The following is a 53,634-nucleotide window of genomic DNA, read 5'->3' on the forward strand; positions in this document are numbered from 1 at the left end:
AGCTTCTGTGGTGTGAATCTCTCCTACCCCTCTTTTGTGGTTGTTTGTCGATCCGAAGAGTCTGCCTGACAGGTTCAATTCAAGTAAGCATATTTTCTCTGTGAAAAACCTGGGTTTGTCCAGATATTTCAGGTAGCACTTAGTGATAAAGAAAGGCTTGGGTGTTACAGCAGTTTCTCTTGGCTTCTTTCTAATATTGGAAACACCTTTATTTTTGAAGAATATCCTCTCTCAAGCAGTGCCATCACAGGGAATTTCAGTCGCAGCTGCCCAGTGCAAATGTAACACTGTCATGTTCATTTGCTCCTCCTAGTGAGGTCCACGGGATTTCCCTTTTTTTCTGCCATCGCTCTGTTGCCCACATTGGCTCCCAGTGGCTCATGCACCAATGTTGGAGTTCATGGTTGGGTTCAGCCTAGAGGAGATGCCCTGACTGTACATCAGGGGAATAAGGATGCTCTTTCTCCTTGGGACCAAATTTTGGTGCATATGTTACAAAGGGATAAGCTGCGTGAGTGTTACTGCTGCATGGGGCAGGGGATGCTTTCCCAGGCTGTGCACCAAGCTGGGATTGAGGTCCTGATTCCCTTTACCATCTGTGCCCTTTCCTGGTGAACCAGACATCGCACCCCTGAGCATCCCCACGCCAGGGCAGGGGACTGACCACAGCAAAACTCCCATCACCCTGCCACAGCTGCCTTTCTGCTATCTCCACCCTGTGGCTTCAGCCTGCCCTGGAAAAAAAAGGAAAGAAAGATAAGAAGGTCAGGAAGAGGGATCAGGTGAGGACGAGTTAAATATAGATTTGAAAGGCTGGGGGAACTCTCTTGCTATCACAGAGACAATTATGGCCAGTAAAATGTCTGGCTTGGGTACAATAAGGGTGACATCTGGCATTCAGAGGATGGTGGTGGGAACTGGAGGCTCCAGGGTGATGCTCTTTCCTCCTGGTTTACTGGCCCAGATCTGGAGCTCAGGTTTAAGGCAGAGAGGGTGACCTGCCTGCAAGTCCTTTGCTTATGACCACGAGGATGGCAAGCACAGCTCCCTCACCTCCAAGGGGAGTCGGAGCTGGATCCCCTGACGCCAGCTCCCAGGATCATGAGAGGCCCAGAGAAGTTGGCTGTCCCTTCTCTCCGATGCTGAATAAGCTGCTAATTTTAACTGGGAGTGACCTTGAACAGATTGGCAGGGAAGGAAACTCTGGAGAAAGGAGGTCCTGAAGCAGCCTAGGAAAGGAGCACCCATGGCAGGTCACAGCCTGTCTCCAGTGGTGGGCAATTGCAGATGCCATGGGCAGAACAGGGGAAGAGCCCTGGGAGAGCAGAACAAGGAAATCAGCATTTTAGAGACTTTCCGAGCCAGGGATGGTGTGGTGACACCTGACACAAATCACTGAGGGATGGGCAACCATCCAGAAACACCTCCAGCCCTCCCGCCTGCAACCCAGAAGGACTGAAGGGAGTGTCTTTGACACATCCCACAAACCTCTCTGGAGCAGCCATGGGCCCTGAGTGTATAAAGAAAAATGCCCCCCTTGGGCCTCATTATTCATGGAGGGTTTTTCTGGCTGCTGGCAGAGATGGGATGTTGCACTGAGTGGCCGGTGGGAATGGAGAGGTCTTTCCTCGGCAGATTTGCTGGGCACTCTGTCTCTGCTCCACATCAGTAACGCATCTCTGCTCTCTGCCACCCATAGAACCTGGCTGTGACACATGGCCAAACCTCTCCTTCAGTTAGGGGGTGCTCAGGGATGGTCGCCCACACTTTTCAGACCCAACCTGGAGCTTCACCAGCCCTTGGGGATGAGCTGAACCAAGACTTCTTCTTGGAGAAGCAAGCCAGATAAAGTCTCCCTTGGCTGTAAGCACTAGGCTAGCTAGCTGCCTGGCCAGGCAGGGTGCCCTCCTGGCACAAAAAGTGGTCGTTGTTCCCTTTGGTGGAGCAACTTGGAGACCAGGGTTCAGGCTGGCAGGACATTGATGCCCTTGTTTGCTCTGCAGTATTTACCAGGGGATATTTGCTCTGCTGTGTGTAGGTGGAGGTAAAACAGAGCCAGGTGAGGGCTCCTCACCACGTCCCTTCCCTGGGGGCCCTGCCTCGCTTTTTGGTGGCAGCATGGCAAGCTCCAGGCTCCCTGTCCTGCATGGAGCGAGCGGGGACACTTGGATCCTCACTTTATCACCCTGGGAGAGGTCCTGAGCTCCTGGCACATGCCAGCGTGCACTGTTGGTGAGGCTGTGCCTGCCAATGCTGTTCTGCTCAGGACCAAACAAGAGCCTAGCATGGGATGGCATTGAAAAAAAGCTCATTTCCCAGAACATGATTTTGATACTTTGCTGCTTTGCTTTTGCTTTACACTAGCTGACCAAGCCCACCTCACAGCTCCAGGGACCAGCTGCAGCTTGTTAAAGCAGATGCAGACCTCTCTGTGCTGGGCAACCTCCTTCCCAAAAAAGGGTACCAGCTCCCCCATTAGCCAGAGATCTGGAAATGTAATGGACTTTTCTTCTCTGTCCCTGCCTTGGCTGAGTCCTGCACACACAGGGTTGCAGTGCGAGCCAGAGTCAGGCAGATCAGGGTGTTAATATAGCGTGGGGAGAAAGAATAGGGTAAAGGAGCCCTACCTGAGGAGCCCTACGTCTTTATCCCATGGGTAGGGCCATGTGCTCCCTCCTTCTCCCTGCTTTTCTTTTCCATCTCAGCTGATCTTCTTGTGCTCTGATTTTAACCCAGCTTCCTAAAGACATTCAGGAAAGCCTATAGTGTATGCTATGCTTAACCTTTTATTAGACACAAGAAAACCCACATTGCTATGAAAGCCTGGGTTATGGGAAAAGCCTCAGCTGGAGCTCACACCGTACTAGGCATCACAGAAGCCTCCTGATTTCCCCAGTGCTGCTGCTCCCCGCAGCCCTGCCCTCTCACTGGTTTTCCTTTTCTCTCTCTCGCTCCCACCTCTCTCCTCTGAGCATCTGCTGATTTTTCCATGCCTGTCTCACCCCCTGGCCCTGGCTCCAACTTCCCGCGTGCACTTTCTGCTTTGCTAAAATGTCACAGTGCACAGCTATTGCCTGGAGAAGGTTTTGCACTGCAGCAATGGGGATATTGCTACAGCTGCAAGGTGGAGGACTGAGAAATACCACAGAAACCTTCCCTCCAGAGCCTCAAACCACTTGCAAACAGGGTGTTAATGCAGATGAACTCAACACCAACTGGAGGACCAGACGTTATCTGCACAGATGAAATTTCAGGCAGAGGTTGGGGATAAAGTGACAGGACCAAGGCTGCATGGGAAAGCAGTAGCAAAGACCGATAATGGAGGTCTGAGTCTTTCTGTATGAGAATTGGAAAGACTATTCCAGTCGTCTTTGGAAAGACCACCTGGCACCTGGGGAAGAAATGAAAGGACTATCTTGCTTGTCATGCAAGATACATATGATTAGTTATCCCTTTTAATCCTTGCCTGGGCCACTCAGAGAGTTCATCCTCTGTCTATGGCAGGAATTGCCTCTTGTAAAACACCTTGCACAGCCCGATGCCTGCACAAAATAAACAACATGCTCCTCTTGGGTAGCCTCACAGGGTCCTCGTAACTGAGCCGTTTGTGCGAATGATAGGGTCCCTGCTGCAGATCACTCAAGAATCGCAAACTGAACTTGAGAGCCTGGATCGCTTTTACCACCTTTCTCTTGCTTTGAGACTCACCTGTGAGCCTCTGGAGCTCACCCATGGTGAAGAGACACCTCTTATGCTGCCAGGTAGGTATGGGGATGAAGGCCTCTTGCAGAGTTTGCTGGGGCCATTGGAGACATCCTGGTCCCCTGGAGTACAGTTGCCTCCTGGGCTAGAGGTCGCAGGAGAGCGCATCCCACTTCTCACCTGGATTTTTGACTGAAGTCCCTGATGTACATGTCCAGGGTGCAGACTGGAGTCCAGGTCTTTTTCTCTCTAGCTGAATGACCTCTGCTGTGGTGGAGCCGTGGGGTCCATTTCTCCGTGGTTTTGGTGGCTGTTGCCTAAAACCATGGCTGCTCATGGAGCTCATAGTCTTCCTCCACCCCCTGGAGAGACTCGAGTTGGTGGCACAGCCCCCAGCCCTGCTCCCCTAAGCAAAGGAAGAGTTGCTGGTGGCTTCTGCAGTGGCTTCATGGTGGAAGCACAAGTGCCTGTGGAGCCAGGCGGGTGTTTACCCCAGCTGTTTATCACAGGCATGGCAGGGAACAAAATTCAACAAATGTTTGTGTAGCATGAGCAAAAAAATGCTATGGTGTCCAGTGCAGAGGAAGCACAGCTTACAGTTTCTTTGTTATGTTCACCCTGGGCTCAGCCATGTGTTGCTATTGGTATAAAAATATCCATTTCCTTTCTAAATCGAGCTACAATACCTGATCTTTGGCCTTGGGTGATAATGCAATGCACAAGTGCTTAGCAGACACCCTGTAACTCTTCTTCCTGGTTTGTTCCAGCAGAAATGGTCCACAGTTTTCAGTTCAATAAAATATTTGCAGCCAAGGAGTCAAATATCTTTCACCTTTATTTATTTGCAGAACGTCATCTCAATAGAAATCTGCTAGTCCTGTACGAAGTTCCTGGTATATGTGAAAGACCAGGCTGGAGTTCAAGTAGGGGGAAAGACTGTTTCTTCAACTCCAGCATGATTACTCAATAAATTACTTCTTGCTTAAAATGGGCTTTGGATAATTATTGGACATATAACTTGTCCCTTGGAACCCAGAAACAAGTGGACTAAGCCTGATTCATCTTAAATTAGCACTAGGACCTGCCAGCACCGGGTTCATGGGGCCCAGGAACCAGGTTGTGAAGATGGAGGTGGGTGGATGAGGTTTGCTAATGATTTGATGAAGAGGTCTGTGTAACCATGCCCACAAGCCCTGCTCCCCAGCTGTTCATGCTGAACTGGAGGATGACTTCTGATGGCTCACAGAAATGCTTGGGTGGAGATTTCATCTTCTTCCACGAGGAGCGAAGCTGCCCATGGGTCTGCTGTAGAAAGCAGTTGCAGATCAGGTATGTTACGGGTGGAATAAGAAAAGAGCTCTGAGGCACCAGGGGCTGATTCACCTTTGGGTTTGGACACTGTGGGGGTGAAATCCCACCTCCTGGACACAAGTGTCTAATCCTTTTCCACACCCTGAGGTTTCCCATCCAGCTCCAGCTGCAGTCCTAGAGGGGTGCGGGTCTCCCATAGACGCCTGTTCACCAGCCCTGTGCAAACATCCTGGACACCCTAGGGTGTTTCCACTAGATCTAAGATTTCTGAGGTTGGATCATCTCATCCAGTTCCATTCCTCCTGTATCTGGGACACTTGTTTACTGCTATTAAATTCTCCTTTGCTCCTCAGGATGCAGGGAATGACATTTCCAAGCTGTGCAAACCAGCCACCTCCAGAGACTTTGGCCTCCTGTGAATGCTAAACCAGTCCCTGTGTGCTCTTTCTCCCAGTTGTCAATCTGCAAAGGAGGCATAAACAGCAGTTGAAGCCAGGCAAAGTGCTGTTCATGTTGACAAGCAATGTCGTCCCATCAGGAACACCTGGGAAGTGATGCTGGCAACGTGGTGGGGGATTTTGTCTCATCACAGGTGATGGACGTGGACATTACGGCACTGAAGATCAAGGCCTTGGACTGAATGTAAGTGCTGAAAGCCCAGTTGTCCCTACAGATTTGTTACGAATTTTCACACTCCTTTTTCCTTCTAGGCTCTCCTGCAGCAGTAGCACACACAGGTAACTCTGTGGCACGTGCTGGTGATGGTCAGGTATTTTTTCTGGCACACGGGTCACCTCTGCTGTTTCTTTCTTGTAGCATCCTTGTTACACTATGAGAAGAACCCTCTGCAGAAGGACTCAAAATCCGGTTCATGGGGTAGAAAACAGCAGACCAAGCACCTCAGAGAGACGCTGCTCAGTATCATAACCTGAAGGTGAGTCCTCCAGGGTCCCAGCCTGGTGCTCACTCCTGTGGTCCTAAAACCCCTTTGGAGTGCCCCATCTGTGCCTTCTTTCTTCATCCTCCAGTCCCCAATCCGGCACAACTGCTGATCGGAGACCACCCTGCAGCCTAACGTGGACATTCCCACGGGAGCTGTGGGTCAGAGATGCAGCAGAGAGCAGGGAAAGGGCATCTGAACCCTCCTGGTGCTGGGCACGGAGCGGGACCTGCTGCGTGTGGCTTGCATGATGCACCGATGCTGCTTCAGGAGCTTGTGCAGTGAAAGAACTCAGCAAAGCAGGGAGGTTTTTTGTTGTTTGTTGTTTTTTTTTGTTTTGTTCTTTTTTGGTTTTTTTGAGGTATTTTAATATATATATTTTTAATTCCCCCCACCACCAGCTGGGTGGCAGGAGCCACCAGATTTGAGGGGAAGGGAGGACATCTGGTGGCCACACCACGAACACCTTTCCAGGCTCCAGGACCGCCTGTCCCGGCCGTCGGTGGGGTCCACCCCGGGCATCCCCCCTTCCCTCCCCGGGGTACCACCCCAGCATCACCCCGTCCTGCCCGGGGACCTCCACGGCCTCTTCCCTTCTCCTCCGTGGGTTAGGGATGGGCATGGGAAGCACAGGGGCCCTTTCTCACCCTTGACGCCCGAATAAAGAAATGGGAAATGGTCGTATCCAGTTCTTTATTATTGACTCGGGGCAGAGGGGTGGCACCACCAGAGCTTGGGGACCTGGTGTGGCTCAAGGAGGTGCAGATAGGACACGTTGCCACCCCTGCCCGTGGCGTGAAGGGGGTTGTAGTATTGCTGGCAGTGGCATCAGAAGGAGGGGAGAGATTGTGCACCCTCCCGTACCACCACCCCGGCCATGGCCCCTTCTTCCCAGCGCTGCAGTTGCAGGGCTGAGGGACTTTTAGGTGTCCAGGTGGGTCACGAAGGAGTTTGCTTGTCCTTCATGGCAGAGGCAATGTCTGCGAAGTGGGTACAGACCTCCCAGGCGGATGAGGAGGGAGCTGTGCCAGCTCTCAGCCACCGCTTTAGTCTCCACGATAACCACAGAGCTGGCAGGATCCACCTCCCTCGTGTCCCTCCTCGTTCCCCGTCTCCAAATGGATCGTGGTGGCACACAGGATAAAGGGAAAGGCCATCGCCGGGTGGTGGCTTTCCTCCAGATCTATCCCCAGGTGCTGGTGGGACAGTGGCTTACTGCTGAGGCTCCGGCTCGTACTGCTTCTCCGTGGCGGTGTAAAAGTCCTCAAGGACTGACTGCAGGTACTCGAAGGTCGGGCGCTCCTCGGGCTTGTTTCGCCAACATTTCAGGATGATATTGTAGAGTTCGCCGGGGCACATGTCCGGACAGGGCATGCGGTAGCCCCGCTCCAGGTTGCGAATCACCTCGGGGTTGGTCATCCCTGGAGGGAAACACAGCCCAACAGGAGTTATTCAGCACCCTGGGGGGTGAAACTCAGCGCTCCCAGTAGCTCACACCCAGGCAGAGCTGGAGGGGCGTAAGGGACTGTGATGCTGGGCCATATCTGGGAACCAGCCCTTCTTCAGGGTTGCGCTCCCAGGTCCATCCCTCTGTCCCCTCCCTGACTTCCCTCTATAGGTTTTGCCTGGCACAGGTAGAACTGAGGCTCGTGGGGGCCCAGGAGAGGAAACCCAGCATGAAGATACAGGGTTGTGTGGGCACACGTGTGCGCACTTGGATATATGCCTCCAAGAGTAAAGCAGCACTAGATGAAGTCGATGCACGGTCATCCCGTATTCGCAGTGAGCTGTACCTGGATAAGGGATCCTGCCGTAGGTTATGATTTCTGTCAGGAGGATCCCGAAAGACCACACGTCAGATTTGATGGTGAAAACTCCAAAGTTAATGGCCTCCGGTGCCGTCCATTTAATCGGGAATTTGGCACCTGTCCGGAGAAAACAAAGGAAAATAGCATGTGGAGGTACAGCATCTCCCTCTGCTCCCACAGACACGGGCAAGCAGTTCCCCAAAACGGAGCCCTGGGTCCTGCGGCTGTTGACTGCATCAGGGGGCTGCGATGGGACTTGCTGAATGAACTGTGGAGTTACGGACGTAAGGCCAGAGCAGGGTAATTGCTGCCTATCTCCTGCTTTTATTAAAAGGTTGTTTCTACCTGGAATCTCTTTGCCTTTCTTGGTCCTTTTTCCAATGCAATCCAGGCTATTTCATCTTAAAAGACTTTTTCATGCGTATATGCTTATAGACATCCACAGATACTGATAGATGGAGAATGAATGAAAAATGAAATGAAAAAATATATATAAAAAAAATGAATAACGAAAAAACTTAATGCCTTAGGTAACTGCTAATATGCATATGAAAAAACTATTTTACCAATGAAGTTAGAGGAATCTGCAATCTTATAACACCTTTGCATCTCTTGTGTGTTAAGCACTGGGATCTCAGGAATGGAGCCAGGATTGGTAGCACGGATGGTGACCAGTGCCGTGCATGCCAAGGGCGGGATGCCGGGAGCGAGCAGTCCCTGCCGAGCCCTTGGGCATCAAGCAGCTCTCGTGAGAGACCCATCGCTCTTCAGGTAGCATCCTGCTGTGGGTTTCTGTAGCCCAAACTATGTGTCTGTGCTATTCAAAGCCAACGCCTCGAGTAGCTTTGTTAGAGGACAACAGCAGGATTTTATTCTGTATAAAATCATGCACTGGACGGGGGCTGGTTTTAGCAAAAGTGCATAAATGATACAGCGAATCTAAATTCTCCAGTTCTTAAAGCTGCATATGTATACTAAAAGCAAAAGAAGTCCCATTTATTTTTTTCCACCAAGTTCTTGTTTTGCACACTGCAGACAGCAATGACCATAAGATTGCAATTTCAATTTAGCTAAGGCCAAAAAATCCACCCCCAAACCCCTTGACAAGTAGGAACCAAACATGTTAAAGACTGCGGAGGAAACCACATTTTTATTTGCATATATCCTTTCAGGACTGAAAGCCCAAATGCAGTGTGTGAAGTAAGTGCCTTTGTTCTTGCACATCACACTCTGACAAGTAGACTGACGAGGCTCGGAAATGCAATCTATGAAGTGAAAATTGTTCAAAGTAGATAGAGGGGCAGTTGTTATTTCAGATTAAAGCTAGCTGGAAAAATGCTGATAGGAACTGTTTTCACTAGAAATGTATCTCCTTTGGGTATGTTAACAGAATTATACTGATTTTCACCAAAACTTCTCTTTAGGATAAAAACTGCCTTAAAAAATTGCAGCAATCTCACAGTACCCCTTCATGACATTTCACGAATTACATTTGCAAGCTTTTAGTGCTTTGAAATAGTTTTGCATGTTGGAATGGGTATATTTTGTATCATAAAGCACTCTGGGACAGCAAACTGAAAGAAAAGTTTCCTATCTTATCAGGAAAAAAAAAAAAAAATCTGTTCAACTTCCTTTCCACGGAGTATTTCTTATAGGGGATTTTAGCTTCATGCCAACTCCAGAAGGGGACAGATTTCCAAAATTTGAAAATTTTCTGGTAAGTGCCACTTACGCCGGACTTACTTGTTTTATTTCAATCATTTCTGCTTGTTTCCCTGATGCTCTTTAAAGTCCCTCTGCAATCTGAATGACATGATCCCATAACTGACCTCAGAGTCAGAGGTCAGTACGGAGAAAGCACAGAGCAAAAGCTGCTGCCAGAGGAATTTGACTTAACTCTGACATCAAATGGCTGTAGACAGAAGTCTGTACCAGCCAAACCAGTTGTCACCTCTCATGGCCGCGCTCTCCCGTCCACCCCCAGTTCAGATGCTCAGTCCCAGCAAGGGGCTTGGCTTTGCAGATGGAATCATAAGGAGATTGAACACTAACATGGGAAATATTGGTTTTTGTATGCCTTGTTTGTTTGTTTTGGTTTAGATGCTCAAGGTACTCTGTTCCCGTGAGAAACACCTGGCAAGCTGCAAATCCTCTCCCATGTTTTTTAAGTTGTCCCTCTGTTATGGAAAGATTACCCTGATCTGGTCTGGGCTCAGTTTGCCTGGCACATCTGGAAACTGCCGTTAGGTCCAGATTCGCGGCTCCAGCTCTCCCTGTGCAGTGCAATGACAGAGTTACACTGCTATTTCCTTCCCTTTGCACTGACTCGGTGTGAACACGTAGGCACAGGCAGCAGGTTTCATTAGCAGGGGTCAAATTTCTCCAGCAACACAACCTGAGACTCAGCAGAACTCTCCCAAACAGTGCCAAAAGACTTTTTTTTCCCATTTCCCTCCGCAAACCTCACTTGCTCTCTGTCGTCCCCAAGAGCTGCTGCCTCTCCCAGGACACAATATTTGGTTTTCTTGCTTGCTCTGCCTGCTGCCTGGGTGCTGACAACGGCAGCGGTGGGGACTCTGGCCTCGTGCCACCGGCAGCGGTGCCCTGCGCCTGGTCCCAGCCCAAGCCCTCGGACATCCCGTATCTTGGCACGTCTGCACGGCGGGAGGATTAGAGATAAGGCAAATGTGTTGGTGAGGCAATGCTGGGAACGACACCCACCTTCTTGTGCCAAGTATTCGTTCTCGATGATCCTGGCCAGGCCAAAATCAGCAATTTTGCAGCAGAGCGTCTCCGAGACGAGGATGTTGGCAGCTCTCAAGTCACGGTGGATGGAGTTCATGCGCTCGATGTACGCCATTCCCTCTGCCACCTAGGAGAGCAGGAAGAGTCCGTCTTCATCGGTCACCTCCCCATGACAGCAAATTAGCTTGGCTGCATCTTACCCACCTTGACAAAAGCACAGCATGCTTATAGGTTGCTCACATGCCTCCATGTGCATGGACATGCATACATGCTCCATGGACAGATGGACAGACAGATCAACAGACAGATAGATACATACATACATACATAAATAGATATTGCCCATGTATTTGTGCATATGTTCAGCTCTACCAGCATACACACGGCCACCAAAAGCTTCAAGTGGACAAGTCGAGCAGAACAGAAGCGTCACTCTCTGTTTTGCTCAGAAGTTACAGTCATGAGTTGCGTCTGCAGCGAGATGCAGAAAGTTGAAGCAAACCTGAAACCACATCACTGGATTCCCAGTTTCTGCCACAAGACCATCCTCTCCACTTGGGATTTTAATCACAAACACTCCAGATTAAATATGTGAATTAAAAAAAGAAAAAACCCTCAAAGAACTCATCCATCCCTCAGTCACGGTAGCAAAGTCCAGATCTAGGAGGACAACTAGATGTTTTTCAGCGACCTCCCCTGTTCTCCCTCACTGATCTGCTTTGGGATGGGGAGGAGACCCCTGGAGATCCCTCCACAAAAAACCCTGAGACTGATGTTTTCTTTCCCTGTGCTGGATGCAGACTAGGACCCAGGACACAATACGCTTCTCCCCTCTGATACTTACAGGGTGCATTAGAGTGGAAGACCCAGATATCCATAGAAATATGACTGGGATAGGGAGTATGGCCCTCGATAAATCCCTTATCCTGGGCAAGCGCTTCCTTCTTCAACCATGTCCAAACTTTACTTTGGGAGAGTCTTGCTCCCAAGGTCATCTTGCAACGTTTAGCTCCTTGGAGCAGGGAGCAGCCCTGGTGTGTGACAAGCCTCTATAAATGACGGCCGCAATCTTTTATTGCTGGGAGATACAGGAAAAAGAGATTGCGAAGTTGCTCTATCAGTCGAGTCTCAGATTAGGCATTTATCAGGAGGGTGAATGGATGCATGCAACCCCTGCTAATAATGGTTAGTACCTATTAAAGCTTTTATGCGCCTGTGGGTGAGGGCAGAGCAATTTTCCACTCCATACAGATTCGCATCAGCATCTCGACTTACATGTGGTTTTAAACAGGATACTAACACATACTTTCCAGTGCTGCATTTCTAACCTGTGTCAACACCCCTTCAGCGCAAGTGCTGTTTGCTGCAGTGGAAAATGGAAGAATTGATGTAATTTCCTGTCCTGATGTTAATGAGATAGTACCCAGCGATGGGCCCGTTCCAGCCCAGCGTGCTTTCAAGCATGTACCCTCGAGACTGACCACAGGATCAAGCGCATCAGCCCAGAGATTTCTAATTTTAACTCCGACGGATGCTACTGGATCCCAAATTGCACTCCAGAGGGTTGGGTGCCTGTTGGGTCGTGATGTCATCCTAACACCGCAGATGAACAGATTGCAAAATAGCTCAAGAGACAGCCCTTTTCCTCCTCCTCCTCCTCCCGGAGCTACCCAGTGAGTGTTTGAATCCCTGCCCTGGGGAGGTGGTGCCGGGGTGGGAAGGGGAACGAGGAAAGCTGTCCTTCTGACTGACGCTCATGCCTTGAGGGACGGGCAAAATCCTTCCAACCCCACGTGCTGTCGGTGGATTCTCTGCGTTATTACATTGTCGGGGTGGGGGGGGGTTGGTCTGTGTGCAGCTAACCTGGTCCTGGAAGCTGTGCGCGGTGCAGGATGCTGCAAAGAGCGTGGAGGGATGGGAGAGGGATGTGCAGGGTGGGTGAGTGTGTCCGGGTGTCCACGGAGAGGTGAGGTCTAAGGGCAATTGCTCAACCCTAGCGATGATGCCCACTGTGAGCACTATTTGACCATTGTAGTGGACAGGTTTCTGGCCAGCTCAGGCCACGCCACGCAATCACATTCAAGGCTTCAACCCTGAACTCAGAGAGGAGATTTGGGTGCACGAGGTGGCCCTGGGATGAATTTCTCCCAGGGGTTCCTGCAGCCAGTGTCTTGTCAGAACTATATCACCCTCATGCCTGGGACAGACAAGGCCACTGGCTTCTCCCTAGATACTTCCACACACCTGTCTGCGAATGCTTCGTTATTCCACGTGCTCAATGCAAGTTATAATGTTGTGTTAAATAAATGCATGAGTATTCATAGCTTCTGCTTGTCCCTGCCTCAAAGCTGTGTATAATGTTGGCCAACAGCTTTGCTCTGGGTCACCCCGCTCCGGCTGTGGCACTTTCTTCTTGCATAGAAATGCAACAAGCCAGTTTCTGCGGTAACGCTCTCACCAAACCCAAGGGCTCAGATGAATTTGGACCATTCTGCTTATCATCAGGAATTTAAAACAAACAAGAGGGTATAACTTTCAAGAGAAGGAATGAAAGAATCAAAAGGGGAGGGAGGGAAGTGAGGAGGTAAAGAGAGAAGGAGGGAAGGAAGGAAGAAGAAATTAAGAGAAAGATACTGAACTTTTAAACAGGGAGGCTGTAGTTGGCCCCATAACCTCCCACAGACAGCAAAGATAAAGCTGCAGATATGAAGATTTATCAGTAGTGAAGAGGGAAGGCACTGAAACATGTTGCTCTGCACCCTTCACAGGGGTGCAGAGGAAAATAGAAATGACAGATGGGGGACACTGCTTTAAAGTATTTAAATATTTTCATCCTGGTTAAAGCAGGAAGGAAAATCTTTTGTTATCATATAAAAAATATTAAGATTCTCCAGTTTTTAATACATTATAAAATAACTCTGTATGGTAGCTGGAACCAAGTGGCCAGCCTTTACACGTTGTTTGCTCAGGCTCACTTTGACCCAGAAAGGCCGAGTGATCTTACAGGTAAATCCCAGACCTGCATATCAAAACAGTTGTATTCAGACATGACATTGATGCTTCATGGGTTTTTTTCCCAATATTTCTAAAATTGGCCTAATTCTGCTCCGGGCAAGCCAAACTCTGTCAACAGCTGGTTAGGACTGAGCTGGAGTGACTTTGCCAATGTCATCCTTCAGGTACAAATTGTTGCCAAGATGCTGCCACTCTGGTTGCGGTTTCCCTAACTTTGACCTGTTTGAGTTTAGATGCACTTCTGGACTAAAATCTCATGGTGCAGCTGCAACTATTAACAGTTACAGACTGGGGATGCTTAGAGGGAAACAACCCTACAAAGATAAAAGTTTGTTCTCATAAGAGGCAATATTCACAGATTTGAGGGTTAGAACATCCTTTATGCCTAATCATCAGAAGGGAAGAACTGCTGAAAGCCAGCCTGTCTCTACATTGCAAGTCTCTTTGTTGAGCTTTTTCTTCCTTTTGAAAAAAAGAGAAACAAACTTATTTCCTGCTCAGCAGGCCAGAAAACAAAACAAAACAAAACAAAACAAAACAAACCCCAAACCCAAAAACCAAACTCCAGTTCTCCAGCACTGCACTAAGTTCCCCAGAGGCCGTCCTAAGGACAGCAGAGCACTGCTGAGCTGACATGCACATCAACACGAGAGGGCGGAGAGAGAAACCCTGAGAGAGCACACCAGGAGGTGCTGTTTTTCTCCATGAAAGCGACTCTCTGACAGACTTCAGACTCGCAAGAATGTCACTGAGGCAATAACAAATCATGGTCTTGAGTCTGTTTCCCAGAGGTTATTCACTAACCTGAGCTGACATATCAATGAGTTTGGGGAGATTCAGTTGGCTGCCTTCTTCTGTCTTCAAGTAATCCAGCAAACACCCTGCAAAAGAGGAGAGGCTGCTGTAACTCTTCTGAATAAGTCTATACATTTGCTTTCCCTGGTGCTCCTTGGTACATATGCAACAAATTTTCCTGCAGCCTAGAGAAAATCTGAGGAACCCCAATGGGTGTCTGCTGGAGCATCTTCCATTAGGTAAGTTCCCAAACACAGCCCATTTCTGCTTTCTATTTTGCCCAGACCTTTTGCAAACTGCTGGGCATTCATCACTCAAAGCCTTATAGACAAGAGGGGCAAAAGAAAGGACAATTTCACCATGAGGGGAGTAAAAATCTGAAACAAGCTTCCAGCAAGAACAGTGGAGATGAGAATTTTAAATACTTTTCAAATGGAACATCCCCATCTTGTGAAGTAGCTTTTGAAATATGAGGCCACAAGAGGCAGGATTTCATCACCCATAAAGTCCCTTCCAGTACTAGAAACAAACTTCTGCATCACTTAAGTCCTTCTGCTTTCAGATTTGGTACAATGCTCTCCTCTCCACCCCCATTATGCATAGGAGAACCAGCCAGCTCCTTGACCTGATTTTGCAGAAACCAAACAAAAAAGCTCCATGAGGTTCTTTACCGTTGGCCATGTACTCTGTCACAATATAGATTGGCTGCTTTGTGACTACTGCATATAGCCGGACCAGTTTGTTATGCTGGAGCCTCTTCATCAAGTTTGCTTCTGCCAAGAAGGCATCAGGATCCATGCTGCCCTCCTTCATGGTCTTCACAGCCACCTTGATGTTGTTCTTGTAGTAGCCTGTGGAGAGATTATGATACATTGAGGAATTTTGGCTTCTATGGGCTCTGTGAGGTCATGCAATAAGGAGCAGAAGAGCCTGTGGATCAGAGAGCAGAAAACCACAGCAACAGCTTTCAATCTCTCAGAAAGAAATGCGTGGTATATCTCAGAGCCAGTGGGCTCTGAGCAACTAGCAGGTATGAGAGGAGAAGGGAGAGACATGGCACAACTGTCAATCCATGTGTCTTCGTTAGGGACCATCCCTGCTCTAGATGGCGGACACCCATGCAATGAGCCCATCCTCACAGAGTCCTCCAAGCCCTGCAAGTCTGTTTCTAGATGAAACCCCTGGGGCCTCCCACCAGCTGGGTTCTCAAATAATCCAAATGCCAACAAAAAAGCCAGGACTCTGCAGTCAGGATGTCGACTCAGTCTGGTCCTGTCCACAATCTCAATTGCCAAGGCAACAACCAACCACAAAGAGGACAGCGAAGGAAGCTGAGCTCACCCCACTTCCTCTCCCACCGATTAGCAGTGGGCAGGAAGGCATGAGGGATTCAGATCTGGGTTATAAAGTGGAGCAGGGAAGCAGAAAAAGTGGGATACTGTCACCCAGGCACCCTGCTGTGTGTAACTTAGCATCCTACAACCATGCCCAGGATTCCCAGGAAGAATGAGAGCATGTCTCAGAAGGTGAGTATATAGTTACTTCGACACCCATGGCGTGTATCTAGACTGTGAAACCCACGCTCAACCACTGATCTGTGCAAACACAACTTGTCTGCTCCTTCCCAGGAATATGGCATCTACTGCTGTGTGTGTACCCATAAATATGTATTCCTACTTTAGGATCCCCCTGCCCAGACTGGTCTTGTCTTAGGGGAAGAGGGCTTTCTGTCTCCTCTGTCTATGTATTTCTTTCCTGGAATGGTGGGAATTATACTTACCCATCCACACTTCCCCAAACTGCCCACTGCCAAGTTTCTTCACGAGCTTCAGAGACTCCCGTGGGATCTCCCATTCGTCCTGTGCCCAGGGTCTCTGGGGAACCAGGGATATGCAGGGAGCTGTGAGTCGCTGGCACAGGCCATCTCCTTTCTCTGTATGAGGATGAAGCACAGGACAGTTCAATGGGATGGCAGAGCTAACCTCCTCCTCCATCTACGCATGCCGGGAAAAGGTAAACCCATGGGAAACCTCCACAACCACACAAATGTTTCAGCCACAGAGATCAAGGCACCGAGAATGCACTCAATGAAAGAAAAAAGCTCAAAGGGAGCCATACAGGAGAAAATTCTCCTGCCCAGCTAGTCCAAAGCCTGCTTCCCAAGCATCCCTCCGGCATATCCCTTCAGCATTCACCTCTTTCCTTTCCTGATGGGAGACACTCCCTGGTTATAGGGCTGTGGGCAGAGCTCACCCTCGCAATGCCCCAGGATGAAAAACAAGACATGGATGCCCAAGTTCTGTTTGTAGGAGCACATCTGGCTCATGAGAGTGGATGGAGTTCTGGTGGTGGCTAGTAAGCTTGTCCTCCCTCTGTCCATATGCCCACCTTCTGCTAGGAGACAAACCCATTAGGGAAAGCAAACAACTTACGGCCGTAATGATGGATTAGCTCTGGCAGGCTGGAGAAAGTCATCCTGGGGGAGATGTAATACCCCCCGCCGTCTAAGGAGCGGATCCTGTAGTGTTTGATGATGTCCCCATGAGCAGAGTCGCTGTCTCTCACGGACAAGGAATAGGCATCTGGAGAATGAGCAGAAGAAGGAACCGTGAGGACAAGCAGCACCCTACTCAGGGACCAGCTACCTCCTCTTTCCTTGGCTGCCTACAGCTGCAGACATCTCTCCCAGCCCTTGCTGGAGCCTTCTCAGGGCAAGTCCCACCAGGCTGCAAAACTACAAACTTCCCTCTCTCCAAGGCAAGTGGAGAGGATAAAGGTTCATCAGAACTTAACTGGGCCTGTCGAGGCTTTGCTGAGTAAGACCTGCCTGTGTCATGGCCAACAGCCCCAAGGAAGCAATATGGCAATCAATAACACATCTCCAGCCAGAGCAATCAGACGCTCCTTAGGTCACGATGGTCTTGCCACAGCTCCAGAACTCCCATCTGAGCCCTGTCTACCCCATCCTCTCATCTGGATGAAACAAGTGACTGCAGTCTCACCAGTCTGTAGAAACACAGGACTGAAAGGGAGCTGAACCACCTTGCCAGCACAACCAGAATTTCAGTTAGTGGGATAGATAAGGTCAAGAGATATCTGTCCCTTCTCAGCATTATCCAAGGTCCCCGTGTCCCTGTTATTCCCTATAACCCTTGTGCCAAGGTCAGTGGTTCAGCTGGGAGGTACGGAAGGAGGGATAGAAGGGGGATTCAGGAGAATTGCCTTGTTCAGCCACAAACTTGTGACTGTGGCTAATCTGTATCTAGAGATTCACATATAGATTCATGTGCCTTTTGACCTCGAGGGTGCTACTCAATGATCTACCACTCCAACCTGCTATTGTCTCCTTATAAGGAGTTTATAATCTGAACCATAGGGTTGGTTTTTTGAGCACAAACCCATCACTAGATGTTGCTACAGAGCAGCAACTTCCAGACTATGTCAGTGTAAATTTCAATACAGCTTAGAAATGGTTTTTTTTTCCCTTTGTCTGGATCATATTTCCGGAGTAAGTTGTTACAAGCCTGCTGGGCTGTTAAAAGTCTAATACGTCACCCGGGTTGATAGGCTGCCTTTTTTAATGTTTGAAAAGGCAAGGCTAAATGTGTTAAAAAGTATGTATCTGTCATGTAGGATCATAAGCAGAAGTGGGGCCTTCCGCAGTGACTCTGAAACCCTAATTCTGCACGCAAGGGGAAAGTTTACTAACATAACGCTCACCGGCTGGTGTTTCTCCATCGCAGCACCAGCAGTTCCCTACACTGTGGCTGGAAACCATTTGCGTTTTTAAAAAGTAACAGAAGAAAACCACCTCTGTGGATATTTGCTCTGTTGCAGTGATTATAAGTCTTTACAAGCAGAATTTGGGAGAGTCTAACATTTTTCTGAGTGCTAGCAGTAGTTTCAGGGGGACTCCCTTTCTGCAGAGACTAGTCTATGAGATACTGTGGCATAATGTTCATGGAAGAGCTGCTGGTTTAAATGCAGAGCCAGCAAACCTCAAGATTGGAAGCACACAGTGTGAACATGGTGGGCTCCTTCTGAACAGACAATGCTCTTCTGATACCCTTTCCTTCACCATGAGTGTCAGGCAGAAGACAGACTGAGAAGCCCTTTTGGCTCTTGCAATCCTGCAGCTGAACATCTGAGAAACAGCCCTGAAGCATCTTGAATGGGGCAACAAAAAACTTAAGGGAAGGGAAAGGAATGGCTCATTTTTGCCATCCATGTCTCAGTGACCGAAGGCCACCACACAGCTAAGGGTGTCTCACCTAGGGAGTGATCTTTGGTTTGTGGTGGGTACAGAGAGGTGTTGCTAGGGCTTGTGTCCACGGTGCTCAGCACAAGTCCTGCTAGAATTGATCAGCCACATTTACACTCCCTAGCACTTGGCCCCAGACCTCCTCTGGCCCCTCTGTGGTACCTATGTGGCCCTAAGTTGTGAATAATGATGATAACAACCACAATGATAATAATAACCACAATAATAATAATAATAATATTGTTGTTGTTGTTGTTGCTGTTGAGGATGATGATGTTGTTTTAACTTCAAAGTGATGGAAATAATGTGCAGGCCAGGCTGCAGCCCATCAGAGTTGGGCTCATACAGCACAAGTCCAAGAGGGTACTTTGCACGCCTGGAACGTGGCTTAGGGTACGTGTGGGATTTTTACAACGCAAGGCCTGCTAAAAGAAAGAGCCAAACATGGTGTGAACCCAGCTGTACTGACAACAGACAGTGTTGCAGAAGGGAGCGCAGGAATTAACAACTACCATGTGTGCAAGCGGGTTCCTGGGGGCTGAGAGTCAGCAGAGAAGAGGAGAGCTGACCTGTTTGTCAGTGTGGTTGCACCCAAAATGCCTGCTCTCCTGCAGGACCTCCTCTCCAGACCCCGCTGCCCCTTTAAACCCCCCTGCATCTTTCAAACCAGTGATGCTCAGCATGCAGTGGTGACAGGGGCTCCGGGCAACCTCCAGGCCAATCTATCAGCTGCCTACAACCCGTCTTAATACTTATCCTGCCATTAGAGCTAATGATGGTATTTCACCCCAAGTCAGATTTTAGTGTGCTGGAGTGAGTGTTGTAGAGCCTTCCCTGTCATCCGCCGTGGCTGGTTACTGTTCCCTTGGGAGCTGCAGCGTAAAGGCAAAGCACTAGGGCTGAAAAGCTTCAATTCTCTCTTCTCTCAATGACAGCAGCAAATGAAAAATGTTAAGTGGAGCCAGACAGATGGCAGGACTCCTAATCTCCCCCAACGATAGCAAGGATGGCTGAAAGGAGTTCTTGCTTCTCAGCCACAAGGGACATTCACCCCAGTCCTGCATCACATCCCAGCACAGAGCTGGGCTGACACACAGAGGTCCACACCTACACTCGACACCGGTTCAGAGCAATGTGAACACAACCAAATCTTGCCCTGGGCAGCTCAAGGTGTCAGACCCTCCTGTTCTGGATCTGGGATCCCCAAACCATCCTACAAGGGCTCTCACGTCCTTTCTGTTTGAAGCGTGGCAAGTTTTGTATGGGAAAGAGCAACAGAAGACATGAAGGGTGGGATTCAACTTCACGTCATACTTGGGGGTGTTTCAGTCACCTAAACATGGGTGTCTGGTACCGCTTGAGATGCTCTGGGACATCTACATGGGCTTGGCAGGTATGGTGCAAAACCATACCTTTTGGTGGAGCACTTGGAGGTGAGTTTAGGCCATCCAGGTTTTGGCAACCGAATCAAGCCCCGTTGGCTGCAGTGGGAGCTCAGGCAACTGCCACGTGCGATATCTACATTTTGATGCCTGCATCTCAGACTGAGTCCCATCACATGTGGCATGTCCTGTTCCTACAGGTCTCATCAGGATCTTAACTCCTTCCCGATGGGAAACCCGGGAGCTCAGCTGGATAAGGCGGCTGAGCTCTGCGAGGTCCCTCCTGCCGGGAGCACAGCCGCAGCAGTCTTGCTTCGAGCCAGGAGTTCGTGACTCGGCACAGCTGTGTGACTGAGTTCCTGCAGGTTTCAGAATGATTATTACTTCAGGGAGGATTTGTTTATTTCCAGCAGCTTCAGCAAGGCTAGTTCTCTGCCGATGATTGTACTGCTGGACTGCTTCCCACACTGTCTTGACAAGGACCCATCTTCCTGGGATGGTGAATCTGCCTTTCACGGCCTTTCCACAATGTTGGCTGAAAGTGAAGCCCCCAGGTTTGCAAAGTTTCTGTGTCTTTAACCAAGAGTGAAATGAGACTCTGCTTAGGATGAGCTGTGAGTCGGTACTGCTCTTAGGCAGGGCGTAGAATGCGTCCCACTGTGGCTGAGACGACCCAAAATGAGATAACCACCCTCCAGGGCATGCAGCTACGGGGGCTACTATCCTTGGGTTGACTCAGTGCTTGGCCCTAAAGGTCAAATGTTGCTGATGATGTACAAAGTGAATGAAAATATATATCATGGAGGAGGAAAACAGGAAGAACCTGTGGGGTTCGAAGGGCAGGATTAATTCCATGTTGTTGCTCTGGACATCTCATGATGGGTCACAGGGTCCTTTAAATTAGCAAATTCAGCTTCACAGCACATTTGGAGATGCGGGGATTTCTCTTTTCCCTTTCTCTTTAGAGAGGAGGAAGCTTGGTTAAGACAGATCTATTGATGGCACCATGGCCATTCAGATAGTCTAAGGATATTCAGGTAGAAGCTGATCGCTTAGGATGATTCAGAAGATGAGGTCCTTGAAGGAACAACAACCGTATTTTAAGACAGAAAACTAAACATCAGAAAAGGCACAGGTGAGAGTCACATTTCAGTGCAGAAGCTGATCTCTCACCATTTGGGACTAAATGGGACTTTCATGGAGTGGAACACGCCACATCTGCTAATGCAGAATACCACACACCTCCAGCTAAGTTTGCTTCTAAACAGCAGAGACAGGGCATTAAAGATTTGGTCTAGCCTGGTTATTTCTCCTTGAATCTCTGGACTCCACCACCTCTGTCCAAGCCTTGTGTGACCTAGACCCACCCACCCTCCAGAGAATTGCCAGGAATTTTTTCACCCTGTGTTTGCAGCTCATGGCTAGCAGAAGTAAGGGACAACTGTAGGGAAAGGTCTGATCCCATCCATTGCGTGCCATCTGGAGATGCCACAAAGACTAGGAGCATGTGTGTACAGAGGGCCTCACTCCTTCCCAGTCCTTCAGATACAACACACGAGTGTCTGCACAGCACGTGTGTTGCTGCCGACCCTTCCTGGGTGCAATGCACAGTCATGCCAGCTACTGAAATAGCCCAGCAAAAAAAGGGGAGAGTGGGAAGGGGATAAATGCAAGAGCAGCATGTAGTGACTAGTCCAAGCCTGATCATCTCAAAGGTGCCACAAAGGTAGCAGGGAAACAAATATACAAGCAGAACAAGAGACTTGTAAAGTGAAATGCTAAGAAACAAGTCTCTTCAATGTTCTGAACATTCTCTGAATGTTCCCTAAAAATTCTGAAAAACTGCAAAACCTCATGGAAAGCAGCCCTCCTACTTGGCATCAGCTCAGCAGGGGCATGTGGAGGTGAGCCCAGGCATGGGGCAGGGGGCAAAGTCAAAGTAGGGTGCTATAATGCTGACACAGCACCCCTGCCTGATGGCTGAGGGAGAGTGCTACAGGAAGATGAGCATCTCGTTGCCCTACTTAGCAGACTAGATATCACACCAGTTCAAGTCCGGTGCTCCAGTTTTACTCTATTTGTCAAATCCTGGTGGTGGAGGTGGCTGAAATGGTCAGGTCTGCAACTCAGCCAGGGCTCAGACTACATCTGTGAGTAAACTACACCATGCCAGAACCTGCTTCCTCGTCCTGGGGTCACATCCACACCATGAAACTCTCTCAGCTTCCAAAACCAGGTGACTGCACTCAAATTAACTATTGGGAATGGCGCCTGCTTGATGCCAGGGTAAAACCTGTGCAGAGACTGTGTGGATGACCCAGCTGTCACATCCAGGCTCTGGCACTATTTGATTTACTGGTAATGATGTAGCCACGGAGGAAGGGACAGATGCTGCCTTGGAGACCTCCCATGTGAATGGGGGTAAACAGAGACAAGAAAGGGAGAAGAAGCTACAGTAGGCAAGAATTAGTTGTAAAATGGAGGATCAGTCTATCTGTTCCCACTCTTACTGTTTGGCCAGGGCCTTGTAGAAGCATTTGGGAAGCAAGTCAAGGAAAAGAAGGTCCCACGGATGGATGTTCCAAGTCTCTAGTGATCTATTAGGAAGACACAAAGCACCTTTTCCCATGCGGCGAGGAAAGACTCCTACATCCATTTCACAGGAAAGAAACCAAAGCACAGCAAGACTAAAGTACTTTCCTGAACTACTGTAAGGAGCTGATTCAGAGCAGAACCATGGGACCACTGTAGAGCATCATTTCCTCCATGCTGTAAAGACACCTGCTGATCCAGAGGATGCAAAGAGAGAAAAGTAGTAAAGAAACAACATGACATCCCATGGGACAACCTAAGCTAACTTCCAGACTGTCAAATTAACAGCACAAAACAAAGAAGTTGCAATTACATGGTTAAGTATTATAGTTAATAACTAGATCCACTGCCCGAGAGAAGTGACCACAATGCTGCGCCCTTTCCATCCTCACTGGGTCATGTCTTCAAAAGCCAGACATGTTCATAGGGAAGGAAAATGGATGAAGTCAATCTTTCCTGCTCATCAGTCTCCTTCCAAAAGTCCTGGTTTGCATCAATTCCCCCTGCTACAGACTATCAGGAAAAACGTGTTTCCTCTGGGAAAATGTTCCACCAAAAGATTTTTTCCAAAATTCTGCAAGTTTCTGCTGTGAGCAGGAGATATGTTTCTTCAAGAGTGAGTAGAAGTGTCTCCATTTGTCACCAAAGTAACATTTCCTTGGGGAGAAAAGGAAAAGAAACCCCCTACACATTGTTTTGGAAAGTCTTTTCTGCTTATCTGTGTTCCTGCATCTCTGCCACGAACTATAGAGACAAGAATCACCCTTACCGCAGCCTGAACTACACATACGAGTAGCACCATGAGCAGATCTTTGCCCTCCAAATTCCCAGCTCACTTCTGCATTCCTGCTGAGCCTAGCAAGATATATTTTGCCCAGCCAGGTCTGAAGGGTTTTCCAAGCCATGGCAATAATGAGGAGTTCCCCTTGTTCTGTGTATCTCACCTTTGCTGGTTTCACTCTCTCGGACAAGGAAAGAGCCGACTTTGTTACCAGAAGACAACAGCAGCCGTTCAGCATCTTTTCTGCTCAGAGTTTTAAAATACCACCTGGGAGACAGAAAAGGCAAAATTGTTGCTTGAAAAGGAAAAGCTCTAAAAAAATAAAATTCTTTCCAGTTAGTTCATTTTCTTTTTTACCATTACACTCTGAAACCGAGGGTTATTTTTATCAGCAAATAGCTTTTTATCTGCTGGAAAGTGGCAGTAATAGACTGTTTTCAGTAGATTAACACCAGATTTCAGTCACTTTGGGCTTGTTTCACAGCTTAGCAATTCAGCCAGAGCGGAGAGTAGATGGTTTGTGCAGTACTCCGTACACCAGAGAAGTGCAAGCTCAGCCAGAGCACAACCTCTGAGGCACGCAGGGACCCACGGCTCACCTGGCAAGCGAGTGAGCCCTGAGCAGTACCCAGGCAGGCTGTGTATAAAGCAGATACGTGGGCTGGAGGCTGAGCGTAGGGTGCCCATAGCCGTTTAAATGTACCTTTTGGATACAAAGAGCGTTTATGTCTCAACCACATTTCTGTGCGCTGTTAAATATTTGCTGGATTCAATGATGGATGTGTCCCTCCAAGAGGAGGTTGCAAGCAGGGCTGATCATTTATAGCTGAATGCCATAGAGGAGAATAAGTCATGGAAACAATTTCTTCTACTGCTTGTATTATAGGCATAATAAACCCTTTTGGCTCCAGTCTTTCTTACCATCTTCTTTGCAGGGAGCCAAACACGAAGACTGCAGCTGAGCTAATGAAATAAACAGCACCAGGCTGTGGGTCTGGGCACTGGCACTCAGCTGTCTGCCCTGTTAAATCGTTGGCGTGGTCCCTGGCACATCTGAGACCTGGATCAGTGCACCCTTCCCAAGTGATCTCCAGCCCTAGTTTGCATATGGACACTGTCTTGAAGGCTGAGGAGGTTTAACACTATGCGTGTGGGTGGACTGGCCCAGCGGGCCCAGAGGACGGTCCCTGGCACTGCTAATTTACCATAACCTTTATGTTCTTTACCCCCGAATCCTTGTCATCCATGGTGGGTGCACTCAATGGGACAGGAGTCTTTGCCCACTTTCCCTGTAGCCACCTCATCCTCCCTGCTCCGCACCCACACGGTGCTTAAAACTTCTGAACTTTTGGGAGGCATTGCTGGGGATGATGAAAGACCTCTTGCCATCCAGCCCAGCAGTGACATCTTCCTGCTGGCAAGTAAAGCTGTCCCCGTAGCTTGTCGAGAGACCCAGCACTGCATCAGTGTTCACCATTCATAAGCCTACACACTTACTTTTCTTCTTCCAAACTGTCTACTTGTGCAACGAAGTTACTGGGGATGTAGCCTTTCCTCCCGCTGCTGAGGGATTTTGCCAGCCACCAGTCACCCTCGCTGCAAAGCAAGCAGAAGAGAAAGCGTGAGTGCTCAGAGGAGGTTTCGTGACAAACTAAAGCTGCAGGTATGGCATGGTTTCTGGGGGGTTTTGAGCACTGAAATAGATCAGCACTCCTTAATCAACTCTACAGGTCCCTCTCAATTTCCTAGTACCACCACCAGGCTGAAGGCTGTTGGTCTTTCAGGGACTTCTGGAGGTGTCAATCTCTTTCCATGAATGCAGAGGAAGCGCAGAGCGACCACAGACCGAAACCTCTGCTCCGCATCCCAAGTGAGAGGACAGAAATCGGGGTCACCGTGGGTTTATTTTGTCCTTTGCATAGGGTCCTTGGACCTTCTCCTTTCTGCTCCTTCCTTTGTCTGCCAGACACTGCTTTGCTTTCCCACCACGGACTCAGTCACCCAGGCATGACCAAAAGCCATCCCCACCCAGCAGTCTCCCCTGAGCCATGGGTCCCAGCCCATGGCACCTGGGTGAGAAATGTCACCTCTGGAGGCCACCGCATAGAGAGGTCAAGGGTGGAGCAGACTTATAAGGCCAAATGATTTGGGGACCCAAGCCCACCTCTGCCCTGTTATGGACTTTTCTCTTGTGAGTTTGAGAAGAAGGTGAAATGAAACCACGCACCTCTCCGGCTTGATTCTGTCCTTTCCTCTGACTACGCCCAACCCACATCCTTTGCAAAAGCATGATCAGCACAAAATACGAAACAGGAGCTAGGTTATTGTTGTTATTTATGCTACTCCTGCACCCACGCACACCGGCAGTGAAGAAGGTCCCAGTAGTAGCCAGAGAGGGACACTACCCAACCCCAAAGTACCTGTAACCCATGGAAGTGTCACCTTCCCCACCTTGCAGAGAGAAGAGGGGTACCCATAGTCACACTCTGGAGCAAAGCTAAGACACAGGCTCAGCTCTGGTGAGCTGCAAATTGGTGTCTGACCCCAAGGTCCCCCCTTTCCCAGCCTCACCATGCTCATCTTTGACCCTCCCTCTGGCTGCACGTCACTTACTTGGAGAGAACTTGGAGTTTCTCCCCCTTGACCAGCTGCAGATCACGGTCACTTGCGGCAGGAAAATCGTACAGTGCAATCACAACCAAGTTATCTGAAAGACGAAGCAGCACCATTGAATCCAGCTGGTTCCCTGCTGGGGGAGTGATGCACACCCGGGTGTATGGTGGGGCATTTCACCCCCACCCCTGCTGTCACCCCCTCATCCCTCAAAACCCAAATTTTCCACCAACCCGGTTTTTCTGCCAACCATGAACTCTGCTCAGGGACTAACACTGATTCACCAAAGTGTTTCCTATCTATGTGTTTTTAAATAACTCCAGGCCCCCCCATCTACAAAACCCAGTGTATCAACAAGAAAAAAGGGTTTGTGTGGAATAAATAAAGGTCATAAATAACCTGCCAGTGTTTGGCCTGAGTTTTACACGGCGGTAAATGAAAACTGCTGTAGCAACATTTCCCAGGGTGGGATTTGACTTGAAAAGATGAGGCTTTCTTGATTGGAAAAGGTATAAAGTTGTCTCAGTTTCTGTTATTTGAGCCTGTTGCTAGGATTTAACTCTCCCTCCAGATGCTCTCGACTCAGCTTGTATCTTGTCATCCCTTTTCCACACTATTCCTTGCAGACGTGCCAGCACGTTTAAGTCACGCTGCTGCCTTCAACCCAGCACCTCCACAGTGCCTCGCTGCTCCGCTCAGCTGCAATTCCCACAGGGGTGGTGAATGCTCCAGGATCCCCTTCCCTCTCCCTGGCCCTGACACACCTTAGATGCTCCAGACCGCAAAACCGGTGCTCTGTGTCTCCCATTTCACTTGTAACCCACCTGGACAGAGGCTGTGGAACAAGTCTGCATCCCCATTCCCTTCCCTACCCCATTGCTTTTACTCCAGCCGTGTTGGTCGAGCCTAAATTTTGGTACGGCAAAATGAACTTTCACTCTCTGGTGCATGTGAGCCGTGCTGTGCGTGGCAAAGCTGCTGCCTGGTACATGTGCTGCGAGGCTGCTAACCCACCCCGGGGCTGGAGCTGAACCGCCACCTCTGCAGCCTGGGTTGTACCGGTGCTGCTCTCGGAGAGGTTGTGCAACCGTTCACGCGTGCTCTGCAGGCTCGCAACTGCTGAAGCAGAAATGAACAGCTATTTTGGGGCAGATCAAATTTTATAAAGAGGATCAGCACATGCACACGAACACAAAAATCAAACTAAAACACAATAATGAGGAAGAAAAAAGAGAAGGAAAAGGGAAAAAAAAGGAAAAAAGGAAAAAGGAAAAGAAAAAGAAAAAAGAAAAAGAAAAAGAAAAAGAAAAAGAAAAAGAAAAAGAAAAAGAAAAAGAAAAAGAAAAAAAAAGAAAAAAAGAAAAAGGAAAAAATAAAAATAAAAATAAAAAAAAAAGAAAAAGAAAGTAGAACATTTGCTGCAGAAAGGTTTTAGCTTGTACACATCCTAATTAATGCACCGAGAGCGATGGATGGTCTATTATTAGCATTTTTCAAAACAGACTGTCAAGCCGCAGTCTCTGTGTGACCTTTTCAAATAATGCCACCAGCAAGAGAGCCAGACTGGCCCTTTGTCATCACAAGATAACACGTCTCTGGGGCAACTTGGGGTTCGTGTCTGTGCAAGGCCTGGCTGCTGCTCTGCTGGCGATTTATTGGAGAGGAGGGAGGAGAAGGGGTCAGCGTGGGAAGAAATGTAGCTTTGTAAACTGAAGGCCTGAGCAGTTCCCTTCAGGCTTGTGAGGAGGAACTTAGAGATCCATGAGAGGTTTCAGCAGAGCCTCACTCTCTCTTACATACGGGGAAAAGGATGATCAGTCACAAGGGAGAATGCTTTGAAGTCTTAAAATAGTTTGCACGGTTGGGGGCTTTCCCTTGAGGGATCTCAAAGTGTTTGGCATTAGCAATGCACCCAAACTCTTGTCGTCTCCTCGAGAAAGTTGTTATCACCCAGATTATCTGACATGAAAGGTTTCTGGGCACATGCCTTCTGCAAGTTGTCTGCAATGAATGTGCTCATCCACATGCACAGTCCTGCTCCCCTTGAAAATAGAATAATGCAGTAGTCACACTTTTGCTTTAAAAAATAGAAGCTAATGTGTAAACATCTTCAAGCACAGAGTGGCTGCGTATTCCAGAAAATAAAATGAAAAATGTAGTTTTGATCTTGAAGCAACTGACATAAGCACAAATAAACAAAACCAAAAACAAAAAAGGAGAGAGGGAGAAAGAAAAGGAGCACATATAGCAAGGACAAAAAGGTTTTATATGCTGAAAAAATATTACGAACGCCTCTTATCCCCTTCTCAAAATACGTGTTGAGAAACACAGCACAATTAAGTGAGCCAGAAGAAAAGCTCTCTCTGCTCAAGCCAGCCAGACTTGCCGTCTCATGATGAAAGTGACTCTTCCTGTCTCTGAGTCTGTCAACCCACTGAGAAACAGCGTCGATAATACTTTCTTGGCCTATTTGATCAAGTTAGGTCATGAGTGACTCTACAGCAGAGAAGCCGTCGGGGCTGCTAGGAGTGACTGCTTTACAGATAATGCTAGCAGCCCGGAGACTTTGATTGCGAGCCAAATACATCTTGGCTCAGAGCTGCTGTCAGGAAAGTTAGATACCAGCTCGGTTTGCATAGGCTGAGTGCCAGTTTGATGGCTTAATAGAAATGATTCAACCAGTCTTCCCACCGCTGCTCCATCATGGAAGGTCTTTGCAACCATCTCACGGCTACGGAGCCAGGCCAAGACGGTGCCAGGGTCCCCCAGAGGACCATCAGTTGGTTTAGAGCCATGTTAGGATGGTCGTGGGGTAAATGACAACTCACAACACATGTGTTGGCTGGCTGGGTGCACTGAGCTATGAGTTACCGCTGTTGAAAATGGGTCCAGCTTTCCGTTTCAGCGCAGCACAGGCTGGTTCACGAAGGTTAATATGTGCTAGGAAAGGATGTCTTCAAAAGACACAGCTGCTGGTGGCACACTGGCCTCCCTGCTGCTGTCGCCAAGAGGAACACCGTTAGATCCTGCTGGTGGAGATGCAGGATGCATCTGTAGATGCAGATGACTGTCTCGCAGGTGGTCAGCAAGCCCAGGTGTGATGACAGCATGGGAGATGTCTCCTGGGACATCTGGGCTTGCACTGCAAGAGTGCTTTCTGTCAAATGCCTTTCTGCCATGTGTTTTGACATGGTGAATGTTTTTGCAGATAATTTCTGCTTTCCTCATAAAATCATATCAGACCTAAACTCCTAGCATTTTGATTAGGAAATCTCAACATTTTAGGCAATTCCCTCTCACCTTCCTTCCCCCTCTTGCTTTTGATGGGCAATGCCCATTTTTGATGAGAAGTTTTAATCTCTCATTGAAAAGTCAGCCTTTTCAGTAGAAACAAACCCTTCTTTTCCCAATTAAGCTCAAAATCACATTTCTGACAGCATTCCTTTCAAACTCAAATACTTATCAAAGGAAAAGCAGTAAAAACAACTAAGAGCTTTGATGCTAATCTTGAGATGCCTCAAAAGACCTCAATTTCCAGAGCACACTAAGGCCCCACCCCCTGAAAATCAGTCCTATTCATATTATGGTTAACCAAAAGCAAAGAAGAGGTGGAAGCAGTTGCAGTTCCTCAATCAGAAGAACCAACCTCGCAGCAAGACCAATTCTTTGTGCAGTCGTAGGTTATTATAATGCCTGAAGACAAGCACCCAAAATGACCAGCTCTCTCTATCAGTAGTACTTAAATCCAGCTGTGAGCAGCTGGCAGGGCAAGGGCAGGGGTTATTCTATCTTTCTGCTATGTCTTATCTATCCAATGCAAGCAAATAGCAGCAGCCATAGTAATGGAACTGTTGTGTTTGGGCACCACCATTGTGGACCAGGACTTTGCTGTGCTGGAGGCTTTACAGGTGCAGAATTAAAGGTAAATTTTGACTCCAGAGAGATCTAGAACTGACCTTACAGACATCTTGAGTGCTTAGGGAGCCATGTTAAAATGAATGAGAGACTCACACGATGGAAGAACCCACCCCAAATGAAAAGTGGATTGGCGATGCTGCCAACACTGCAGTTGAATCCAGTTATGCACTCCTTGCCTGCCTTAGTGTTACTTCCATTAAGATAAAAAATGACAGGAGGAATTAGTTTTTTGTTAACAATAAATAAATAAATAATTTCTGAGACAGGGATGTGAAAGCTTGAAACTGTGAAACAAGTTGTACAACACTGAGATCAGAAAAAAAAAATCAAGATGCAAGGAATGCAAAAAAATGAAAAAAAAAAAAAACCCAACAAAGGAAAAGAAGTCTTGATTTTATATTACATGCTACACTTCCATAGTCAATAATTTTGCCTGACTGAATTTGAAGTGCTCCCACAGGATGTAATTCAGCACTTTGATTTTTTTATATGATCATATTGTCTGGATTTTGTGCTTTCTTTATCAAATCACTTGAATTGCCTTCTTTCATGAGAGTATCTCAGATATCTCAAATATCTTGTATGGTTCCTATCAGTCCATTTTACCACACAGGACAGAGTCAGACATAGCATCGTTTCTGGAAACTCAGGCACTGGTAGAGAAAAATAAGAAGTTCCCCAGATTGTCAGTGTGAATATTCCTCCAAAACTGGAAATGAACCTAACAAACCAAAATAGTTTTGAGAGCTGAAAATGGCTAACATGGTACTTAATGAATTTTTTAGCATCTTTCCACTTCTGCCTTCTGGCATGAAGCAGAAGTAAAAGCCGCCTCCCTGAAGATAACTTCTGTTGTGCTTCTCACCAGAGTGAGAAGGTTGATAAAAACCCCATGAAAAACTATCAATGTCTGCTCAGTTGTGGAGGTAGGAGACCATGGCCTCTTGGAAATGTGCCATGAAAGCAATTTTGCAAAATAAAGCGTGGTTTCTGGAAAAATGGTGTTTCCACAGAAATATACCCCGATTCACATAGTTGAAGAGCTACACCTCCCACAAATTGGGTCTCCGTAACAAACGTCAGTTTTGAAGAACATTTTGATGTTGCAGGATTCCCTCTGTTTGCCGCGTGGCAGAAACCCTCCATCATCACCCACAAGACTGCAAGACCCAGGTCTGCCATTCAACCCATCCTATTTATTTGTCATTCCCCTTTTTTCGTTCCTCATGCCCTGTCTCCCCTAATCAATTCTACACTTTCACCCACGTGAGGAACTTTTGTGTGTTGCTAACTGCTTTCTTCCAAGCTGCCCCTATTTTTTGCCCCCTTCTAATGGTCTCTCTCTCTCTCTGTTCTTAATCTGAAAAACTTCTTTGACAGAAATATATACAAGTTGCTGTCGGAGGCCGGGCAGAAGTAGCTGAGGGCTTCCTGCTAAGACGCAATCACCTACCAAACACCATCTGTGACCCACAGGTGGTTGCAGAGATGGTGAAGCCAACAATCTCCAAGCAGGGGCTCTGTGTATCCTTATTTTATACTCTTTTCTTCGCATTCTCTTTGTAATCTCTCTGGGCTCTCGGATGCCTGCTATTTCCTCTGAAATTTTCAGCTAACTGGATAGAGTATACACAAGTTGTCACGCTGCAGACAGGGCAGCAGAGAAATCTCATGCAGTTGATGTCCGAAATCTCACTTTGCTCAGCCAATGAAGAAGGGCTGCTTTTCCCTCTTAATTTCTTTGATGAGCAGGGGAAACTGGCAGCTACAAACAGTTAGTGATGTAAACCGAATCTTCCAGAACACACTGATAAACTCCTTGCCTGGCAGTGCTAAAGGCGCAGAAACCGCACGCCTGTGACGTGATGGCTTGTTCTCACGACCTGCTGTTGGGGGACCACCACCTTGCAAAACCCCAGGGGAAGACAAAGAAAACAGCAAATGAGCTAAGAATCTTACCTTGTACAGAGGCTTGGTTTAGATGAGAGATGTTGATAAATTGTCTGCCCTTTGATAGAAATAGAAAGAAAAATTAAGACATTTATTATTTTGCTATGTTTGCAGAAAAACCTGCCCTCGTCTTCACAGATGAGTGGGAGTCTGATCCGGAGCCCACTGTAGTCAGTCAACAGCCCCTGCATCTGGCTCCATATGTGTCGTGATGGCTTTAGCACATTTTGCCGTGATGTGTTCATAGCTGTCTTAACTGTCAGCTTGAATAATCTTTGGCTCCCCTCTGAATAAAAGCATAAATCTGCTACCCACATTTAAACCCTGGTCTATCTAACTCTTGCTCTCTGATGCCAGATTTCAGATCAATGGGGGATGAGACATGAATGGTCCCATTGAGAAATTATAATTGCAATATTATTTGAAGCAGAAAACTGAGGATACTCTTTGCCATAATTGTTCCAAGGCTCATGGAATACCCTTTGCTCAGGGATACGTTAAAAAAACGGAGGCAGTAACCATATTAGCAAATTAAACAGCAGCAAGGTACTGCAACACATCTAGGCACACTTTTAAAATGTTGACATGGTCCCTAGTTTGGTTTGGCGCAGACCCTGAGAGTGACCAATTGGCCACAGACGACTCCTAATGAGCAGCTGGGATGCAACCACCTTGTTCTGTGGGCTGAGAGTTTAATATTGCAGAAATGGCCCGGTGGGCTCTGTTGGCCTCTACCCAACTTCAGACACCAGTCCTGTGATCAGTCCAAGGTACAGTACCTAGTGACTCTGGTGGGTGTTTGACCACTGCCAGTTATTTTTATACACGCTGAAAAGGAGTGAACTACAGACGCTGAATTAAAAACATCTAGCGTTTTCTGTCTGTGCCACCCTTTGACTCCTACTTAGCAGCACTGTGGGGTGGGAGAGCTGCTCACCCACTGCTCTTTCTAATTTAAGTGAAAGAAATGCGGACTTCTGTCGTGGTTTAACCCCACCCAACTGGGGAGCTGGAAAAAAGGAAATTTAGGAAAAGAACATCTTCTTGGTCAATCTGACATCTGCTATCATGAAAACCAGACTTCATAACCATGGGAGAACTCAGAAATGAAACTAAAGGAGTGAAAAACGTCTCCACCCGTCATCATGTCCTCTCTACAGCAACAGATAGATAGATAAAGTGATTTCCAAAGTTTAAGCAAGGCATATGTCATTTGAGGTGTCCTAAATCCTGACCCAGTGTCTTGTTGATCCATGTCCATGCAAGCAGAGGCCATATAACTTCAAAGACCAGCAGATGCTCAGCATTCCTGATTCTCAGCCCACCCCAACACAGATTAGCCGTAGACCCTCTTTAGTGAACCCGTTGTCCTCCCTGATGGCAAAGTTTCCATTGCGGTTTGCAGCTTTGAATCTTAGTCTGAATCTGACCCATCTTTTTGATGTTTGCAAGTCAGCAACATCAGCTTGGGTTGCAGACTGCTGAGGGCAGCAGCCTGTCTAAAAGATATGGGGATCAGCTCAGAGGACTTGTGTCCAAGCCATGCACGGCACAGAGGGACTCTGCACCTTCTCTCCCTGTCTCTTGCCCTGCTCTCCAGTCCAGCCCACGCAAATAAGTGTGCCAGGCTCAACACAACATAGCCTTTCAGAGCACCGCTATCCCTAGCCCACTCCGACAATTCACAGCCATAACGTATCCCCAGAGAGAAAACGGCATCCTTTTTGACACAGAAAATACAGAGCAAGGAAGCGTTGATTGAACAGTTCACCCTGTATTAAGAAGCTCATGGGGGGAAGCCAGGCACAAACACTTTTTTTCTGCCCTTCGAACAACATTTCCCAATTTGTGACCAAATTTTAGGAAGCAGAAATACTCAAGTTCCTGCTGGCACACACAAGTATTGCCTGCATCACTCCAGACACTAACTGAGCTGTGGAGGATCTTGACAGGACGCAAACCTGCAGGCTTACCTTGGGTGGGGCGGGAGGAGTTTTACTCTTGGGTTTGCTTCCAGAAGTGTGTTTCTCATTGGATGTCAGCTGATTTTTGCTCCCGAGCAATCCCATCCTAGAAGGAAGACCAGAAATTACTTTTTAAGGAGGCTGCTCCTCGGGAAAGGGGCAGGCACTGAGGGATAAAACAATCTTCTCATTCATGAAGGACAAGTTGGAGAAGATGAGAATACAGGGCAATGGGACAACGGAGAGAAGAGTCTCAAATCATCCCATCTACAGTCCTCCTACTGCCCTGGACCTTGTGAACCACATAGTTTCTGTTCCCACACAACTCTGGTTTTTCACACTTTGCAGGTGAGGCTCAGACAGACATTATAAGTCACCAGAAAGAAATGGGCACAAATGACTGCTTTGGAGTCTCTCCAATGCAGAGATCCCCAGCTGGCATTAAGCAGACTTGCTCCAGAGCCAGGTGATGCCGCATGCACGTACTTCTGGAGGGTCAAAGAGGAGGTGCTGGACATCCTGGGGAATATCCCTGTGCTGAGCTGTTCAGGTGTACCAGGGCTCCAAGAGGGTCACATAGTCCCCGGACCAAGAATGAGACGTACTCATACCACCCAGTGCTTTCTGTAGGTCACGTCCCTCCCACGCAGCAAAAGCAGTACACAGATGTGGTAGCTATCCGCATGGTACCAGTCCCACCGTTCCTCATGCTTAAGCAGGACGGACACACGCTCAGCTTGTCCACGAAGGCATGGGACTTCACGCAACGCTTTGGAGGACTGTAACAAGCTTAGGGAGTCAAATATGGTGTAGCTTGAATCCATCCTGCCTGTGAAGTGTGAGCCTAGGGCTTGACTCAGTTGTCCATGTGCAATGCCCTAGTAGCTTTTGATGTGCCCTGGGTTCTTACAAGGTGTGGGTCTCCCATACATCGTGGATTATGTTTCCCAACCCCATGTGTGTGTCTCAGACCTCCTGGACACCTCAAGGGCCACTAGAAGCAAGTGAGTCAAACCCTTTCCATGGACTTTCCTCTGGTCCACACTAGAGTTTCCACACTTGTGCTGGAGGGCTTGTTTAACTTGAAGCTCAGAAATATGATTTCAGCTCTGGTCAATAATTCTAGCATAATACTGGGGTCTGGGTAGCCAAGATAGCCAGTCCATAGCAAACTCAGCCTGCTCAGCCACCTGAAAAAGCAGGGAGCAGTTGTAGGCAGCATTACAGAAGTGCTGCTGCCACAAATATATAAGGTATCTACACCGTCCAGCACCAAAGTCTGACCCAGCCCCTTTGCTTTGAAAAAGAAAGGCACTGAAAGGTGTGGGCTACACGTCCAAACACTAAACAACCCTGTCATGGTTTAACCACGACAAACCCAAAGCCCAAATACTTGTATCTGAGCAAAGACACGTTGGCTCCTATTCTTGCCAAACTACCTCAAAGTCTGCAATGAACGTGCAGGATCGGGGACTGGAGGTCCAGACACCAATGTGGTTAGTCAGTCCCCCCAAATGTCAGCCTGGCACTGTGTCACTATAGTCAGACTCCAACATATGTGTTCAAAAAAGCTTCCAGAAAACCATACTTGAGAGAAAAAAAAAATCTAGCAAAAGCAACTTCTTTTGCTTTCTAGCACATACCTAATATTTCAAAAAACTGGGACTCTGAAATGAGGTTTCTAACAGAGCCATCCCAATACTTTAAGTTGTTGTATTTTTTTAAAATATCTTCTCCCTTCTGCCTCATTTTTATTTTCACTGATAAAGTGAGCAAAATGGAAGGAATTAGTGGAATATTTCTGGATCACCAATACACATTTCCCCCCCCAGTCCAAAGGTTTTCAGCATCCAAACTTCTCTGCGCTTTTCTTTGACCCGAGTTTACAGATGGCCCATCCATCTGTACCCAGGTCTCAGCACTGCTCTGGGCACTGACAACACAGTTGGAGGGGAAGTTTTGCCCACTGAATCAGCTACAGCATTTCCTGCAGCAAGTTAATTTTAATTTGGCAGCCTCCTCTCAGATTGTAACCAGGGTTTGCTTCACTTAGAAGATCCGGTTGTCATGCAATGGCACATAATTTACTAAGTGAGCTTTACCCGCTCTTCAACTTGCAAATTAGATAACTGTGTGCCAGAACTTCTGATTCTGAATGGTGTTATTTGCCAGGACGGTAAGTGAGAGTAGCTGGAGTTCCCTTTTTGCCCAGAGAACTGGAAGGTATCGTTTTCAGTCAAGGCTGGATGATGACAAGTTTTAGGTACCACTCATTACCAACCATGAAAACCACAGAATCTACCTATGCATCGGACATCTATCTATGGTCCTCGTTACTACATCACTGGAGCATCTCAGGGTCTTTGATAGGGTCTGCCCCTGAATGGGAGATACAGACGTAGCAATTGCTGTCTTTTCTACAGAGTTAGGGGACGTGAAATATAGCATGAGTCAGCAATATGCTTCAACCACCAGTCATGTCACCAGGATGATCTTACGAGAGGATTGACAGGCCATCTCCAGGATGATGGATGCACGTTTTGAGGTTTCAAGTTGCTCTCAGTGATGGCACTGGTGGGGCAGAGTGGGAAAGGGCATGGAGGAACATCCACCTCAGCAAGTCCCACCAGGGGCTTGTGGCCATCCCAACTCCTCTGACAGGGTTTATGGGGAGCAGCGACCATGCTTTAACCTGTGCATCTCCCCACGATGCTCCTGTGTCCCTGGGGGCATTGTAACCCCTTCTTCACCACGCTGAGACTGGAAACACTCCTCTGCATGTTTGCACAAATTGAGCTTTCCCCCTGCATGCATGTGTCAGACACATCCGTGCAAAGCGGCACAGAGAAGTGAACAGCATGTCCCAGCACGGGTGGGAAATGGAACCGGTGAAAAGTCTCCCACAAAGGTCACTTCTTGCCACCCACGCACACAAGATGTTAGCATTGCTCTAGATATTCACAGTCCCCATGAAATCCACCCTTGGCACTCTCCAGGTCGCCTCTGCAGCCTTTGGCAGCCAACGCGACCATCCTTCATGCCAGCAGGTGCTATACAAAATCCCAAAATAGCACCACAGAAAAATGTTGTCAGATGCGGAGAGCTGCTGGTGAGCTCACAGCCCACAGCTGGTGGAGTTTTCATTTTTTAAAAAGTAATTTTTTTTTTTCTTCAAAAAAAAGGTGGCCGAGGTGAATGTACATTGTTCCCCAGTGTTTCTGGTTCTGATTAATGTTTTTTTAAAATTAGCTTCACAAAAATATTTTGAGAAAAGTAACGGATAGTTCTCCCAGTCCTTTTTTGTTGTTGTTTTGGTTTTTTCCCCAGTAGAAGAGCACTGGGGAGAAAACAGTAACTCAGAAAAGCATGAAAATTTCCTTTTGTGAATTTCCAGTTTTCACATCGAAAAATGTTTGTTTATTTTTAATAACTGAGAGCGGGGACACTTGTTGACTCAACTTTACTCAAGTTCAGAAAAAGAAGATTTATAAAACAAGTTCTTTTCAACCAGAAACCAAAACTGGACAAAAAAATTTTAAGACAACGCAAAATTTTTCCATACGCATGAAAAGTTTTAGCAAAAAATAGCCCAGCTTAGCTGCTGATAAGTTTTGAGCAAAAACATTTGACGCAGAAGTCTTCCTGTGAGAGTCAAGCAAGCCTTTGCTGAAGAAGTCAGGAGACACGAGGATGGTCAGCAACGTGTAGCATCCAGCTCTGGACTTGTGTGGGACAGACATGTAGGTCACAGGCAGACTGGATGCTTGCATAGGACATCTGAAACATGCTGTGTGCTCCATGTTGTAGGACAACAGAAGGTAATTTTAGTAACCTTCAGAGGGGCAGTTGAGGCGATATTTTGGCTAGCGAGAGCTGGATGAACGTACAGATGTTCCAGCACCAAGGGGAGGTCTTCTGAAGATCCCACCACAAGGCCCTGCTTTAGCAATGTTTTTGCTGATATTTGGATGACATCTTTATGGTGGAGAGGAAAGGATGTGACTAAATGTCCTATCGTTGCCCCATCTTCAAAGAGGATTGGAGAACATAGCCCACAGGTGCAGCCCATCAAGCTGAATGTGGAACTCCAGAGGTACCAAGGTCCGGTAGAGATGGACACAAGCCTTTGCTAACCACAGGGTTTGGAGACCTGCCTTGCACCGGTGTTTGGCCTGTTTTGAGCACTCAGAGTGAGCTAAAGCAAACAGGACAGTGTCGAATTGGACCTGCTGGATGCACTTACTCCTTTTGTTGCAGCAGATCAGAAGGTAGGATGGAGGCACTGCAAGCACGGGCTTATTGCCCATCTCATCTCTACGGTAAGCAGCCCTGCACCATGGGCACACCATCTACTGCGGTTGCCCGGTTTCCGCTACCAGAGCAAGAGAGCTCAAAAGTTGTTTCTGATGAGAGTGCAGCGATGTCTTCTGCAACAGGGATGTGGATGACACAGAGAAACAGCCTTGGGATTGCATGGGCGGGTGCGGGGAAAAAACCAAGACAGAATCTAGCAGAAAAGCAGAAGTCTCGGCTCATCATTTACCTCACCCCTGTGAAACTGTGCCATGGAAAAATAGGTTAAGACCTAAGCAAGCCAACAGTGTTTCACTGTGAGGGCAGCTCCAAAAAGCCCCCAAGCCCAGTGAAATCACAAAATTAACCCCCTTTCCATTCAGATTCTAAGGCAGGTCCAACAAAGTATTTTTCATAGTTCACTAAGACTAGATATTTCCCTTCATTTTAAAACATCAGAATGTCTTTTTTAAGAAAACACGTTTTAAAAGGAAGTTGCATTAAAACCCCTAAAAAAATACTTTGAAAATGCAGATATATCCAATTATGAAGGGGTTTAAATGCTGAATTTCTCTTTGCAAGTCCTCCCCCTACCATAAAGAATTGATGAAATCAACTCACTTTGGATACAATAATTTAATTATTCCAGATTTGCATTTTTGCATCAGTGAGGACAAAAAAAGTTCAGTAGAAAAAAAAATAAAATTTCACCAGTTCTAGGCACATCCCAGATGCATTAAATTCTCCAGAAGCTTTCCTTTCCCTCAATAAAATAGCTCTTCATTGCATTTCCCAACCTGACACCCTTAGATTGCTTTGCAAGACACAAAAGTAGAGAATTGCTGAAGATCTTGGTGACATCAGCTACTTGAATGAAGATTTGCTACCGAAGTGTTTACTACTGTGACTGTTTTCTACTTTTGCTGGGTTTTGGTCAAGTTCTTTTTATATTTTTTTTTTTTTTTTTTTTTAATTATTAGTGGCTTTGTTGCTAGGAGGTGGTTAGAAGAGAGGTACAAAAAGTATGCTGTGCTATAAAGAGCACTGACCATGTAGAAGGTCTTTCTCAGAGGCAGAAGGTGGAGGCTATGGCCACCGTCCTCTAGGACATAGTAGCCAAAGTCTTGCTGGAGATCCCTCCCTGCAAGTGGGAGGGCAGCGAGACCTCCTGTGATGATACACACAGCACTGGGTCTCCAGCTAACATCAGGGGGATTTTCTTAGCCAAAAACTGCTGCTCAGCAGGACCAGGCTGTGTAAGGAGGAATTACAGCAGTGCAGAAAGTCCCCGTGAAGAGCTGGAGAGCCTGGAGCAAGAAGCATCACGGTTTTTGCTGGGGAGTGAAGCAGTTGTCTGGCTTGCGTGTTGCATCCTTGCTGGAGAACTGGGAATACCCTACTGGCAATGTTCAGATCCCATCCAGTCCTCGTCCTTGTTGGATAAATACACCAAGTTGTACTTGTGCTTGCACTGAGGCCTCTTTCAAACACTTTGACCTGTGTAAAAGGTTTTTGAGAGAGCATGAAGGGCAACCCCCAGGAGCAGCCGGGCTGTCCCGCTAACGCTGGTGAGGTGCTAAAGTTGGTGGTGTCCTGCTGCAGGTTCCAGTCTCAAGCACAGCCAGTGTGGACAAACTGGTCTTGGCAATGTCTGTCCCTTGCCAGTCCTGGGCAGCCAGAGGACAAATCCAGGAGCTCTGCGCTCCTGCAATTTACCCCTCAGTGAGGGGCACATATTGCAGAAATGAGATTGGAGCCCGTTGGCTTATTTTGGGGTCTCTTGCTGCAATCCTAGCCAGCTTGCCATTTCTATTGCAACTTAAGTCTGCCCTGAATCTACCGGCTTGCTTAGGCCATGCTTTCCAGGTGAATGTGGCCCAAGAAAAAGAACCAAGCAGAAAATCTGGCTGTTTCAGGCCTTTCTGGAGAGCTGGGACACCCCATGGGAGAAGGCTCTGTGTGAGGCTGGGGAGTGGGAGCACACAGATTTCCAGCACCCTGAGTTTAAGCAGATGTAAAAAGTTTTTTGACAGGGGGAAAAAAAAAAAAAAAAAAAAAAAAGATAACAAAAGCTTCTTGCTCTCTCCAGAAGTAGAAAACTGCCACCTGTTGCCAGAATGGTCATTTGCTAATCAAAACATCTGTCTGGAGGAAAAATGGCTGCTTACATTGAGCATTGCGCCCTGCTGGAACCTGGCAGATGCTCGGCTGAGCTGCAAGAGGCTGCGGGCCAGGAAGCAGAGCCAAGATTTGAGGTCCCAGAGGGGGGAAAACCAGGAGGGCAGACTGCTTATCCCACCTCCCTTAAACATGCTTTCCTCATGAGCTCACCCCAGGCCTTGTAGCAGCCAGGTGGGATGTCTGCTGGGGATGGTCCTGCAGGACCTGAGGTCCTGCAGCACAGGGAGGTGGGAGGCACTGGCGGGGGGAAGGAGGAGGATGGGGCCAGGAGAAGCAGGCACATCTCCTCGGGTACCTGGAGCATCTCTGGGGTTCTTCAGGTGCGAGGGGTTTTTACCACAAAACTGCATCGCTCAATGGCAATTTCTGCAGTGGCTGGAATTTCAACCCAAATTTCAACTCAAATCTATCTGCTGCCCAATGCGGGTATGGGCCAGACTTGTGGGCTACAGGTAAGTTGGAGTACAGCAAGGAGAAATCCTCTCTGCAGGCCACCCCTATCTAACATCTAAGTCTTATGGAATTGTGCACAGGCCACGCTTGCTTGGCCAGAACCCCTGATGCTCTGTTTCACAGCACTTTGAGGGCACATCACGGTGATCTGTAGGGCCGTGGGGACATTCTGGTCCTCACAGCCCTGGGAATGTAAGGAGATGGACGGGGTGTTCCTCCACACCTCTACGTGTGGCCGCCCATATTTCTGCCCTGGAAAAGGCTCTTTCTGGAGGCCCTGCATCCCAGAGTCTGCCTTTTCCTAGCAAGAGGACAGCATTTTGTAGGACCCGTTAGCCATGTCCCGAGGGGAGCAATGAAGCTGGTAGCAGGCTGGTGCTCAGGCACTCGATGCTGTCAGAGACCTCCTCCTTGGGTCGGGTCTCAGAGGGAACGATGCTCCCTCCCACCATCCTCAGATGAGGCAAAGGGCTGTAGGGAAAGATATATATCTCCAATTCCCCACTTGAACACCTCCAGCCGCGTGTCAGAGATAACTACTGGATGCCAGAGCACTTCCCCTACTCATCACAGCAGTGTCCAGCTCCGGCCAGCCTCCCCACACATATACCCTCTCTTCCCTGCCAGACCCTGGGGGGACAGGGAAGGATGGGGGTACCAGGGTGCACACGCCTGGCACTTATTTGTCCTCCTCTCCTTTTGCAGTAAACCAAGGGAACAGCATCCCTGCAAACCATCCCTCGGGGCTGGATCTTAGCAGCCGTTGGGTAAGTGACCCCATCATCTCTCTACCCCACAGATCTTGGGGAAGGGAAACAGGGCAAGGGGGGCATCACGTGAAGGAGGGATGGGAAAGAAGAAGAGGATAGTGAAAAACCTGCTGGGCTCCTCCCCACCCTCAGGGGAATGTGGATGGGGGTGGGATGTTCCCTACTTGCCTGCTTCCTACGCAGCTGCTCCTGGAGACACGATCCGAGGACGGACGAACCACTGGTCCGACCCATGACAGATGCTCCATGGGGCTGAGGACCCTTGCAGAATTTCTCTGTTAGAGACCTCTGGCTCCCACCACGTCCATGAGACCGACCGCTTTGAATGTTATACCCCCAGATTGCAGGAGCAGCCTGATTTTGCAAATGCTTTTAATGGGCTTTCTTTTTTTAATCAGGTCTTTGTGTCAGAACTGACTCTTTTCTCCCCCCCAAGGATTCCTTGCTCTATTTTGAATATAAAAATGATCATCCGGGAGGGGGTGGGAGTTGCACTTCCCAGACAACCTGGCCAATGAAAATAGCAGCGAGGAAGGCAAGAAACCCAAAGAGAATCTAGACAAAAAACCCAGCAAAACCCACAGGCTATTACCAGCTGTCATTAAAAACAGCTACAATGACTGTGAATGGATTGTGTTTCCACTATGCAAACCACCAAATTTTAGGAAACAGCTGAGCAAACTGGCTTTGCAATGATAGTTCCTTTCTGTGATTAAAAAAAGACCTTTTTTCAGATGAAATGCATCGTGTTCCAGTGAGCCCCAACCCTCTATGAACCTACTCAACTGTAGCAGCATGGTGTAATGAGTGAAGACCTGGACAGGGACTTGTGGGTGACTCTGAGGAAGTGACTTTCTCATTCTTCCTCAGCATGTTCTATAGGGAGACTGAAACGCCTCTGTCTTAGGAGATAAATTTTGTATAATACACAAGTTTTGTTTCTACAGACTCCTGAGGCTTCCCGTAAGGTGAGTAAAGAGTTGGCTTCTCTGGGGTGTTTTTAACGTATTTTCTTAAGCTGATGCAGAGATGAGGCCCCCAAGCACCACTGTGTAAAACTCTGTGGGTAACTGCATGATGTCATTATTGTGTTATATGGGGCGGCGGGAGGGAAGGGACTCTTGGGCTCAGCCAACTGGAGGTTGGAGTGACCTCACATAGTTTGCACTTCAGCTGCTCTCACTGGGAAGGACAAACACAAGCCGACAACCACGGAGCGTGATGCACAACCTAAAGGTCACCCACATGCTGTTGATGTTGTTTACAGGAGGAAAGGCGTCGCAGAGCAGATCTAAGCTGAGGTCAAGGCAGAGGACCTTTACCAGCCATGAGAGCCAAGGACAAGATGAGGCTGGCTGAGGACACGATGCTGTGTGAGACGGGAGCAGCTGCTCCAGGATGCACGTGCCTGATGCCCCAGCACTGCTCGGGGGGGGGTTAGGAAGTGCCCTTCCCAGTAAACCCCCATGGGATGCATGGCATGGCAATCAGCCTTGGCTCTGCAACTGCTTTGTGCTCCTGACAAAGGAAGAAAACCTCATGGAGGGCTGCAAGGCTGTCTGGGCCATAAGCAGGGGTCTGCGAGTGCTCGGGGGTCACGCCATGCCTCTTACCCCAGAGGGTCAGCGCAGGGTGACTCTGAAGACAGCCAGGACAGACACCCACCCCATCACCCCTCAGCCAGGTGTGCTGCAGAGTCAGACCTGCCGTTTGCATACCAAGGAGATACAGAAATGAGGAAGCCCTTGCAGATTCGTCACACTTCTCCCTTGCCAGCTTGCATTTTGCCTGCTCAATTCTCCTTTGGCTAAGGGCAGGGGAGAGAGATGGAGGCGGTCGGGTTGAGGCTGGGGAAGGAGAGGACAGCTTCAGCGTTAGCTGGAGTACGTTGAGCTTTAGGGCAGGGGCTCATCCTTTGATGGAGAGAGCAAAGAAGCTCTTTTTGCTAAGCAAGCTTCACTTCCTATTCCTATGAAAAGGGAAGTTGCTTTTTTAGAAGGCTGCTTGTCATCCACTGCTGAGGTAGGAAGGAGGAGCTACCATGAGGTCCAGCAAAGGATTAGAAATAAGCTAGTGGCTGCCAAGTCATCCTGGGAAATAGGGTGATAGCGCAGCAGCTCCAGACAGAAACCTGCTTCTGATTTGAGACACGCTCCCGATGCTGACAGTGGGGAAACCCAGCAGCTGCAGCTGAGCTGCTGCAAAGCCCCTTCCAGTGGCGGCCACGGTTCAAGCAGCTCAGAAGGAAGAAGTGAAAATAAAAAGGATTAGATATGGTGTGGTCTGCCTATTGCATCCCAGGGAGGTGTTTTGGTACCAAAGATATCCTGGCCGTGCCCCTGCATGTCACCTGGGGCACATCCCTTCGTCCTTGTGCCTCCTCTGTTTCCTCCAGGCTGGGCATCTCATGGCCATGAGGTGAGACCCAGAGTCAAGAAGCCCAGGCAGAGAGTGCCCTTCTGTAGTTTGCTTACTCAGAAATCATGAAGCAACAGCCCAGGGATGTCCTTTGAAAGCAGCTGGAGGGAGACCACTGAGAAAGCATGTGAAAAAGGGCACTAAAAAGAGAGAAAGTCTCTCATATGCAGCTTCTGGGTCACCCCAGATGGGCTCCATCTGCCTCCGCTTCCCCGACCCGAAAGCACAGGCTGTAATCTCACCCAGATGAGTAGGGTCTGTCTGGGTCAGTCCCCAGATGTTCTCCAGTATTTTTGCAGGCCTCTACACAAGCGTGCGATCCCAAGGCTGGCTTGTCTCTGCTACTTTTTACAGTTCTCTATAAGACATGCACAGAGACCAGAGGTCCAGCCCATAGGGTAAATGCCCGTGGGCTTTTAGGCTTGCCTGTAAGAAAGACCTCTAGGACCCACCACTCCACAGGATGCAGGAGGGACCAGAAAATGTGGGACCCTCCCTCCAGTTGACCCACAGCCCACCAGAATGCTCCCACAGCCAGACACCTGCGCTAGCGGCCCGCTGCGTAGCCTCCTTCTGCAGCGGCGCCCACTCCCACTGCATTTTATCCAGTTTACATTGAACCAAAAGTGTTCCTCTTAAGGTGTCTGCTGCAGAGGTGATCTGAAGGCTTTGATCTGAAACCACCGAGAGGGACGAAGGCTTCTCTCCTCTTCCAGCTGGCCCCCAGGACTGCTTCCCTATACTGCTGCTGCAAAAGCTGGGTAGCTTATTCCCTCCAGATGTTGTTTTCATGGTCTGGCCATGTTTTCCTCTTCCCTGTTAAGAACGAGTAACCTAATTTACCATCTGAACCTCCCTGTTTCCATTCCTCTAGGAGATGAAAAGCTTATTTAATGCAACGTGCTGTTGCTTCTGGAAGACGCTGACGCATTATAACCAACCCACCAGCCTCCATTTTGAGCGCTTCGACTTTCTGAGCTCTCTGAGGCGGCATTTCGACTAGTAAAATAGGCGATATCGGGGCTCGTTCTCCCACCCTTCAAAATTAGGTGGCTGCATCCAAACCCCTTGTAGTCTCCATCCCATGCTAGCTCCTGGACTGCGTTTAGGAAAGCCTAGCCTGATTGCTCAGGTTGCACCGCCTGCTTTTTGGGTCTCTGCTTTCCAAGAGACAGGCTGTCCCTTTTCCCCTGATTTACTATCCTAAACACGTCACTGTGTTTGGGATGACACTCAGACATAGGCACCTTGTGTAGCCCCAGGTACCAGACCACCCCGAGTGCAGGGTGGCGGTGGGTTCCCTCTTGTTTCACTATTGTTATTTATTGTTGAATCCCGTGGGCGTTGCAAGGGCTATCTCAAGGGACTGGGATGAAAATGCAGCAGTGGCTTTGGCTGATGGTGACTGAGGGATATTCTGCTAGCAGAGACCACAAAGAGGTTTTGTCTGGCCCCAGTTAGGAAGAGCTTTTTCGGAGGGAGAAAGTGACTTTTTTTTCTTTTTCTTCTTCTCACATATAAATAAGAGAACTAATGAGGTGAAATGCAAACATTTTAAAACAGATAACCTTTCTGGCGACCTCATAGAAATGTGAATTTCCACTGTCCGGTATCAGTACAACCGCTTGCAAAAAAACAGTCACTGGAGAAGTATCTAGCAGAGCCCTCTGCCCCGAGGCAGGATCAGCCCTCACAGAACCTTGCTGGAGGAGCGTGTGGTCCTTGGTCCCAAGAGCCTTCCTATGCTGGACATGATGGTGCTGATTCTTTTTTCCTACCCACACCAGTCCTCCCTGCCAGGCTTCCTCTACACTGCTCACACCATGCCTATTCTTGGCTGCTTGCAGCAGCCAAGATCCTGCCTCAATATTATTTCCCTTTTGATGCTAGTAAAGAAAAAAAAAAAAAAAAAATCCACCATTTTTAATCCCTTATTCAAAATTAGAAGATGAGCTTGACTTTCAGAATTGAAAGAACACTTGAACTTCCCTTTGGTGCTTGAAGGAGATAGAAATGCAGCAAAACAAGGCCAAACCTTGCAGCCAGGTCTATTGCAGAAGTCATTATTTATGGCACAGGAGGGATGGGGCTGATCCACTCTCAGGTTACATCATCTTTGATCTGGTCTAATTCTATTGCATCAGAGCCAGAAGAAATCTTATTTCCTCAAGTTTCTTGCTTTGCCAGTGTCCATACTCTCACTAGCATCAGCAGGACAGGTTGATGTCCATGCAGGACTGCATGTAAACAGCTAGGATTTTTTCCCTCCTGGCTAAGACCTGTCTTGTACAGAGTCCCATATTCACGATTCCCTTCTGTGCACAGTTGTTATTCATTGGCAGCCCACCCAGTGACTTTTATACAGAACGTTTTTTCCCACTTCTCCACCAAAATTTCCAGGAAAAGAAAGCATTCCATCGGAAATCGCCAGCCCTGAAAAGGTTCTGTCACAAAACCACCATGCATATTGGCATCTTTCACTGGAAAAAGAATAATTCTCCTTGCACGTTTGCTATATTAATGTCTCGAGCAGCTGTGGTCTTCTTCCTGTGCTTTTAAAATGGTGAAGCCCAAATACATAAGAGACAGCCAGGGAAAACTCTTGAGATAAAAGTCAAGTTAAAGATTTTATATCAATTTCTTCATTTGCTTAGTATGACCTTAGCTCTCCCTCCTTCCATCACATATTGCAGGTGAAATCTTGATTTTTCTATAGATCAAATTTAACCTCTATTCAAAGCCCACTTCTCAAGCATCGTCCTCCCATACACATATTTTGAGATGTTCTGCCCAAAATTTTCATGGTTCCAAGCCATTCACCATCAGCAGCTACTCACATAAACGTGGATACCATCATGGCTCAGGTGTTGGGCAGGCAAGCGGCGGGACTGAAAGAAATCCCGCAGCTCCTCTGCCCGCGGCATTTTGGCAAGGTTTTTCTTTCCCACCCCAGGGTTTCATGGAGAAGACGGGTACCTGATTATGAGGACACCTTGTGTGACCTGGCGATCCTTCACCACTAGCCACCGTAACCCCGGGAAGCACAGAGATCTGAGAAAAGGGGAGGCTGTGAACTTCTGTGTACAAGGACACACCATAATGTAATAAATTGGGACCCCGGGGAGGTGGGCACGGGTCTAATCGCCTCTTTTGCCTCATGGCCATAAGGACCCTTAAGCAGATGGCACAAAGAGTATTTTCAACCAACCTCCACCCACCAAAAGTATTGCATATTCAACCATGAATAAGGCAGACCAGACTTCCCGGACAACTGAATAATTTTTCACTCTTCTCCCGTCATTAGGTAGCAAAGGATTCATTTGTAAACCATGTGTTTTCTATTTCTGCTCTGTCTCCTACGTGCCTGACACACAGGACCCGAGGGGTCCTGCACGCTGCTTTTTGATCAGTAACACATTTCACAGTTTCCAGAGGAGCAGAAACGATCAGTAAGATTTGGTCAAATTTGGAGAATAATTTCGTAAATATATAAATATCAAAGAGGGGGAAATGCAGGAGAGAGATTTTGAAAAGCACATTTCATTTCAGAAGTCACATATATTTCGCAGGATGACAGAAATGTAGGACTGGCCCCTAGAAGGTTATTAATCTGGTGGACCTACACTGAATTTGAGAGACTACCTAACTTGCGTGTCAAAGCTTTCAATGCTGGAAATTCCCACTGCTCCCCATCAGTCTATCCCAGCCCTCCAATCCCCATAGCCTTAAAATGGATTCCTAACGATCAGTACCAATTTCCTTCACTGAAAGACCTACACCTGCCTGTCCTGCCCATGGTGGACAAGAAGTTTATTCCCTCCTTCTTCACAGTGACTCCAGCAAATGAAGCAACGTTCCTTCTTGCAAAAATTCCTCATTGATCACCACTTTCCACACCTTTTGCTCAACTGTGTCCCTCTCCTTGGGGAATTTATAATTGGGTTTGGAAGTTTGAATAGGCAAGCCCACAATGTTTTCCAAATTAAAACTGACCAACATTAACAAAGGCAAAATTGCTCCGTGAAACCACAGAAACATTGTTCTCCGGCTCAGTTGCAACATTTTCTTGGAAAAAATTACAATTAGAAACCTATTTTTTATTTCAACACAAGGAGCTGCTGTGTTTTGAGTTTTGGTTTTGGGGGGGATATTTTTGGCTGGCCAGTGAAATGAATTCACATGGATTTAACCCTGACATGGAAAACAGGCTGACCTGTGAGAAGCACATGGCTTGTCCAGCATGAAATACTGGAGGTCTGGTTTACGTTTTTATTGCGTATGTTGCGCCTTAGCATTTATTTTTAAGCAATAACCATGACCCTGTATATCCTGTTTTGTACAGGGATGTACTTTCTTTTGAGTTTCACAGTGATGTCCAGCGGTGCAGCCACTTCTTCCACAACGAGCAGCAGGACCCTGAGGCTGTAATCTGTTGCCCAGACCTCTGCCAAGGGGGAATTGCGTCTTTTTTTAAGCCCCTCAGCTACTTCTAATCTTGCAATGTGGTGCCGACCTAATGAGAAAGCTGACTTGCACCACATAAAATGAGGCTGTGAATGGAAACTTTGGGGCTCCGGAGCGCTCCAGCAGGATTTAGCCCCAGGTATCTTGCTAAATTCTTGCCCATGATTGAACCCTATGGGCCTGCGGGAAACGATTGACTACAGGGCAGCTCACCCACATGGAGTCAACGCTTGGTTGCCTCCAGGGTCTCTTCAACCGTGGAAGAGCAGCGAGGAAACTCCCTTTTTAACATAGAGAGAATGGAAAGAATGAGGGGAAGGAAGGAAGACAAATAATGATGAAGTAATAGTGCGCCCAAGTGTTCCTACTTCGCTCAACACAGTGCCGTGACCCCTGTGAAATCCATGGTGACCTGTTTCCACACCTGACTGAGATGAAAAAAAGCCTTGTCTGCACCTAAATACGGCCTCAAGACCTTTTTAGATTCTAATGTGCCCATAAAGGTGCCACTGAGAATTAAAGGCTGAAAGGTCAGTCAAGAGGAAAGTCACAAAGCAGAAATAAAAGAGCTGATACCGATAACTTTGTCTCAAATGGACACACAGCCCAAATTGTGCAGAAGTGGGATGCTCAGCCCGGGACATTGTGGGCTTATTTAAGAGAGGCTGGGGAGCACAGCATCTCAGCTGAGAGCCCAGGGTATAAATGCATGCCAGAACACCCCACACTGATTAAGCAGAACATGGAAAGTCACTAGAAAAGCAGATAAAGAAATATCAGTAGCACCTTTGCAAAATTTTCATTTAAGTGTGTCTTGGGTCTTTCCTCCTCTATCAGAAAATTCAGCCTTGGACTTCATAACCCTCAAGGTGCAGCAGTAGGCCTATTTTGGCAGAACAAACCAAGAACGGGCCAGAAGGTTTTTTTCCACAGATTTCTGTGCATCAGTATAATGATAACGCTGCAGGAGCTCTGGGAGAAAAAACAAAATGTGGGCAAGAAATCACAAGCTCTGCAGCCTTCAAAACTTCTGATAAAAATTACTTAAACCTTGACAGAATGACTAATGGAGCATATTAATGAGGGTGCCTTTGCTGCCCTGCAGCTGTCCTTTTTTCTCTTAATTTCCATCTACCTTCTCTTCTCCTGCACGTACCAAAGCAAGGACCACGTGTGCTTGCTCTGTGTGCAGCAGGAATCCTCCCTGCTGACAGTGTACATACCTTGTCCTGATTTTGCACTCTTAAAAGATCTGTAATCAATTAAATACCACAGCAGCCCCGCAAGAAAGGCAAGAAATGTCCCCATTTCACAAGTGGGGTAACTGAAGCACCTTGAAGAGCGTTGCCTTGCCAGGCATCACTGGCCACAAAGCCCCGAGTAAACACCTGAGGAGGTCTGAGATGCAAATACCCAAGATGTTGCAACTTCTCTTCCCTCCCAGAAGCAAATAAGATGGGTTCTGAGATATCCATGCTCCAAGTTAGAGCGCTGCAGAAATTTGAGTCTGGCCTAAATTTTAACCAAGAGTGAAAATTACGGATTTAGTATAGACTCTGCATGTGTGGGGATGGGAAGTGACTAGGGAGAGAAGCGACAAGTCCAACCTTCCTATAACTCTGTTGGAGATCTCCAGTTTGCCAGAAGCTTTGCCCACAACCGCCGTTAACCTGCCACTGGTTTTAGCAGCTTGAATGGAGGAGCTGGTGAAAACAAAATATTACCTCCAAGGAGACCAACCAACCCGTCTGTGGGGCAAAGTAAGCAAAGATCCTCAGCCCCAAGTGCGCCTCTTGACAGAAGGGGAATTAAAGCCTCAACCCTTCTCTGCACCGTATACAGCATCCATGGGTTCAAATCAGTAAAGGTTGCTGAGTTGGAGCCTGAGCCTTCAAACTTCCCCTTCCCCATAAATTCAGAACTGGGTCCCTGATTTCACTTTCTCCCCTCTCTCCCTTCTCCAAGGAATTCGGCTGAAAGGAACTCATTCACCCCTTGCTATTTAAAGGGCTTTCATCCACTTTTCTTTTTTTTTAAGAGAAAGAGGTTGATTTGTGCCCAAGAGAGAACCCGCTGGGTCACGTCCTGACTTATACCACCGGTCCCACCTCAGGGAGTGCCCCGATTTCAGCACTGGGACACTGCCAGAAGGAAAGAAAGAGATGCACCCTGCTCCGATCCGCAGCAGCAATATGGCCCATTCCCTTGAACATCCCACTCCAAATCTTTAAGGGCTTAATTACCACTGGTCCATAGACAATAACTAGACATGGGCCAAATCTTTAAATGCTCTAAGGGGATGCATCCAGTGGAGCTTCAGGCAATAAACAGCCATCAGGAATGAAGCAAGAGTGATGGAAAATCATTTGCACTTACCTGGTGATTCCTTTGATCAGATTAAATCATATCCCAGTCGATCCTAGTTGTCCACCAGAGTTAAAAAATCCCTTGCAGGATGCGTACTTAAGAACATCAGCTCGCCTTGATAAGTTTTAATCCTTAGAACACGTTGAAAGAGAAACCCTAATTTTTCTTGGTGTTGTCAGTTGACTGCTGTTAGTGGTTTCCTGTCGACAACAGCTGAATGACAAATCGAACCGGTTTGTTACACTTATAGCAATTAAGGGCTGGTAGTATAACCGCACTGCTAATTTAGCACTAATGTTAGAACAGTGTCTACCTTAGAAGAACCGTTACCCGCAAAGGCTCAGCGGGCTATGAAAAGTACCGTCCCGCTACAAACGATGCCCCGCATCACCCTCATTCAGGCTGGCGTGAGTTGGAAGTCGTGTCCTGGAGCCATAGAGTGTAAAACTGGTCTGCAAATGGGAGGAGAAATATGGGTTCTTGAGTTTTCTAGATTGGTCCATTCACAGCTAAGCGCAGTCTGGGCCAATAGCTGGGGTGGAGATATTTATTGCATGCGCTTAACCTTTGGGAGAGTTTATCTCCAATCAGGTTCTAGTCTGAACAGTTTCCCCTTTTGTAATCATCTAGGTTACAGTGCTTTAATCTTACTCACTTTCCATTTGAGGTTCTGTTTCTGCTTAAAATCTCATCTAAAGAGAGTGGTCGTGTTCCTCCTCCTGCGAGCTGGGCGCCTTTCGGCAGCGAGTACAAGACAGCTGATGTCATTTAGGGCACGGGGGAGGGGGGAAGAGAGCTACGGGACACAGCTGACGGCACATCCTAATATCTCTTTATCGCTTGTATGTAAGATCTTGTAAGATCTGCCTTCCCTCTGTTTGGTGCAGTTAGCTACTTGCTGTACTGCAAAAAGCTTTGCTGGGGTGAAGGACCCGGTGCCCACCCGGAGCTGTTGTGGGCAGGGATCAGCTCAGATCTCGCTATGCTGTGAAGCTCCATCGTTCTCATTTCCACCCTCATCAGCAGGGTTGCAGACCCACCAACCTCCCCAAAAGGCCAAAAAGGTGACGCGTGTCACCTACTGATCCTGCTGGATTTTGGATAGAGCCTCCACCACCTCGAGACAAGCAGAAAGACAGGCTGGCCAAAGCTTCATCAAACAGGACAACAGGGATCCTGCCCGAGGCTGGTTGAGCAACCGGCTGCTTATCAACTCTTTTTTGAGATGAGGGGTGACAACTTTATGTAAGGGAAGGTTGACTCTTGGGTCTTGGTCCTGCAGTGTCAGGTAGCATCGCTGGCTGAGATAACAGCCTCCTGCTGATGGCTGTCTGGAGGCTGGAGACACCTCCAAAGTACGGATGTCTCTGCAACAGTGGTCATCGGGAGTGTTGCAAAAGTTTGATTTTTATGGTTCATTCACTAGGCTGAAAGAAAAAGCAAAGCAGAAGAATCTAACAAGCAACAACAATTCACTTGTTGTTTTCATTTGAATGCCCCCCAAAGGGGTCAGTTTGGACCAGGAACATGAAAAATCAAACTGCTGGGCTGAAAAAAAAGTAAAAACAATTATTGGTCTCTCATTTTTTGCCCTGATCTGAAGCTATTGTCCAGATTCAGTTTGTCAAACCACCAAGTGTTGAAGTGAAATTGTGTTTTCTGACAATCAGTTACAAATCCAGGAAATTTCACCCAGCTCTTGCCATACGAGTGAGCAGAAAGTGACTCTGGCACCGCAGGGGGTGACAAGGACAGGGATGCTGCGGCTTGTCTCTTCATCATTCATTCATCCCAACTTAAAGCAGGTATCTGAGGTGGGCTTTCCTTACCTTTCCCTTCCTTGGCTCAGGAAGCCAAGGAAATAAGTTCAGGGTAATCACAGAATTTTTTAACTGAAGTTTCAGGACATGGTATCCACACAAGATCCCTCTGCTCTTGTGTTTTTCAGTGAAGATGCCTTACAGGTAAGACTGGAAGGGGAATTTTTGGTTCACTAGCAGTTCTAGAAAATAATTTCCAACAAATATTTTGGGTGAAAGTGGAACTCAAGTCCTTTTTCCAGCAAAGTAGAGAGATGGAAAACTACGTATCAGGCCTGAGATTTTAAATGTTTTTTGCTTCTATGGGTTGCTGCATTGAGTTGGATTAGAAGGTTTATCGAAGCAAAGTAATTACAAATGAGCCACTTCAAACCTTTGAAAAAGGTTTTGATTTTCTTTGGAAATGATTTCTAGTTCTTCAGGGCTTGGGAACTTTTTTGGAGTTGGAGGGAGGAATAATTTGTTAACTCAATATACACACTTGCACAGTTAGTTCTGGACTGACCAAACTGATTTTTTCCACCTATGAAAAACAGGTAGGCTGAAAATTCCCACCATGATTTCAGTAAGACTTCAGGCACAATTGTCCTTTTGTTTTGTCTTTGATGTTGACCTACCTGGGTGAAACCCATAGAGAAACTATTGCTGATACTCTGAAGCAACACGCAATGCAAAAACCATCACAGTGTTCCATGATGGTGAAACTTATGAAATCTGATTTCCTATTGATGCTTTGGTGTTTAACACCCTGATGGTACTCACTGTGAAGCTTTTCCTCTTGTGGATCTGGTCTCCTCACTCCTCTGCTGGGCCACTTCTTTGCATCTCTGAAACATCTCCTCCCTTACCAAACTCAGGCACAATTCACCAGAAGGCTTACAAGTCATTCGGAGGGAGGGTTGCTGGACAGGCCAACGATACAATTGGTTTGGAAATTCAAAGGAAAACAAAATACCAACCTCTGAAAATATTGAGAAAGAAACCTAATGGCTCACAGGGATGGTATCTGAATGAGGAGAGTCAAGGTTAAGGACTATTCCAAATAGCAGTGAAATGTTGACAGCCCTTTGTCTTGTTCTTGAAGCACTTCA

General features: G+C 47.7%; 1 protein-coding gene across 1 annotated transcript; it reads right to left on the reverse strand.

Moving 5' to 3' along the window:
- Positions 1 to 6,680: 6,680 nt before the first annotated feature.
- On the reverse strand, positions 6,681 to 50,837 carry BLK (BLK proto-oncogene, Src family tyrosine kinase). Its single transcript, XM_049819223.1, has 13 exons — positions 50,733 to 50,837; positions 33,787 to 33,883; positions 31,823 to 31,871; positions 25,946 to 26,039; positions 24,830 to 24,928; positions 23,496 to 23,599; positions 16,749 to 16,898; positions 16,097 to 16,249; positions 14,988 to 15,167; positions 14,326 to 14,402; positions 10,483 to 10,633; positions 7,747 to 7,878; positions 6,681 to 7,374 (listed from the first exon to the last, which is right to left on the reverse strand). Exons 2-13 carry the CDS (start codon positions 33,880 to 33,882, stop codon positions 7,166 to 7,168), a joined length of 1,494 nt encoding a protein of 497 aa, XP_049675180.1. The 5' UTR covers position 33,883; positions 50,733 to 50,837; the 3' UTR covers positions 6,681 to 7,165.
- Between the last annotated feature and the right edge of the window lie 2,797 nt (positions 50,838 to 53,634).

The sequence above is a fragment of the Accipiter gentilis genome, chromosome 16 (assembly GCF_929443795.1).
Source record: "Accipiter gentilis chromosome 16, bAccGen1.1, whole genome shotgun sequence".
NCBI classification, from domain to species: Eukaryota; Metazoa; Chordata; class Aves; order Accipitriformes; family Accipitridae; genus Astur; species Astur gentilis.

What these genes read in the sequence shown, in the direction of transcription:
- BLK (XM_049819223.1), bottom strand. Translation starts at nt 33,882, where the DNA reads ATGGGATTGCTCGGGAGCAAAAATCAGCTGACATCCAATGAGAAACAC. An exon ending in GCTAATCCATCATTACGGCC is followed by an intron (nt 16,250 to 16,748) that starts GTAAGTTGTTTG and finishes ATCCTCATACAG; the next exon opens with AGAAAGGAGATGGCCTGTGC. An exon ending in TCATTGATATGTCAGCTCAG is followed by an intron (nt 10,634 to 14,325) that starts GTTAGTGAATAA and finishes CTGCTCTCCTAG; the next exon opens with GTGGCAGAGGGAATGGCGTA.